Genomic DNA, 61,279 nt, shown 5'->3' on the forward strand with positions numbered 1-61,279 from the left:
GATTGATTGAGGAAAACTTACAAAGAGCACAATGTGGCCATATAAAGCCCACAATAGTTGGTTTTATACAATGCGGTTACAATTTTAGAATTCAGATAACAAATAACTTCCTAATGGTGGTTACAAAAAGTTGTGTTACTCAAAATGTTAAAAATCCCTAAATTAGCGGCGACAAAATATAACTACTCAGCAGTTACGGCTTCGTGTTGATTGCTCACTATTGATGACTTTGTCAATCAACTCTTCAATTCTTGATAAAGGTTCTCGTCGATAACTGGTGTTATCCATGACTTCCTTAGCAAGTTGTCAGTTCCTTTCAAGTTGTCAATTGTTCCGTTCATTGTGGTCCAAACTCTGCTCTTATTGACTAAGTTTGATACTTGTCGATAATAATTAAAAACTTGGTCATTTTTTGGTGTCAACAGTTCATATGCATGCATTTGAGTGACTAAATGTTAGCTTATGACATTTATCTTTATTCTTGGCACGCATGAATGTGTCATAAAGTTTATCTTAAATGAACTTTAACAATATATTTGGAAAGTGTACGTGAATACCTGTCATTTTGAGTATGTTGATCTCTTTATTAATGTAACGGAAAAGTGGTGAGGGAAATTTGACATGGCTGGTTAGTGCTCATGAGAGCTTTCATATATATATTTATAAATCTACGTTATGATACGTACTCACAAAAGATTGTTGTAATATCAATGCAGAAACTAACAGGATCATGCAATTTAAGTCAATGCGAAATCACCAGAGAAATAATCGGAAAAAAAAATAAATGACACAAAAGATTTATGTAGTTTGGCACAGGTGTCGATACCTACGTTTACGGAGAAACCGACAGCAAATAATTCATTATAATTAGAGAGTTAGAGTTAAAATCGTTTATATACTCGAGTATTTCCTACATCTAGATTACAACTAAACACAAATAAATAACTTAATTGGACGTAAAACTTACGGCACAAATCATCGAATGTTCGAGCTCAAAGCAAAAGCTTTACGTACGGAGTTCCCATCCAAGATAAGTACGTTTCTTGTATCTTTTTCCCTGAGCGGCTCTATTGCGAAGGACTTCTCTGTACGTAACCCTTGGAAACGTCCTTTGTGCGGCTTAAAAGACGTATCAAAATGAAAGCAAACCTAAGCTTTTATCTTTATTTTCTCTTGCTACTTACCTGGACGAACAAGTGGATATAAATTTGGAGAATATACTTGTGCCACTTCGTTTGATTCGCACAAAAGAAGTTCCTGCTCAGCAAATTGGAGTCCAAGATGTCACGTCTGTCAAAGCTAGATAATCCTCTCCAACAGGAAACAGTATCAAGTTCCGCCGCCCAAGAAATCCAAAGGGGCCCCACCAGATTTTGAACAAATATAGAATCCTCCGCACGGATCGAATTCCTTACACGGTTCAAGCTCGAGATATAAATTTTTATGAACTTGGTAGATTGATATGTGCTGAATAATAGTGATTCCTCCAAATGATATGAGATAATACTCGTCTTGTTGTTTTATCTCATATCGGGTCGAGCGATAAGATGATCTCTTATTTTAGGGCGAGTTTGTTTCGCGGAAAATTCATGATTTGGAAATCATTTTCCTAAAGGTGATTGCTCGTATCACTTATAAAAATGAATGAATGAAAAATATTTTCATTATTCACAATATTAGTTAGGCATAAATTGTTCGATGATAAAAATATTTTCCGTTGAATATTTTTTTAAGCAGCATAACCAATTATTTTTTGAAAAATATTTTCTAAATCTTGAGTTTTTTTACGAAACAGACGCATCTATATTTCATTTTTTTGAGGTTAGCACTCAAATAACTTTGGCAATACAAAACAGAGAAAAGAGAAACACGACCACTCCCACCATTTCCATGTCAGCCAGCACTTGGCACATCATTTAGGCTCCGTTTTTTTTTTTGGAAAAAAAAATTATTTAAAAAAAAATTTTCAAAAAATGATCGCTTGTATCACTTAGATAAATTAATATCGTTCACGAAAATTTTAAGACATATATTGCTATCAACGATGAAAATATTTTCCATCGAATAATTATTTCATACGATGTAAGCAATAATTTTTTAGAAAATATTTTCAAATCATTCATTTCCTACGAAAACAAACGAAACTCTAAATAAAATCAAGGGTTATTATCACGAAAAACTCCAAACCGGTACATCTGTGACAAATTTACCCTAAACTAATTTTTTAACCACAAAAAACCTCAAACTGATACACCCGTGACAAATTTACCCTAAATTAGTTTCCGTTATATTTTACTGTCATATTGCTTAGTTAAATGACACATGACAGTTGACGAATGTACCAGTTTGAGATTTTACCCTGCATTTGTCCCGTGTGTACTATTTTGTGATTTTTTTTGTATTAATTCAATTTAATGGATGATAAATTTGTCACAAATGTACCAATTTTAAGAGTTTTGATGGTCAAAAAATTAGTTTGGAGTAAATTTATCACAAATGTACCGGTTTAGAGTTTTTTATGGTCAAAATATTAGTTTTGGGTAAATTTATCACAGATATATCAGTTTGGAGTTTTTCTTGACATTAACCCTAGAATTAATGGACACGCATGGTGTACTTCCACGGAGACCAAGTTCCACTCTCCAAGTTTTCTAAACTCGAATCAAAGGCCTTCAAAGAGATGGTGAGTTTTCCATCGACGCATCTTACAAGTGGCTGGGCTCCACCACAGATGACGTGGTGGCGCACTGTCCTCGACGTTCACTCGGAACTGCTCGGCCATTTCAAGAAGTCCGAGTCACCTTCCACGTTCATCGGCCTGCTCTTATCCGGTTAATTTAGGACGACATTGTCAGATGTACTCTGGGACAAGAGTTAAAGGGGCTCCATCCATTATGGTCTTCCAATCAATCTCGGTAACTGATGCAATGCACATGTGAAGTCCCCAAGAATCCCAGACATTGGCCACCAGCCAGTACCATACCAGCCCCCACCCCCCCACCCATTTGCTATTGCTAGTCATTTCTTGCAATGTGCATTCGGACATAAAGTCTTTCGAAGATACTTCCAAGCAATGTTACCATCATAATTTTGTTGAAAAAATCGTGCAATTTTCAATGCACTAACTGGTTTCGTGTTGCGAGACCATCTTTTTGAAAGTTAAATAATCCTAAATCAAATGTGGTCGGTAAGTGTCATGGAATCAATCGTGAACATGATCCTTAGAATATTTAAGGAGCAATAGCAAATTTTGTTGTCCCTCAACTCAGCAAGAGCTAAAGTTTTGCATACTTTTAAAAGGGTTTGAGGTTCTCCATTTTGGATTCGTTCCCATCAACAATTTATATCCATTAAACGGATGACACGTCTCATGCGGATTTCAACGATTGATATTTGTTCTTTCTTTTTGCTATTTTCTTTCCACATTTTCTTTTTGTTTTCTTTTTCTCCCTTTCCCAAACAACCACTTGTCACTTCAAATCGCTCCTTGCGTTTGTTGCACCATCGTTGATAGTATTCCATGTCTAGCCACCAACCACCATTGCCACGTCTCTCTCTCTCTCGATCAATCGATCAATTGAAGGGAGTGGCTCTTAACCATCGGGCAGTCTTGCATTGCTAGTATAATGTTTTATTTCAATTGTCAAGTTCTTAACTTAAGTGAGAATACAAATTCATGATGCAATGAATGATGGGAGTTACTTTTAACATTCCCCTCACATGTAAGCACAGATAAAATTGCACGAAGAACGCGAATAGAGTTTGAAGAATTAGAAAAATAATTATGAACAAGAAAATTGATATTAAACGGGCCACCAAGAAATGGAGCTTGGCTATGTCACATGCAAAAAATTAACCTTAATGAATATTTTGTCATTATGGTGAGTATCTATATGAAAGGATTTGAGATCATTTCGTATTTGCCAAATTATTTACCGTGTCATTTCTTGAAGTGATACAATTTTATAAAAATAAATTGGTTTATTAAAAATATTATGCCCAGTCATATTATTGGCAAAGTAAATTGACTTGTCGAAAGAGAAAAGGGCCCTTCTTTTACTTTGTGACAGCTATCTTTTCTTTTTCTTCCTTTTTCTTTTGGATTAATATCACGAAAAACCCTAAATTGGTACATTTGTGACACATTTACCCCAAACTATTTTTTTGACCATAAAAAATCCCAAACTGGTACACCTATGACAATTTTACTCTGAACTATTTTTTTGACCATAAAAAACCCCAAACTGGTACACCTGTGACAATTTTACCCTGAACTTACCACAAAAAATCCTAAACTGGTACATATGTGACAATTTTACCATGAATTAAAATTTCAATATTATTATTTTTTATTTTTTTCGAATTTTTATTTATTTTTTTCCTTTTATTTTTTTTTCTTCATCTTTAACCTCTGGCCGGTCGCCGGTCCGGCGAGGGCCGCCCTCGCCGGCGTCGGGCGAGGGCCTCCTCGCCGGATCCGGCGAGGGATTCCTCGCTCGCGCCGAGCGAGGGCGGCGAGGGCCGCCCTCGCCCAGACGGCGAGGATTCCTCGCTACGTCGGCGAGTGGCCGCCCGCGCTCTGGGCGAGGGGCCGTCTCTCAGTGATCCGGCGAGGCCGACCTCGCCGGTATCGGGCGAGGCTTCCTCGCCGCGCTCGGCGAGGCCGACCTCGCCAGATCGGGCGAGGCTTCCCTCGCCCGCGTCGGGCGAGGGCCGCCCCGCCGGCATCGGGCGAGGCTCGTCCTTGCCCGCCCGGGGCAAGGGCGAGGGCGATCCTCGCCGCGCCGGGCGAGGCTCGCCTCGCCGACGTCGGCAAGGGCTATCCTCGCCCACCTAGGCGAGGGCGACCCTCGCTCGACGCAGCGAGGGCGGCCTCGTCTCGACGCAGCTAGGTTGCCCTCGCGCAGATCCGGCGAGGGCAACCCTTGCCTGGGTCGGGCTAGGGCAGCCCTCGCCGGCGTCGGGCGAGGACCGCCCTCGCCGGCATCGAGCGAGGACAGCCCTCATCCAACACCGGCGAGGGCCGCCCTCGCTAGATCCGGCGAGGGTCGCCCTTGCCGAGTCGAGCGAGGGCGGCCCTTGCCAGCAGCTGCCGAGGGCGGCCCTCGCCGGCTTCCACCTCTGGCCGGTCGCCGGACTGGCGATCGGCCAGAGGTTGAAATTTAAGAAAAAGAAAAGAAAAGAAAAAAATAAAAAATTCAAAAAATTTTAAAATAATATTAAAAATTAGTTCGGGGTAAAATTGTCACATGTGTACCAGTTTGGGGTTTTTTGTGGTATGGTCGGGGTAAAATTGTCATAGGTACCATTTGGAGTTTTTTATGGTCAAAAAAATAGTTTGGGGTAAATGTGTCACAAGTGTACCAGTTTAGGATTGTTCGTAGTATTAACCCTTTTCTTTTTATTTAAGTGACTTCTATCTTTTATTTTGAACGATGAATGTAGAAAATGTGGGAGGAAAATCAAGGTTTTGATTATTTGGGAAATGAAATAAGATGGAGGGTGCTTTTATTTTCTTTTTCTTTGTTTGGGTCAAGAAGGGAGTTGGAAAGTGAGATAAAACTCTCTTGTGCTTACATCTTCCTGCAAATTTGTGGGTTATACAGAGAGAAATCAATGTGTTTATATGGCTCTCGTGGTATCCCTCTTAACATTTATGATGCGTTTGTTTCGCGAAAAATGAATTATTTAAAAAATATTTTTTTTAAAATGATCATTTGTATACTTTACAAAAATGGATAGAAAAAAAAATTATTGTTCACAAAAATATTTAGACATAAAATGCTACAGTAATGAAAATGATTTTCATGGGCTAATTATTTCAAACGATATAAACAATTATTATAAAGAAGATGTATTTCAAATCATTCATTTTCTGTTAAACAAACGAAGTCTTAATGAAAGTTCATATTATAAGGCCCTATTTGTTTCACAGAAAAGAAATGATCTGAAAAAAAATTTCGTAAAAATGGTTACTTGTATTATTTACAGAAATGAATGGACAAAAAATATTTCATTATCCATAAAGATGTTTAGAGATAAATTGTTATAGATAATGAAAATATTTTTCATTTACTAATTATTTCAAGCGATCATTTTTAAGAAAATATTTTCTAAATTTTTTATTTTTCGCAAAATAAATGGAGCGCCAATTACTTATAAAAAAAAACATAGAATTTTACAGCTTTATCTCATCTCTTATGCCTCATCCAAAGCCTAAAGCCTACAAGCATCTTCTGCTTTTATTTTTCACTTTTCCTTCTTTTGACAATGAAATCACGATTCTTTTACTTTGGGCACTTTGTCAACTTTTCCCGCGGAAAGGCTTCTTCTTCTTTTTTAACCTTTTGTGTCACTGACGATATCCTCCCTTTTTTATTATTTTGACTTGAACACATATTTTCAAGTTAAGACGGCTCATGTGCTAAACAAGTAAATAATACGAGAAATTTCAAAAAGTACATATAAGAACGGTGGTTTCTATAATCTCATTGTCATACGCAAGTTGTTTTCAATTTTCTCAATCTTTTTCAATTTTTTTTTTATTAATTTCTATATATAATAGGGTTGGTTGGGGCTGGTCGGCAAGCCGGTCCAAGAAAAGGGGTTGCTAGCCCAAGCCCACAGATTTTACGCCTTAGGTCAATGAGCCTAGGCGACCCCAACTAGCTGGCCACGTAAAGTTTGAATGTGTTTAGGATGCGTATGGTAATATTTTTGTTCATTGAACAATTTCTTTTTAGAAATAGGGTTAATACCACGAAAAATCCTAAACTGGTACACATGTGATAATTTTACCTCGAACTATTTTTTTTACTACAAAAAACCCTAAACTAGTACACCTGTGATAATTTTATCCCGAACTATTTTTTAACCATAAAAAACCCCACACTGGTACACCTATGACAATTTTACCCATAACTAATTTTTTGACCACCAAAAACCCAAAACTGGTACACTTGTGACAAATTTACCCTCCACTAGTTTCCATTAAATTTTACTATTAAATTGCTAAGTTTGATGACATGTGGTAGTTGACGGGTGTACTAGTTTGGGGTTTTACCCCTCTGTTTGTCACAAGTTTATCAATTGGTGATTTTTCGTGATGTTAATCCAATTTAGCGGATACTAACGGAGAGTAAATTTGTCGTAAATGTACCAGTTTTGGGTTTCTAGTGGTCAAAAATTAGTTCAGGGTAAAATTGTCATAAGTGTATCAGTGTGGAGTTTTTGGTGGTCAAAAAAATAATTCATGATAAATTTATCACAAAGTGTACCAGTTTTGGATTTTTGGTGATCAAAAAATTAGTTTGAGGTAAAATTGTCACAGGTGTATCGGTTTGGGGTTCGTGGTATTAACCCTTAGAAATAATTTATTTTATTTTTATTCCTTGGACGAGAATTTGAGCAGAAGATCGCGTTTGATAACTGCACAAAATTTCTATTCTCGAAATAGAAAAAAAAACAGAAAAACATTTGGTACGACCCTAAAAAATTTTTGTGACGTGGAATTTTTTTTAGTTTTTTTAATAATTTTTGAAGATTTTTCTAATTTTTTTGAATTTTTTTCTTTTTTTCCTCCCTTCTTCTTCCTCCTCTAGCCGGTCACCGGGCCTTGGCGCCAAGGCCCGGTGACCGGCTAGAGGAGGAAGAAGAAGGGAGGAAAAAAAGAAAATCACTTGCTTCAGAAATTGTTTCCGAAAACAAAAAAGTAGATTTTTTTTGCTTCTTTATTCTATTCCAAATCTATTCCCTAGTCACTTTTCGATTTCGGGGAATAGAAAAATTAATTAACGTACACAAACAGATTTCTATTCTTTTTCTGTTCCGGAAAAAAAAATAAAGAAATAAAAACGTTACCAAACACGCCCTTAGTAACTCATCATATAAAAAAGAATAATGTATAAGAGGAAGGAAGTTTTTTGCTGTGGTTGTTAACTTCTACTATTAGAAAAGTGAATTCAAAACACTGGCGCTTGTAATAACGTTAGAAGTAACAAACGCTAGTAACGAAACTTACATGAAAATTGTTTACGCGCTAGGAATTCTTTTAATATTGGATAATCTTGAAGTTGAAGGCAGGTAGATATCGCTCAAATCACGATTGGCCGGAGAATTACATCAATCATCATGATCTTGGTTGGCCACTACTTAGAACAAGGACATGTTATCTCATAACAATCACTTTTTTGTCACAGATTTAGACTCATTTGATGCGATCGGGTAATGATCCCTTCTACTGTGAAAATCACTCTCTTTCGTCGTGATCTCTCTTTTTTAAACTAGTCTTCCTCCTTTTGGTGTAAAGGGGAGGAAAATTTAGTCTTCATTCACATCCTTCGACTTTATAAAGTGTGGCTCAACATTGAAATGGATCCACATCAGTAAAAAATTAGAACAAAATTCTGATGTTTTTTTTTTTTTCTAGATTTGTGGATTTTTCTTTCATTTGGGCGACGAAGTCCTTTACTTGGGCTTGTTGTGGTCATAATAAACGAGATTGTCGGCCTAAAATCAGAGCATTTTGCAACTCTTTTTACCAATTAAGACCGACCCAACTTGTATGGGCTTCTCCTTGTGCTGCTTCTGGATCCCAAAAGTCCAGTCCTGCTCCTTCTTCCGCAACTCTTTTTATCAAAAATGGATCTTCCAGTACGTGACCCTGAGTTGTCGGCCCAGTACATGCCACGTGATGTGCTTAGCTCTTGTTGCGTGCATGAGTGATCTGTTCCCGGTCCGGGTCGGTCCCGCCCCAGAACCAGGGACTAGACTGGAGGTCCCTGGCCATCCGGTTCAGTCTAGTCCCCGGGCGATCCAATGGAACCAGTCAAAATGATCCTTGTCCGATATTGTCATAATAATGAACTTGATTCAAATAGAAGTTGAGTAGTAAATATGAAAATTTGCCCAACGTTGAATGACCAGTCATATGATGGTGGTGTGCATATGTGTTTTGCGAAAGTTGCTTCTCTCTCTCTACCTTCTTCTACTGTTTCCATCTCCACCCAAACAGGGACTTCAAAATCTAAAAAGCTTACTAAAGTTTTCTTATCCTACGCACCTTCCCAATTTCAAAGTGGAATTTCCTATGAATCTGATATTTTGGAGGCGTGGCCGCGTGAGCATCGTGGCTCGTGGGGCGAAAGGGAAAGACGAAAGGCGTGCCACGTGCGAGATTTTAGATTTAGGTTTACATTAAAAAAAATAACAATCGGTCTGATTTGGTTAATTGGAGGTAGGTTTCCACTTTTAGGAAAGAGAATGCAACTAAGAATCGGTCCGATTTGTCCGGTCCCGGTCGGTCCGTCTTGCTCACCCCTAGTTCCGTGCTTAATTTGTCCTCACGGATGTTACAAATTCGAGCCATATTGTGATCAATAATCGATTGACGAGTTTGTGTTGGAAATATGGGATAAATTGATGGGTGAATGAATGAGAAATTGATGCTCAAAGAACACCCTTGAGTTGGAAGTGGGAAGTGGAAAACACTATTCCCACATCGGAAATGAAAGAAGGCTATGGAGTGCTTTATATACGCTACACTTATTTGAAGTGGTAATTATCATAGCACAAACTCTCTCGCTCAGTAGCAAGCAGCGCAGGGGTGCAAATCGACGCCCGACAAGTTGAAACTTGGGCGCGAGCGCACATCCCGCGTACACGATTGCAGGACCGAAAAGTGGGCCTCGCGACTTCGTTATTCGTATTGATCTTATAACATTGTTTGTAATATTTATGCTAATGCCGATTTGAATTTTGTAACAGTTTGTACTCTCGAACATTGCTATCTTGATCACTTTTCACCTTTCCGTTTCTTCTTCAAAAGCAGACTAAGGATAACCTCATGATCATACAAGTGTTATCTGCAGAGATGACAGTCCCTGATGCATGTGTACTCCTACATGGTGGCTATCTATTAATGAAGAAATTATCGGTATATATAGGTTGTGTGCGCTTTAAATTGCATGATGGTTTTATTTTTAGCAACTAACAAATCGTTATTAGCGTTATGGACATGAGATTTTTAGAAAGTTTTACATGCCGAACGTATCAAAAAATAAATCCTATATTGACATGACACGAGGTTTACACACCTATGTGTCATTTGTACCTGAGCACATCTTCATCATACTCCTTTTGCGATAACAGACACCGCCATCTTTACTATTTATATCTACCTACTCTCCAAACTTACAAGAAAGGGATACGTTTTAGGCCTTTTGAAGGTGGTGTGTTTGACTCTATAAGTGAGCTTCCCTGCCATATCTCTTTTGTCAATAAGAAGGGCACATGGGTCATGTCGTGTCTTCATATATCTTCTTGCTGCTCTCTTTCCTTCTTTGTAAGGCATGGCCACAAGCATTTGCTTCCCCAGGATATGCTCGGTCTATATCCATTGTCCTATGATGATCCTCTAGGAGATTTCGCAATTGCATTGTATGCGCCTTATGCATGTTTTATTTCTACTTCTCCGAAGCTGGGTGTGCAACTTTCAAGCATCTCAGTAATTTCGATCCCCATCTAGGAAATTGCAGATCTAGCTTGGGGCGCATGGCCATCTTTGGTCCATGCTGTCATAGCTTGCTTGAAGAAAGATCACACTCGCGAGAAATTTCTAGCACAAACTGATGATCGTTCTGTACTTTTGGCGCTTTCTTATTTTTGTTCGATTTGCAATGTAAAACGAGAAAGATTTATTGGGTCGTGGACTCCTGTCACATTTGTAGATTTCTCTCGCGTTGCAAATCAACTAGCTAGAATACAGTACTCCAGTAATAACTTAGGGTGGTCCATGAACATAGTGGGTGTTATTTGGACCCTATCTTCCCACCCAACCCTAAAGCACCTTTGGAAGGATCGTCCAGCAAACGATATCTCGGTGATTAAGCAAACGAACCTTTCTTACAACTACCCATCTCTGATTTCTGAAAGATGCCCATAAGAGGAAATTGCCCATGTGTAGGTTTAAGCTGCTATATATGGTGCATTAACCAAAATTTAACGCAGTAATGGCCTCTTCTTGACAATTATGAACGTAATAAATGTTTGTCAGGTAGCTGACGGAGTTTATGAATTACTAATATTCCGACGCAAATGGTCGAATTATTACGGGACGAAGTACGCATTGATTCGACAGCAACGCCTAAAGTGGTAATCCCAATCCCATTTTCCTTATTCTGGGATTGTCACTTGCTACCATATAGAGGTCTTTCTTTAGGCCTGTGCTTGATTTTGATGGAAATCAGTACATGATTACGTAGCTTCTAATTGGTTATGTTAATGTTTACTGGACAGTGGGATAAGGTAGAAGTTGCAGAGCATGTGAGCGTTGCACGGATCTGATGAATGCGACACGCAATTAGGCAGTGGCAGCTCATGACTCTCTTTATTTGGTTCAGAGAGGACGCAAGTTCAGCTTTTCTCAAGGCCTCGCATTAAACTCGTGGATGGTCCCTGTTCTTTTTCTGGAACCAAGAAACCAGGTCATTGACTGACTAATTCTAGATCTCAATGCGAACCAAATTAATAAAAATGAATCAGGGGTACGAGGTGCCCTGACTCATGTCGCTCATGAATGGTAAATGCACCTAAATTCCGAAAAAATTCAAGAAACTCTTGGAAAACAGAGACGATGCGTCGCATGGTACAATCCGTTGTTTTTCTTTTCATTTACTGGTACGTCGTGCGTGCGTTCTCCTAGAGATTTGCTACGTAACATGGGGTTCTAGAAATTTAATTTGCTGCTATGACAGCTAATAGATCCCAGTTTGACGCTACATTGAGGACTTGGTCCCTTGACTTGTAATGTTCTTCTGCACATCTTGTTCATCAAGAATTATTTTAAAGTATCTGAATTGTGTTTTGAATGAGCTTATATTCACCTTAATTATGAGAGAAATTGAGACAGAAAGTACCGAGGAACAAGCATCACGTGAACGATGAGCATGCCACGAATCTAGAAATACTAAATCTGTCCGAGCCCTTGGTTCCTGAATGATGCTATATTGTATCATTTGTTAGCTAAACCGCATATAGGTTGTAGTCTTATAGAAATAGTTGTAGCTGGTTTGCCACTTGTAAGTCATAGCCTATAAGCATAAGCAACCTATGTGGATGCAATGAACAAAGGACTCATAAATTTTTTCATTTTCTGGTTTCTGGGGTTCCTTTCTTGAGCTTTTGGCTGCAGAGCTGCTTGCGACTTGGGGAGACAGCTGGGTTGCCCTTCCATAATCTGATTGCTGAAGTTTCATGCCTTGTTGTGTTCCTCAAGGACAGAGAGATGGGGATGGACCCAAGATCTTTATTTTGTTGCTCCAGTGAATGACAATCATTTTCAGTAGTGCATGGCTCCTGCACTTCCCGAGTGAATGATTGATTGATTGCCATTTCTAGTTCAGAGATTGTGGGGTGCTCCGGCTCGTGCTCGGTAAACGACAAAGCCGTACCTCTGCCAAAAAGCAACCGTTCATCGCCTAACTTGCCTGAATCATTCGTCCCCAGCGAAAAATCTGTGATCCTGGCTACTTCTTTGTTGCACAATCTTGTTAATTTTTCCTTTTTTTCACATTCTGGTGTAGCGGATAGCGATTTAGCAAGACTCTCCACTCGACTGCACTTATGTTTCGGCTTAGCTGGGTTTGATCTTATGGCATTTGAGATTTAACGAGATGGGATTCGCGCATTTGGGTAGTTCTTGGGACAGTTTAATTTCTAGTATCAATGCATTAATCTTGACGGAGACAAAAGGCAAGGCAAATTTTAGACATTCTTGTTCGGGTGCATTATGTAGAGTCAACCCAAGAAGGCAAGAACAATGTGGACTGTAGTATTGATGTAGATGTGTTGTCTCTTAGGAGACTCGAGAAATTGCAAACCGTCGAGACTTCCAGACATTTCTCTTCGCTTTCGGGAAGCTGACACCAAATTAAACAATGGGTTTGCTGATCAAGATCTCAGATTCCCTCCTGATTCTCAGGTTAAAAAAGAGGTTTTGTCTCTGCTTTTTCAATGCGTTTCTCGTTTCGAAGTTTTTTGATGGAACCAAGGCAAGACGAAAGACAACGGAAGCTCTTCTCCGTCCAGAGCACACGAGAGGGGAAACATGCAAAAGCAGAATTGACAAGCTTGGTCACGGACAATACTGATGGTTACATCAAAATCACCAGCTCATCAGATAGATTAATTAAAGACATGAAAGAACCACCCCAAGTCATTTGCTAAGCTAAGGCTAGAGCCTCACGATCCTCCTCCAGTTCAACCGCAGAGCAGAAAACTGCTGCTTCTTGAACATGCAGAGAAGGAACTTTCAGGGACGCCCAACAGGTTAAAAGAAGAGACAGACCCCATTCCCCTCGAATTACTGGTACAGGACCAGACGCCGACCGCAGAGAGTGCAGAGATATTTGCGCTTGACGTGAAAGCAAACGGGCAAGAGGCAGAGTCTCCAGTGGCTCTCGACGTCGACGGCCTCCACTTTGCCTCCGCAGTGTGGGCACGATCCGGAAGCTTGCTGCCTTCCCAGTTCCTTCTCCTCTTCGTCGCATATGAACACCACGCGCATTTCTTCTTCCTCTTCTTCTTCTTCTTCTTCAAATGGGTCTGGTCTGATCCGGTCTGAGCTTTTTATATACAATGCAGAAAGGTTAGATGAAGCGAAGTTGGAAAAGCGAAGGGGTGAATTCAACAAAGGGGAACGAACGCCTTGACAAGACTCGGGCAGAGCGGCTTATATAGGGGTAGGTCGGAATTGAGATTAGAGGGTGTGAAAGCGATGGTATATTCTGCGGATCAAGTTAAGCTTTGGACGATTACGGGGAATTCTTAATTTAATGAATGAATCTTAACTTTCATTACCTCTTAACCCGGGAATTCCTTAGAATTTTTTGTGTTCGGTTAAGAGAAAATCTCACCAAATAAATGGAGTTTTTGCTTCTATGAGAACTTGCACGACTTGTCCCATTCAATAAAGCAGGCTCTACAAATGTGTTTTTTTTATGTTAATGTGTCAATACCCACATGCCTCACATTTTCAAGTCCCCTATATCTTTATCTTTTCTAATATCTTATGAAAGTTTTACGTCTCGATAATCTCGAGACTCGGACAAGGATCGAGATGAAGCCTCATCTGCTCAAGTCCAATAGCGGCTTATACAGGGGTAGGTTGGATTGGGAGATTAGAGGGGGGCGAAAGTAATAGGATATTCCACGGATCAAGCTAAGCTTTTGACGATCTTGGGGTAATTATTAATTTAATTTAAAGAATGAATCTTAACTTTCACCTTGCTTGTTTTATCAGCCTTCATTTTCCCTCGGACTAATTCACACGCCGTTGTGCCTTCGCAAAAGGGTTGGAAAATTATTAAGATGACATGACGAGTCAAATAGTAGGGGTGAGCAACTTGGACCGCCCAAACCGGGACCGGACCGGACCGGACCGGACCGACGAGTTTGGTCCGGTTCTCGGGACTATCGGTCCGGTTCCCGGTTCCTAAAAGCGGAACCGGTTTCCGGGCGGTCCGGTTCCCGGTTCCAAGGGGGAACCGGACCGGACCGGACCGACTATTTAATATATATTTTTGTTATTTTTTTCTTTAAAAAAATAATAAAATGTGAACTAAACTCTAAGTGAACTTCATTATCATAAATTCATTGATAAAAAATAGTAAAATGCGAATTAAACCCTAAGTGAACTTCATTGACATAAATTTATTGACAAAAATTAGTAAAATGTGAACTAAACCTTAAGTGTTTGACCAAAAAAAAAACCCTAAACTCTAAGTAACCGATTCCATTGGACCGGACCGGAACCGGACCGGACCGACGGTCCGGTCCGGTTCCTGGTCCTAGAACCAATCGGTCCGGTCCGTGGTTCCCAAAATTGGGAACCGGTTCTCTCGGTCCGGTTCCCGGTTCCACCTTGGAACCGGACCGGACCGGGAACCGCTCACCCCTATCAAATAGTCAAAAGTGAAGATGATTTTGGCGAATTTCCCTGGTAATTATGAATTAAATCTGGGCAAACCCCCCTCCCAAAAAAAGGACTAATTTTTGTAAATTTATTTCATAGAAGACAATGGTAATTTTTCTCCCGGAAAACGACGGTTTAAATTCGATTGGAGTATTTTCAGATGCATCGTAGCCCTTGTCTATAAGTTGGCGAACTATTATTTGCGATTCGATGGTTGGTGAAGTCGCACTCAATCGTCCTAGGAGGGAAGGACCACCATGACTGCATTAATTGAGGTATAAATGGAGAAAACATAAGTTGGATACATCGCATTTCATCCAATTCCATCAATATAGTGACTCCGCATCCTTTCTTGCACAAGCATTCAGAATTCAAAGATAAATCTCGTAACCAATACTATTATTTGCGATTCGGTGGTTGGTTAAGTAGCCCCGATTAGCAAAGGACCAGAGAACTCAAATGTCCTAGGCTGAAGGACCACCATGACTAACATTAATTGAAGTGCAAATGGAGGAGACAAACATAAGTTGGATATATCGCATTTCATGCAATTTCATTAATACCGTGAATCCGCATCCTTTCTTGCACTAGCATTCCCTACAAGTCTTTTTGAGGATCGGATACTCAAACGTTCACAGAATTCGGACATAAATCTCGTAACCAGTCTGGCCATTCGTAATCTCGTGTGAAAAAGTCCTATCACATGAGCTAGGTAGAGAGATTTTTGAGATACGGGACAGTAAAAGTAGCTATATTTTTAGAGTCGGACAGAATATGATATTCAAGAGGGAAAATGACATAAAAGGTTCATGAACTTTGACCCAATGTGCAATATGGTCCATGAATTTTTAATTTGCTCAATGCGGTCCCTGAACTTTTAGTACATGTTTTAAACTAGTCCCTAAGCTATATAAAAATGTTCAATGTGATCCTTAAACTTTTGATACGTATTCAAACTAGTCCATAGAATTTATAAAAATTGTTCGATATTGTCATTTCATTAATTTTAGTTCATGGACAATATTGAATATTTTAAAATTGTCAAAGACAGTTTAGGAACTGTTTTCAACATATATACAAAATTTAGGGATTACATTGAACATATTGGAAGTTCAGAGATCGCATTAAACATTGAACAAATTAGAAATTCAGAAATTACACAATCAAAATTAATCGGCTATTTATGTCATTATCTCCGGTCGTGGATAAAACAAATGATGAATGGGAAATGACGGTGAAACACGAGGGGGGAGGAAGTGAAATTTGGAAAGGAAACGCCAGGTCGGAAGAGAGCGGGGCAGTTATGTCTCAACCCAGCGCCCCACGGTCGAATCTGCGCTGTCACTTCTTCGTCTCCCTCATCTGTTCCCCCCAATTGTCAAATCCAGACCAGAAAAAAACTAGAAGAAAAGAAAAAGATCGTGTCGCACTAGCACTAGCAAGCACGATTAAAAGTCGATCGAGCTGACGTGGCTACACGAGGTCTAGCCCCCAATTTTTTGCTATTATTATTTTTTTTAATTCTCGAGCGCACGAATTAACTTTGGAAGTCGTTCGGATCGGGCGCACGACGGCGTCTCGGCGCGCGACACGTAAGCGCCATGACCCGCAGAAAGGCTAACGTTCGTTCGGCCCACCGAGAGCGACATTTGTTTCGTTCGGGTCTCCTTCAGCCCGTTGACGATGGGATTCCCAGCGCTGTTTGTTTGCCCGGGCGGTCCCAGATACTTCGGCGCACGCCCATGGGTTCCCCAAGGGAGAGCCTCTCTAACGTGCGCGCGGGGATGGACAGTGCGCACCCCCCCCACGTCAGCGCCTACGCAGGTAAAGGTTCCCGCGGCATTAGAAAATGGGCAGGTTAAAGAACTGACGATCAGTCGGTTGTCTTCCCCACTAGCTTCCCAGACCCCGATGTTTGAATTTCTTAATGCCACGTGTAGAATGCGTAAACTTATTTTCTCCAAGATGGAATCCAAGAGATTTGTTTCTTTCGATTTGCACCTATGTTAACATGCATAGATACAACTTGAATACCCGATTCGAAAGTGCTTACTTATTTACGAGGAAGGAACGATTTATTTCTACGCCCAATGAAAATTACCGAAAAAATCATAAATTCATTATACGAATATTAATTCGGTGCGAAACATTTTAAGTTGGTCAATTTACTTTTCAACCTTTTGATAATTTATCAATTTAGTCCTTTTGGCCGCGGATCACTAACGTCGATGCCGGCCAGCGCTGACGTGGATATCTTTATAATTTTAAAATAATTTTTTAATAAATTTGTTCTTTATTTCAATTGTGTTCGATGGGGTCGCCACCCACAATGAAAAATGAAATAGAAAATAAAATGAAAAATAAAAAATAATAAAAAATTCAATTTTTTTTTTCTAAAATTGCAAAATTATTCATGTCAGTGCCTGCCATTTTACGTGACACAGACAATATCCATGTAGGCGATTTATTGTCAAAATAGGTCGAAAGGACTAAATTGGAGAATTGTCAAAAGGTTGAGAGTTAAATTGATCAAATTAAAGCATTTAGAACTAAATTGATATTAGTAAAATATGTTTATAACTTTTTTGGTAATTTTTCAAGACCTACGGAAGAAAGAAAGTATATACCCAGAGAGAAGAGGGGGGGGGGGGGGGGGGGAAGGTGTTGCGTTTTTTCAAAGCACGAACACCTAATTTATGATATTGACAAACGATGATTGCTAATGATTACCCAAAATGCACGCATGCATGCATCCACGTGATAAACCCATGTACAAGTTTTCTCATCGACGACACAGACTTCCGCAAGCTCCGCGGTACGACCGCGAGACACCGTCATCCCTTTATTAGCCATGTTGACAAACGATGCTTTCTTGACCTGACTACCGTTTCCTAAACATGTGGTTCGGGAGTGTAACATGCAAAACATGCCGAAATTGAGGATTCTTTTTGGTTTCTTTTTTTTTTTAACGCGTTAAGGCTGACTAATGACCATCTCTTACTTTCGGTCTACCGATCTTGGCAGACGCTCGTGATGTCATGTGCTCGCTGCTCGGTAGCCCGTCAAAGCACGTCGGCTTCGTTCCTGGTTCCTGGCTAACTTCTCCTCGTTTTCTACTCGTTTTCTATTGTTAGTCAATCACACGCCCCAGTGACGATCGAAAGAGAACGTTCCATGAATATGGGAGTCGGTATGGGCCGGGCCCACGGACCAGGCCCGGCCGTGCGATCGCGCGAACCGATTTGCTAAGGCTGCTGTTGCGTGGGCCGTATCTGGGCCCGAGTGGCATGGGCCTTCCAACAAGCCCGCTAATCGATGGGCCGGGCCTCTTCGGGGGCCCAACTCCGCGTCGGTAAAATGAAGAGAATATTCCTTCTCATCGCCAAGCTGTCCAAGCTTCGTTCGGATCCTCTATGACCTCGGATCCGACTTGAATTACGAAGCGGAGCGCAATTTCGCCTTTTGCCAGGCTGCCAGCTTGTCCACCGCCTCGTCCTCCCCCACGCCCGAAGTTGCCTTTTTGTTTGCGTTCGTGTCTTCTGCGTCTCTGCTCTGGCCAATTCAATTGTCTTCGCTTCGCTTTCATCAATCTCCTCGCTCGTTTCTCGTCCTCACTCGCCGGAGTTGCCGCCCTTCGTCGTCGTTCCCGCCCCCCGCCGCCGCCGTCGTCGTCGGGCGAACGGAGACACCCCGCCTTCCAGCTTCGTCTGCTGCTGTCTTCCCTCCCCCCCGGATCACATCACATCACATCACATCACATCACGTCCCATCCGGGAGCCTTTCCGCTCTTCAATTCCCAAATCTCACTCCTCCTCGAGCTTAAAGTACGTGCGCCGCGGATCGAATTGGAGCTCGGTTAGCATGCGGAATCCGGTGACCTGATTGTCCCGAATCATGTGGCTTGCCTTCTGGAGATCGAGGAATCGACTTTCCCTTGACGAGCTCAGGTGTGCAATGCAATATGCGTGAATTTCCATCTCATACGTACGTACGTATGTGTATGTATATGTATGTATGTATGTAGATAGGTACATGTACGTATATGTTTCGTTTGTCACATGTCTTGCTTGAGCGGTTGCAAGGCTGATGTAAAATTTGCCGGTGCACGAGTTGCGTGGCCGGTATTATAGTGTAGGTAGGACCCTAAGTAAATTGCTGGCGATCGTCATTCTTTGTTGTTCCATGAGACGGTTTTCTTACTTAGCGCGTGAATGTGATGGTGGCAGCAAAGGCTGATTACTTGTCATTTCGTCCATTCTGCGGTTCTCTTATTTATATTCTTTACTTCCCGAGTTTCCAGTTCAACATGATGAACAAAATAGTAGGAAGGTAAAACCTTCTTTTGGTAGGGATGTGGACATCTTGTCATTGGTCGGGCAGGCCGCTTTTCATGAGCTTGGATGTCTCGATGACATGATACTGTAGAAAGAGTTTGCATCATGTACTTAGTCTTTCATATCTTATATAAGATACCGTAGTGGACTGTGAAGTGCTTCCGAGAGAGTCTCACGTAATGGTGATTTGATGTCTGAAAAAGTTTGTATAAATCATACCTTAATTGAAGGAGCACCAGGAGGAGCATCAGCGTCCCTAACGTACACTGATTCAACAGTAGCGTACCGGACGTCTAGGGGTCAATTTGCCGTTATAGTAACATGCTCATTATGACCACTCATTGTGTGTCAAGGGGATTTGGAGAACTAGAGGAAGAAAATCATTGTTTGCTGCTATATGGGGTTTGTTGTGACCATCCGCTAATTCCATGATAACGAGCTTGAGGTTCAGCAAGCGCAACAGCTAAGATGTTTTGATGGCTATAGATTCCGAATGAAACTTGACACAAAAGTAAGGTGCCAACATCAAAGTGCAGTATAAATCAACATTGCCATGGCGTACCTGCACAACCAGGCGCTATATCTGAACGAAAGAGAAGCCATTCTGTCATACTTTGCAAAGTCCATGTTACGCTTCTCTCAAATGGCTCTTTAGAGGACCTCGAGGCATGGTTATGTGATGCATAGAGAAAATTGCATTTGTATGTCTGGTGTGTAGATAGATTGAAGATGTTCAAGGTATACTTGAAACTTAAAATATAATTTACTGAGTTTAGATGAATTCATTCCCAAATTCTACTCAGATTGTTGAGATGCTCAAGCTCGAGATGGTAAGCCGTAGAAGTTCAAGAAGTTGTATTTTTCAAAATTTCTGACGGACAACTCTATATATGTTGTTGGTATTTGGTGGGCTTCTTTTCAAAGTCTGTTTGTGTGGAAAATAAGGTAGAAAAACAAACAGATCTTTGAATGAACGGAAATCCACAACGAGGGTAACTGGGGTAGCCATAGTCTTTTTGGACACAAACCTCAGTAGAAATAGGAACAATTAAGCTACAGGACTTTTCAGCACTAGAGGTCTTGGAGCATTAATGTGTACATACACCTAACATGTACTTCTATGAAGAGAATTGAGTTTGCATTTATCGTAGCAGTGTTGGTTCTGAAGGCCAACCTTTTCCTATCTGTTGCAGATATTTAACTGATCAACTATTTAAGATCCAAGTTGTCAACGAGGTGAACAAGGTAATGGTGATAAATTATTAATTTGACGTTGCTAAACAGTGCATTCTTCTCATGCACTTTTTACTTGTATGTGATCGTGTAGGATTTTGTCATTGAGGCCCTGCGATCAATTGCGGAATTGATAACATATGGTGATCAGCATGACTCCGCCTTTTTCGAGTGAGTCTTTGAAGGTTTAACTTTTATTATTAGAAAACTTCAAATGGGGAAATGTCAGCTGATTTTGTGCCATTCTGGTTGCTGCAGGTTTTTTATGGAGAAGCAAGTCATGGGCGAGTTTGTACGAATTTTGAAAATTAGTAGACCTGTCAGTGTTTCACTTCAGTTGCTTCAGACATTGAGTATAATGATCCAAAACCTCAAAAGTGAACATGCCATATGTAAATTTCTTTGTTGGAGCTTATTGGATATCACTTTGAAATTAAGTTTGTTCAACAAGATGTTTAAAAGTCTGTCATGGGTATGTTGCAGATTATATGTTCAGTAATGAGCATATCAACTACCTAATAACCTATTCATTCAACTTTGACAATGAGGAGCTACTATCGTACTATATATCTTTCTTAAGGTTTGTAGTCTACTTCCTTACTACTAAGGTAGTTGGTAACTTTTCTTTATGTTTCTCATCCCTTTGTAACTGTAATTTTAACTGCTATTTTCTTTTGTTCTCAATGTTGCTATATATTGTGCGGCATGTAAAGAGCAATAAGTGGGAAGCTAAATAAAAACACAATTTCTCTGCTGGTGAAGACTCAAGATGTGAGTTTGTTCTTTTCCATCTTCTATTTTCCTCATCCTGCCCGTATATACTTCATTGGTAACGATTTTTTCATTGTCTTTGTTAGTGAAGAATAGGGGCATCACTGTATTGCAATTTCCATATTTGCAATTAGGAAAATGATTTTTCATCAATTTTTCTCAAAATAACAATGTGACAATCTATTGCACCACCTCCTTTCCGTCCCCCCCCCCAAAAAAAAAAAGAAGAAAGAAAAGAAAATCGATAAAAGGAAAGAGTTTTTACATCTGATATTTGGGATCATTCCCTGATTCTGGTTCCTGCTTTCTTTCAACAGCCATTACTCCTAGCCTCTCTTCTGTTCATTTTCCGTCCCCCATTTGCATATGCTAATGTAATTAATGGTTGACCGGTTATGCTAAATTAGCTTTTCTTTTAACCTTAAACTGAAATTACAGATTCTCCATGCCAAGTCCAAGAATTTTTATTTGCTTTTTTTGCCCTCTCTTTCTCTTAAAATTTCTTTTATTCTGTGGAACATCTAGGATGACGTAGTTTCTTTCCCACTATATACTGAGGCAATACGGTTCGCCTTCCATGAAGAAAATATGGTCCGTACGGCCATACGTGCTCTTTCACTTAATGTTTACCATGGTGAGCTCCCAGTTATCTCCTTATATTCTCACTATCATGCTCCTGATGTTCCTTTCTTTGTGGTGTCAATTTGTTTAGCTCCATGTGTTTACCTTGAGATTTTTTTTTTGCCTTTAGTTGGTGATGAAACTGTGAATAGATTTGTCGCCAGCTCTCCACAGTCTAAATATTTTTCAAACTTGGTCAAATACTTCCGCAAGCAGTGCTTGGAGTTGAGTGAATTGGTTTCAGATGCTCTGAAGTAAGACTCTGGGTGCTTCACAATTCTTCTGTATATCAAGGGGAACACCCTGAAATGCTAAAACTAATTTTATGGTTATGTATGCAGAAAATCCGCGCTAGAACCATCATCTACTATTTTTGCTGCAGTAGATGAGCTTGAGGATACTCTGTACTATTTTAGTGATATCACCTCCGCTGGAATTCCTGATGTTGGGAGGTTATTGACTGACAAGTTTTTGAAGCATTTGGTGTTTCCGTTGCTCCTTCCTTCTCTGAAGACAGAACCGGCTTATGTAAATGACTTAACCTCTTGACTTCAGTGGCTTTGTTTTTTCTGCTTTCTTCTGGTCCTCATGGTTCTTGTGTCCTCATGGCTTAACTCATGTATAAAATTCTTGATCCAATACTGTTATATTCTTCTGAATTAAACTTACATTGAACTTTGGACCAAAAGTATCAAATAAATTAGACTTGGATCGCAACTGAGTCTATTGGGTCTGTTTAAATCGGCTTTATTACGTCCTTTGGCATCTGATGAATGGCCATACAAGAAAAAAAAGGAATATTGGATTTTTTATGATCATCTTATGGCCTTGAAGAAGAGTACCCATCATAAATCAAGTAATCGTTGCAAGGAATTGACATATCGCGGTGAAATGGTTTCCACTTTGCAATATTGACGTATCTTCATAACTACTGTTATAACATCTCCCGGTAGCTTCTACAAAGTTGCTCACCCAGCATGAAAGTGTCATAGCTTTAAATGAGTTTCGCCAACAGTACATTATAACGTAACTATAGCACAATACTGCTGTAGTGCAGCTACAACTATACCAAATGAACCCTTAGTGAGGAGATGATGTTTATTTATGTATTGGGTTCTGTTATCAATTTTATGAGTTGATTATATTATTTTTTCTAATTCAAGCAGTGAGGTGTTTGATTCATGATTTGCAATGTGATTAGAGAACAGCAGTGGAAAAGTTGGGTTTTTTCTTATAACATTTGTCCATTTTGATTAATTTATGTAGCATTAATCTTTTCTCTATATCTTGGTACTAAATAAGTGCAGGAAGTAAAGATTGGTTCTGTCACTTCTTTGTACTTGATTTGCTGCATCCTTCATATTGTTAAGATCAAAGATTTGGCGAATAGTATAGCTGCTGGGCTTTTTTTTCCTCCGGAGGTGTTCGTTGCAAATTCTGGGAATAAAGCCAATGGTTTCTTATCTGTTCATGAACTTACCAACGAAAGCAAACAACCAGACAGCGAAAGTCTTGGCAGTGAAAATGATCGAAAGTTGAAGGCCCATCTGGTTGACTGTTCTAGTGGTACACAAGTTCATGAAGAGGCTGCCATCAAGGCAAATGTTAGTATCGATTCCTCTGTTGCATTGAGGTAACATGACGTGTGATTGAGCTTTCCATAGATCCTTAACATGTTTAGTATTTGTTGTTTTGGATCCCCAGTTGATCTTACGGATCTTTAGGATTGCCATATGCTTTTACATCCCTTAATTTAAGATCGAGAATAGAGTCAATTTTATATCTCCTTTTTGATTCATGTTAGAGTGGATGAGATTGAAAAAAGAAATTAGAGAGAAGCTATATTCTCTTATCTCTTATTGACGATGCTTAGAATTGATAGAGGAAAATTATGTCTCTATGCTTTTGGAATGCTTTACCAGTGACATGTACTGGATTTTTTAAATTGTTGTCATCGTTATTTGTTCAAATAGTTCTTAGAAGCAGCAAATTTCGTGGCGTCTTCTCTGAAAGAGGCCTCAGATTTTGTTAATTAGGGACTAATCAAGAACTTGTGAGTTTTCTTAACTGCAAGTTGTGGGTTTGCTTTGATGGTTGATTGAGGGTCAGGAATTGCTGTTCCATGGACATTGGAAGAGTAGAAAAAAATCAAATTTGATAAATAAGTATTAGAGTGAGTTTTTGGGATTCATGTGCTGGGTTGCACCATTCTGATGACTTTCCTTCATTTGTTTTTTCTAGAGAAAGTAAGCATTCTTTTGTCCGTTTATTACCTGAGGTAGAGAGAAATCAGCTGATTAATTGCTGAGGTTTCTCTGACATGAAATATCCAACCTGGAGAGATGCAAGCTTTCTTGTACTTGTTGTCTATGACTTACTTCGAGAGCCAAGATAGAATCTTTGGATGTTTATGAAGATATGGGGGATTATGCTGAAAGTATTTTTGTGAAGTTCTTTTAATGATGCACTTTTCAATATTTCGTGGACTTGTATAAGGACGCCTCATTTAAGGATTCCTCGTTCTGGGCTTCTCTTTATTTATGTCATTGCTCCATATATCATTAATTCATTGTTATATGACCTCTAGTCAGTACTATACTCCGAGAAAAGTTATGTAACCTCTGGAAAGATGGAGCAAATCAATCATTTCAATTTCTTTGGCAATTGTTAGCTTAAGGTTATGTGGAAAGAACATGAACAACGGTTGAATATGGCAAAGATACTGTTAACTTTTGGTCTTTTGAGTCTTATGGTTTCGATTTTGTTACAAAGACCCAAGTAATGGAATAAATGTGCCACTTAGTGTTTTATCATGCCTTCATGCTTAGTGAGGTCCCTCTTAGAGTTTTGTAGTTGGTTCTATACTGTTTTATGTGAGGAAATGCTAAATTAGCAGAAGTTTGTTGCCAATATTTTCTCCATTTTTCTTTCTCTGACATTTAGAACTTTGCAGGGAGACATTACTTTTGTACATCAGAAATGGGAACAATGTTCAAGTTTTGGGTTCGTTGAGTGTGTTAGCTAAGTTGTTACAGACAAAAGGTTGTGCTGTTGGATCTTTCCAGCTTGGTTACAATTCGTTATTGGGTATATACTGCCATTTATTTTCAACTTTGCTTTTACAGAACTGGATGAGTCAATGCTGGATGCTCTTGGAATTCTTCCTCAGCGCAAAAAGCAGAAGAAACTCTTGCTAGTAAGCATTAATGATTCTGCATTGCTTTAGCACTCTGAAAATAAATTTAGCAAAGTGCCTTGCTTGTAATAGTCATCTTTTTGCTTTATCAATTACGTGGTACTTAAATGATATTAATTCCTAGAGTGTTATGCACAAAATCTGGACCTCAAAAAACTGATGTTTGAAAATTCATTCAGTGATACTTTGAAGGAGTTGGCCGTCTGATCAAGACTTGTTGATGATACATTATAAACCCATTTGCAATATCTTGAGATTTGCTAAACTTGTTGGTTGAAGAGAAGCTTTCTATTGAAGAGATTCTCAAGCTGTGACCATTTTCTGAATTTGTTTTCATGTACATCTTTGGTCAGTTTTTCTTTTCATCATCACTTTTTCCTTCAACGAGATTTTGTGCTGTTTTTAGCTCATTTGAAAAACAAATTGTTGTTTTTGTAATACTATTTTAAGTAGATGATATTGTTTAGTCTAGTCAACTAAGTTTGTTTCTCATACTCTCCCTTGTGCTTGAAGCCTGTGTTATTATTGTTCTCTTCTGTTCAATATCTTGTAGGAATCTTTGGTTGGCGAGGGTTCTGGCGAAGAGCAACTGTTTTCTTCTGGAAGCATTTCAATGAAGGATGGTTTAAGTGGTGAACTAGATGGTTATCTGCAAAGAATCAAGGTATAAATTGATGTCCCCCCTCCCTTTCTGCTTCAATTCTTGTGCCTTTTCCTTTAGCTTTTTGTGTCATTCTTTTTAGGTTTGTAAGTTTGATGTATGAGCAAGGCTCATACGCATGTTTCTGTTATACTTATTTCTTTAATCCCAGCTTGGAAGAAATTTATTTGACTAGGGTGCAGTGATGTGAGAGTATCTGCTTATGTAACCAATTTGGCATTTAGTGGGAAAAAGCTCTCAATTCTTCTTTCTGTGTCGTATGGACATTAAATACGTACCTTTACATTGTTGGAGAAAAACTTCATCTCGTCTTTTTTGTGAAGTCTAAACCTACTTCTATTGTTATCGTTTGGAGTGTAATATATAGTCTCATCTCTACTTAAATCAATTTGGGATTTGTGAATTTTAGGATTTTTTTTGTGTTTGTATCTATCATATATCCAACCTTGTTATGATGTGCCTTATCTCTATTGTAGCCCCATTCCCCAGTCCTTTGAGAAAAGACGAAGAAGCTTAATTAAATGAACTGATGTATCTAATCTCTCAAATTGGTGTTTTTAATATCAATCTTATTATGATTGGTCCGTCTTATACTTCTGGCTCATTTCATAAGGGGCAGTCCTTAGAAAATGATATTCAAGATTTGTAGCAACTATTCCCGTATCAGAATAAAATTTCCTTTTCTGAAGGTTGAGGATTTGGCTTTCCTTTGACTTCATGTCTCTCGTGTTGCTTTAATTTGTTTGGTTTTGGCGATAATCTAAGCACAATATTTTGTTCTTAGAGTTCTTTTAGGTTAGGAAGACTTCTATTCTGTAGTGGGTCATTGTTGTACTGTCGGTATTGTTCTTTGGTACCTCTCTGAATACATGACACTAATCAAAAAGCGATAACTTCCGTACACTTTTCGTTGCATTTGTCCATCTAACAGGACCAGTATTGTGTGTCAACTTCGAGAACAGAAGAGGGAGCAAACCCTAGGAGCCACAGATTTCAGGTAAGTTGGTTATTGAGCAACATATTGCTTTTAGAGGCTACTCAGAATTGTATTTTGTGATAAGTCTATGTAATCTTTTCCTGGTGATTTCCAACTCGCGCTTTGGTTAGTTTTCTGTCTTCAGATACTCATCTGGTCCTTATTTCAGTTCGGTTTAGCATGTTGGTTTTTGAGTTGAACGTAACTATTAACAACCCTATTACTTAGGAAACGATTTGTCTTTTGTGACACATATTTATTGGCTAAGATCATCTTAGAAGGTTTGGCCTTTTATTTGTGAACAGTAAGAGTGATACACTCTTTTGTCCTCAATTGTGTACGCTTCTTATGAAACTTCACGTGATGATGATTGGATGATGTGCTTGTTTTCCACACTACAATACAATTGTTTGACTATCATTTCAAAGATTTTGGAGCATTCCTTCACTTTGAAATTGACGAATCGCCTTTTGTCGGTGACCTTTCTTGAAGGTGCTTGATGCGTTGGTTACTCTTTTCTGTCGCTCAAATATACCAGGAGAGACGTTGTGGGATGGGGGCTGGCTTTTGCGTCAATTGCTTCCTCATGGCGAGGCAGAGTTAAGCAGTCATCATCTTGTATTGCTCAAAGTAAGTGTCATGTCTGCATTTAGGTGGTGATATAATTTTAAACAGTAACCTCTGAGGAGCTGCATTTAATCAGATTTGATGAACTTTTATCGTTGTTCTTGAAAACGAAGTAGTAAGTGGTGTCAAAGTGACCAAAGCAGTCTTATCCACTGGGATGCTCTATTTTGTGGAGAGAGTCTCCAAGCAAATCCCTAAAGTTTCGACGAATGCTGCTTTGGTGAATTGTGAGTTTGCTGCAGTGATAGCATGTGCGACTGTAGTGAGAATGAATAAGCAAACTGCGGTGATAATTAAATTGCAAAGCATTGGCCCCTGGGAATTGTGATATCCTTTGTGTATTTTGTTTTAACACCTGCTTTTGTTTTCCTTCTTTATTGGTTGATGCTCTGGAGGTGTATTATTTTTAGTTGCTATTTTTTCCTTCAAACCATGAATGAGAAATTTTGAAAGTTGTTATTGCTGACATGTTCAGGTTATTGTGTGTTGAAGATGAAAACAAACGAAGTTTCATGTGTCATGGAATTCTCATTTATTAGGTGTTATTTTTCTATTTTAATGACAAGCCAACAAACTTTGAGGAGTAACTTGGCAGCCTTTTTAAGCAGGAATCATACAGGAGCTGTACTCGTGCTCTTTTACAGGAGACCAGAGGATTATGGCCCGATTTGGTCCTAACAATCATTATTAATGAGTGGAAGAAGTGCAAAAGAGGTATTTGACGTAGTTTCCAAACCTTGTCTGGTCTTACATGTGGTTTGTTTATGCGTCTGAAGAATTGTATTCCATTTCTAGCAATTGAGGCTTCATCCCCCAGAAAGGAGCCCAAGAGCATACTCTTGTTACAGTGGAAGTTCCATGAAGGTAAAAGTCACTAGTTATTCTCCCAGAAGTCAAGATAATACTCACCACTATGTTTTTTTAACATCTCACTGGTGTACTCTTCACAGTGATTTATGTACCATATAACTTTTCCACTTTGCAGATGATAAGTCTTTCTCTTTCTTTTAACAGAGGTTGCTTCAAGTGAATCATCCATCCCTGCTGGTGAAAGGATGTGTGAGGTGGTAAAGGTTTGTTTCTGTCTACAGTAACGTTTGATATGTTGCTTCTTTGTTTTGTTCATTTCAGTAGTGGTTTGTGGGAAATGATCTTCTCAAGATTCCTCCTCCTCTAAACCCTTGCTTTGCAATTCACGTGGTTGCATTTGGTTTTCTGAGAGAATATCTTTATATCTTTTGCCAGCTGAGTGGTTCTCTATATACCTAATAGTTTCCGGCTTTTGTTTTAGGTGTTTGTACTACTTCATCAACTTCAGCTATTTTCCCTTGGTAAACCTTTGCCAGAGCAGCCTTCTATTAATCCACAAGGTGATCCCCCTGAAAATTCACGTGCAAAAACATCTGGACTCGATGTTTCTGTTCCAAAGCCTGGTACTGAATTAAATGTTGGTAAGTCCAACATAAGTTCAAAAGTTTACTCATTTATGGATTTATCTAGAATTTAATGTTACTGTTAAATTGAAGTTGAGTTACAACGGTAAAGAATGCATATTGTTGACAAATAGTGGACTATCCACCCGAAGACTAGTGCTAATGAGAGTTCTTTACTCTCCTCATTGTAGATTGGAAATTGGATTCTGATAGAATATGTATGTTGTTTCTAATCTTTTTTCTGGTTATTATAAACTGGTTTTGAAGAGGGTTTTTCAAAAGTTATTGTTTCCAGAAATCAGATAGATTCATGGATGGTACTTGTTTTATTTTATGTTTTGCTGAATACGAGTAGAACTTTCCTCTATGACTAATTAAATGCATTGGGTTATTCACCACTGGTACCTTAACAAACTTGAACACCGAAGGTTCTGAAAATTGGGCTCGACTAAAACGAATATGTAAAACGCCCTTTTCCTGGAGTTAATTCTAAAGGTTTGGGTCAAGTTCATGAGAAGATATAACTTTTTTTCCTTTGTCAACTTTTCAGATTTCATACAAGTCAGATTTGTGTAACTTAAGATGTTGTAGGATTATCATGTGGTTTACTTAACGTTGCTGCTTATGGTCCTCTGCAGTTGATGCTCTACCATGTAGAATTGCCTTCGAGAGGGGTAAAGAACGTCACTTTCGCTTTCTTGCTGTCTCTGCGGGAATTTCAGGATGGCTTATTCTCGCTGAAGAATTACCATTGAAGCAGAACCATGGAATTATCCGAGTCGCTGCACCTTTGGCCGGTTCAAATGTACGGAAAGCTGGTGCAATTGTGTCGTTTCTGTTTTGTCACTTATTTCGTCAAATCGATTGTGTTGTTGATCATGAGGAATCTAATCTTCTCAAAGCTGGCTTCTAAATTTTGCATAAATGTGTTTGCTTCCTTGTGTCTTCAGCCAAGAATCGATGATAAGCACCCAAAGTGGTTACACTTGCGAATCCGCCCGTCCTCAATACCTTTTTTGGATCCCACAAAAACTTCGGATGGAAAAGTGAAGTCAAAAGCTTTGGTGGATGGGAGGTGGACCCTGGCATTTAGGGATGAGGAGTCCTGCAAGACTGCTTTGTCTATGATTGTCGAAGAGACAGATCTGCAGAGTGATGAGGTAGAGAAGAGACTAAAACCTTTACTCGACCTTGAAATTGCCTTAGGTTTATCTGACATTTTTCAGCACAAGACTTCGTCTTTAACCGAAAGCTTTGCACCCAACAATTAATTTCTTGGTTTGAAGCTGAAAAAATAGTTTACATTTTGTGGGGGTGAGATTTATTAGGATTATTCACCCTTTATAGGAGCCCTGTTTGTAGATACACCAAATTGTAGATTAGCTTCCTGTGTGTCATTCTTTGTATATGAGTGTTGTGCCCGATTTTTTATTTATCGGCCTTGTCCCTTTTCTTTAGCAGCTACTATCAAGAGTATGTATATTTCACGGGTCAAAAGCTGTAAAATCATTGTACATCTCAGACAAACTCATTAGTGATTTTTGCAGAGCAATTTTTTTTTCCCAAGATCAAGAGTTCCTGTGTTCAGAACATTTTTGTCCCTGCATCTATGGTCTGTACTTCCAAAATTTGCAGTAATTTTTACGGTTCTTTCTGGATTTAAGGAACTGGATAAAGTGCTTCCATTTGTTGGAATCTTGAGAGAGATTAAGTAAAACACAATCTGAATTTTGAGAGGGTGAACAGCAGGCTGGGAGGTCATTTGCTTGAGATATATTAGACCTTTGTGCGGGTGATACTTGGGACAGTGATGGCATAGGTCGTTGTCTTCTGAGTTTTGCATTTCTGCAGTTTTCTTACATAACTGTAACTGCTACAGACAGATAGTTCAGTGAATATTCTCATTGATCATGTTTGTACTCGGCGTTTCCCTCGGAGTTCTGTCTAAGCGGGGGAACATAACTCTTCTCCTGAATCGAATAACCAAATAATGCAGGTTTAATTTTCATGTCATGCAAATGCCAGCGACACAATTGCAGGGAGAACTTGCCAGTGGAATTCGCAAAGGCCATAAAAAAGCAGAGGGAAAATGTTAATGAGTGTCCTTGGGCCCTTATCGAAACTTATTAAGGGTGCCTTTGTTTCATGGAAAACGTATCCTGGAAAATGTTTTTCGGGAAATCATTTTTCAGGAAAATGGGTTCATTTTTCGGTGTTTGGATAAAACCTAAAAAAGACTTGGAAAGTATTTTAAGTTATTTGGTGAGGAAAATCTGATGGTGAAAATTATCAAAATTTTTTGTATTTTTTAAATTATTTCAAATTATTTATTATTTTTAAATTATTTTTATTAAGAAAAGAAAATACATGAATGTATTCCTTCTTAGAAAGACAAGAAAAAGAAAAGAAAAGAAAATAAAATAAAATAAAAATTATCGACAAATTAAAGATAAGCAATTTCAGAAAATGTTTTCACCTTCTTAGATAAGAGAATTTATTTTCCTAAAATTAAAAATGATATTTATTTTGACCGGAAAGTATTTTTCGTTGATCAAATCATTTTCGGAGAACTAAACGGATGAAAGTCCAGAAAATACTTTCCGGGAAAACACTTTAACCAAAACAAACATACCCTAAATGTGCTTTGGAAATTTAAAGTTTTTCGATTTAACGTAAGTTCATTAAAGTGTACAGTTCTTCCATTTTCAAAGTGTCTAAGAAAGTGTTATTTCCATTTTTAGTTAACTCAACTAGTGCCCAAGGGGCGCTTGTTGACAAGATCCAAAAGCAAGCACCAGGAAAATGGAGGGCCTGAACTAGTGGCTAAAAGTGGGAAATGAGATTGGTTAGGGATATGTCAGCTGAAGGAAAGTGATTGAAGACATCCATGGCTCACTAAACGAAAAACATATAATAATTGTACGATTATTCTACATATATGGTCCAGCTAATGGATCATCAATCAATTTGGCGGAGGAAAGTATTATGTTAGGTATTGGATTTTAACGGGATTATGCCCGTCATTCCCCTATTATAGACAACTTTCTCAATGAACTAGGACTAGGACACTTGACAACTTTTCTAAAGCAGGGCAAGTTTGAGTATCATATCGCAAATTGGAGAGAGAGAGGGAATTATTATGTGTTCGATGATAGGAAGACAGGTCCCACATCCGCCGTTTGATGCAATGATATCTTGGTTTATTATGAAGCCTTTAGAGTCAAAGTAATGATGTAGATTCTAAAGAAGGGATTTTTGAACTAGAAAGTGTCATTGGCTCGTAGTGGAGAAGAAGATGCGTTCCTCCGTCTTTATAGAAGCCAATAGAAAAGGTTATGATGACTCCTTTCTCTGGTTTTAAATGCCTCATCATACAAGTGACCACTTGTTGCAGTCAAAACAGTGGATGAAGCGATAGACGTCGATCTTGCTCAGGATAACATTATTTATGCAAAGAAAGGGCTCTTTATAAACTTTGGTTGCTTAAGTGAATTCCACATCCTCCCGGTCCTAAGCTCCCCACTTTGTAATCTTCTATGATCTTTGCTCCACTTTATAGTTTATGATGCACATTCTTAATGCACAATCGTCGACTGTTCATCGTGTTTTTAATGTCGATTGTGGGTACGGTAATCCTCACTTACTATATTTGATTAATATATTTACAGATTCTTTTAGTGGGAGGAGGAGTATATCATGTCAAGGTTATATATTATTACGCTAGATGCGGACACACCATTTTTTTCTCGCACTAACAACAGAACTCGGAAGATGATATGCACAGGAGGGTTGAAGAAAGAGAGAGAATCCATCGCAGAAGAAGTGGAGTAGGAAGGGACGTATGTTGCTCAAGGTTAATATGCTCTCAACAGTGCGGGTTTGATTTGGTTAAAAGGGACCAAAAAGATCGCCTGACAGCCTGCTTTCAGAAGGGCATGCCAATTACGAGAAATGAAATCGACTACGGATCAATTAGTTCAAATGCAAGGCTGAAAGAGCAATTTAAGTCCGCACGTCGATCATCACCTGAAAGAGTCTTAGATGGTGTCACTTCCTACCCTCGGACGCTCAAAGCAAATCTAACCACTGTCTCTGAGATTCGGATGGATATATATGATTGTTGACTTCCTTTATTGTCCTAATGCCTGACTGCGAAACACATTTGTTGTGTACTCTACATGTTTAGTATTCTTAGCTGATTTGTGTTTCCACAGAGAGAGAGAGAGTCTACAGGGAGAAGGCTGACAAAAAATAGTGAACCAAACCAAATAAACACATCCCCTTATGAACATTAGCAAGTTACATAAACAGATTAGTCCCCATAGGAAATTTGGATTTTCTTGGGTAGGCATGTGCTCATGTACCCTTCTTCCAAGTTTCCTTCACCTTTACCCCCTAAACAGAGCCTAAAACTTATACCATCCCTCTCCTTACTTGTGACTATTTGCAAGGCTGTTTGGAAAATGTCCTTTAACCATTTCTCAAACAAACTGTTCAGAAAAAACCCCCCACCAGCTACTATCTCCTCTAAAACCCCCTCCTCTACACTAAATCTAACATTATTTCCATCCCCGTATACCCCTTCGAAAGATTTCTTTATCATGGACAAGAAAAACTCCGTCATCTCACTATCTCGAGTCAGGCTTCGGTTAAAGGTGAACCGGTTCTCAATCAATTCCAGGAAGGACTGCGGGCATTGGATATCACCTGAACTTTCACGGGTCAAGTCACTTGAATTGGGGCTCAAGTCCTCAGGTTTCCCGCCAGGTTCGTAGTCCTCGTCAGCCTTCATATTTAGATCAATGGCATTGAAGCTGGACTGCCTTGAGAGTACTTCCTCGATGTTTCCTTTCTCAAAGGAACCCAAATATGCGCTCTCGTTCCCATCTGTTCTTGGATTTTTCATCTTATCTGACAAGCCCCACTCGGATTTCCTCTTGTGATTAGAATTGGTTGTTGTTTCAATGACCTTTACAGTCATCTGAACTGCTGAATTCTGTCTGATTCGACTATCATAGCCCGTGGAGTCCCCACTAGTCAATATGAACACAACTTGACCTTGGTTTTGTTCTCCCCGGCTTGAATCTGTAAATTTTCCAGTCTCGAATCGGTCAGCGAGGTACCTAATAAATTGCTTGTCAGCCAAATCAATGTCTTCCACCAAAACCACAAGTTTGTCATCATGCTTTGAGGTCCTTGCCTCTATTTCATCTGATGAGGCCTCCTTACCACGCTTTGTTCTCATGTTCATCTGGAAAAGGAAATCAGCTGACCCAAACATCGACTCTGCAATCGAATGCGCCAACCTTCTCTTTCCGACAGTGTCATTTCCCAGAATCAGTAGCCAACTATCCTTCTTGGTGCATTTGGCATCGAACAAGGCCTCCACAATTGCAGGAATTGTTTCAGATTGCCACGGCACATTATCCTGAAGCAACCGTCGCATGTTACCTCGCAGCAACATCCTCTCAATATTCTGCTCTGCCAGTTTCCCTGGATCATCGAAAAGGGAATTGCCAAGAGTGAGGGTGATCTTCACCTCCTTTCCTTCGGTGTTCTTGAGAGGATACAAGTTTGGCTCTGGCCCACCATGCTTATTCTCAGTCCAGGCACCAGAATTGAACTCGATGGTGCAGGACTGTTGCCGTCTGAAACGGGGCACAGTATTGGAACCCTGATTGGGCTTCCATGGTGAGCTAGCAAACGAGATTGAATTTGCATCAGGGAAGATGGTGCTCTGAGTAGGCCACCAAGGGTGTGACAATGTGCTACAGTAGGCCTTTCCCATGGAACTTTGATTTCCATACAAGGTGGAAGCACCGTAGCTCCTTGTCTTGTCCCGGTGGAGTCCATGGCATACTCTGTTCCATTTTTTCCTCAGCTCAGCCAAGTCTTCCTGTAAATTACACAACTTTAGAGGTAAGTGCATTGCTAGTACAATGTACTTGATAAGAGTATGGTTTTTTGTAGATTACTATAAATGAACAATGCAAGGTATAACCTTACCAAAAAAAAAAACAATGCAAGGTATAAGAACATAACCAATTTTGTACGAATGTACCTTGCGGAGAGCATCATTGCCTTGTCCTAGGAGCCAGGACGGCAAAAGTTTCTGTTGGTTAGACTTAAATAGGTCAGCTTCTTTCTCGTAGTTGGAGGTGCACTCAGCACAACAAGTGAGGCCATCTCCTTCCTCCTTGCTCAGATGCTTTATGTCCAGCACCTGAGGTGGACTCGCCAATGGTCGTTTTGAGTCGCTGTTGCTGCAACATATGGATGTATGTACATGTTAGAAGTGTTTGCAAGAAGAAAGGGCCTCAGTAGACAACAAGAAACCAAAGAGAGAAAGACAAAAGTATCCTCTGAGTAGTGCCTCTTTATGTGTCATAAACGGACGCAACTCAGAGAAACTGACTGTTAGCAATTTTTTTACCTGTAAACGTAGCAAAGTTAACACACACACACACACACACACACACACACACAAAGGAGTTGGTTAAGTACTTAGAAAAAGCCCATTCCCAAAATTCGGAAAAAAATTCATGATCACTGTTGGAACTGGCATGGTCTAGTCAAGAAAAATTCTCATGGTCTTTTTTCCCAGATCTGTGTTATCCTTTCTCACGTTTCACTAACTTTAACTGGATTCTTTTTTATTTCATGGTCAGTAAGTACTGTCATGATTTATTTAATTATCACTTCATAAAAGCTTTTCAGTGGGAACACAAAACAAATACTAGATTTTGCTTTCATGGTTCAAGTAATAAAAGCTACAATATATATGGGTCGTTCCTAGGACTTCCTGAATCCTAGAGTAATCATCGCCCTATCTCAGAATAAGAAGAAGTTCCATGAAAACCGAAAGGCAAATTGCAGAAAGTCAAATTGGTCGCCGAAAGTCCAGACAGCTAATCTCTTTATGCTGCGGAATTTTCTTTTTCCGATCTGTAAAGAAATTTTGTCTGCGTCAAAAATTTTAGAGCTACTGAAATTTTCTTAAGTGAAGAATAATCATGTTACAAGGTAAAGTATATGCTGACAAAAGAAAAATGTAAGAAACAAAAGGGACAGTCATTCACGCCTGTCTCTCCACAAAGCATACTTTTTCTTGACAGGCGCTTCAGATCTTATTTTGATACCATTCACCCTCAGATCACTAAAATACAAACGCAACGTTCAAAAGAATGACCGGAAATGGAAGACACAATGATTAAAGCTAAATATACAATAATAAGACATGTGAACCAGCCAAAACCAAAAATAATGGGGAGAGAGAGAGAGAGAGAGAGAGAGAGAGAGAGAGAGAGAGAGAGAGAGAGGGGACCTGGATGCATGGAGGCTCAATCCGAGGCCACCAGATGGTACAGAAACAGCTTGAAGACCCCATTGAATCTCCAAAGGAGGCTGTTTCATTTGGCATTTCATGTACGTCTGAATATTTGCAGTTGCCATTAGCCAAACCTTTGTACTCGAACCCCCACAGTAATCTGATAATAACCTTCCCATCTCAGTAACAAGATGATCCACTGGGCTATATACCGCTGACACTTCACCGTTTTTTTCAACCCCACCATTTCTCGTTTCCAAGGTCCATTTCAAGTCTCCCGTATAGATTATTACACCCGCACCACTTGATCCAGATGCAACAGAACGATCATGAATCTTCCTCTTCAGTTCTGACATGTTTGACTCCACGTCCTCTCTCTTCATGTACCTCAGGGGAACGGGTGCAAATTCAAACTTTATGAAGTGGGCTGATTTTAGCTCCTCAGGAACCTCTCCTTTCTCGATTCTTGCCATCAGCTCTACAACAAGGCCATCATTCTGTGAAAAGCAGTCACCCACTATCACAACATTCCTTCTCTTATTCCTCCCCAACAGTACCTCAAGAACCAGTTTGACGTCCTCCTCCTTCACAGGATTATTAACTGGATCTGCGACGAAGCAGTTGCTCAAAACTCTCTTGTGGGGAGAGAACAGAACTGGGTTTTGCTCGGGAGAGTAGTTGAACAAGTGGGTCTGCCAGAAACTGCCACTAGGGTTTATGACCACTTCTCGCTGTTGGGCCGTGTCGGCAGGAGAAGGAGAGCAAGGGGAAGAGAAGACTCCACCGGAGGAGCCGTAACACTGGAACACAGAAGAAGCCGAAGAGTCCTCTATGTTGCTCTTCACTGCGGTGCTAGAGAAGCCAGCCTCTCTCATGACCCGACTCACACTCGGGTCATCTAGGATGGATATGACCAGCTGTTCCAACTCGACCTTGATGGTCAAGAGAGGCTGTTGCTGCTGCTGCTCAATGCAACCCCTCCTCTGGTGGGCCTGGGCTCTCTTGAGGGCGGCGATCAGGGCATTGGAGAGAGAGGCCTGTTGGCCATGGAGCATTGGGCCTGGGGTCGTGGGAAGCCTGTTGAGCGCGACATTGAAGCAAAGCTCAAGAGCTCTGCATTGGAGAGGATGATGGTGGTGAGGATGAGGATGAGAAGAAGGCGGCTGAGACTTGAGACAGGCTCTTCTCAAAAGGCTCGACCTTGAGCTCAGAAGAGTGGCAGCGACATGCAGGGGAGTGACCTGGGCATGGCCTCTCCTCCTTGCAAGGCTGAGAGAGTGCTTCAGGACTGAAGCAGCCTCTGCTGTGAGGGTCTGTTGGACCGTGTAAGCTCCTGCACGCATCACACTTGACCGAAACCCCCCCTCACCACCCCCCCCTTTTGTGACCAGCTCACTGTTTTGGGACTATTGTTGAGCTGTTTCTTCTCTGTTGAGTGGTGCGTGAAGATAACCCCAACCCCCCTTAAAAAAAATCTTTCTTAACTTCAAGTTAAGAGAGACCTAGAAAGCCGGCTTCAGGCTCTGGCTTTCTTTCTCTATTCCTTTGTTTGGCTAAGCTGAAACTGAGAGTCTTGCAAGACTCAGGAACGTTTCTCTAATGGGAATAGGTTGGTTTCTTATGACGGTCGTGGAAGAGAGAGAGAGAGAGAGAGAGAGAGAGAGAGACGATGAAGGAAGCTGAGTATGTGCTTTAGAAAAACAAGACTAGACCGAGCAGCCTTCTTTATACTTCTTCGCCATATGAGAGCTGTTTATTTACTTTATTTCTTTCCCCCCCTTGTTGCTCTCTTTTCTATTGTGTCTGATCAATATAGCTTTTCAGCCTTTTTATTTCCACTTATTTGCTTTTTCTCTCTCTCTCTCTCTCTCTCTCTCTCCGGTTTTTTAACTTGTCACAGACAGTGGTGGTAGTACCCCATCATTCTTTTGTGAAGACCAAGGCCGGTCTAATTAATATCTCACTAGAATTGTAGGTGCTTGTTTTGGTGATAATTAAGACTAAAGTCGCTTTATAATAATCATTTTGGTTTCTGGGGACTTACAAATATCATCGGATGGGGAGGAAACTTTAATGGCATGATTCACCTGTGCCTCTTAGATAATCAACTCCAAGATGATCTGGTGATGGAAAGCTGCAACAGAAGATTGTAATCTACAAGAGACTCGGTTATTTAATCTCCGTTTTCACTGCCACAGCATGCATGCAAATCTCAGTTAAAGATTTAGATAGAATTGAACGTAATATGATAATGCGATGCATGCAATTGATAATCGTTTTTTTTTTGGGGGGGGGTTTCATAGCTACGAAAATGTGGGTTACGCAGAGAAGGGGTCGCGTGTGGGGTCCGCAGTTCAAAACTCTCTGAGAGAGCTTTTGTCCTCTCTTCTTTTCTTTTCTTAATTTCCCACATCACCCTTTGAATGGACAGAGAAAGCCATCAGAAATTCGAGAAAAAGTACTAAAGGGCAAAGGTAGAAAGAGGCAAAGATTACAGGAGACCAAGCTAAAACTCCCTTCTTTTTCATTTCCTTCCTCTCGTTTGCCATTTGTCGTTTATGCGTAAATATTCACAATATTGGTTTGATCTAAAGAGAGAGAAAAAGGCTCCCTCTCTCTCTCTCTCTCTCTCTCTCTCTCGCGCCAATCCTCGTAGAGAGACAGCATTTTATTCCCCAAGTACCCAAAAAGCAACCCTCTGTCTGCTATCCTACATTGCATTATTGGCGCTCCTTCTCTCTCTCTCTCTCTGATCTGTACTATATACTAATGCCATTTTTGTCTTAAACACCTCGTCCTTTCTCTAACCACCCGCTTAAGACTCACATTACTTGCCAAATAAAGCATGCAGAACATCAGATTTTACTGTTGTAGTGGTCGAGAATTACGTTTGCGCTTTGCCAAATAAGCATCTCCACGTTTCCTATGCACGGGAGCTCTCTGCTACATGATATCATTCCCTTCCCCTAATCCTTTCGCCGCTAATTTGTGTGATGCGAGACATCCACGCTCAATAATGCATGTGGGCAACAGTAATCGTGCGATGCGTTGTGAGGATTACGGAGGAGAAAGGTTTTTGAGCAAGGACGCTTTATAGCGGGTCAAAAAGGCCATTGAGAAAATATGTCTTGTTGAGTTGGACTTTTTTTTTTAGCCGAGCTTTCTTTTTTAGCCACTGCGCGCACATCATCCTGCATGCAGTCAAAGTCGCAGAAATCGTCTGGCTCTCTATTCTCTCAAGCAAATTACAATTAGTTAAGTGCGTCAACAAAGAGAAAAGGCTGAATGATAACCTGAAGTAAAATCCCATATAATGAGTACCCTTCTCGTGATTGAAAGCATCATGCAATGATGTCGATGTTTGATTAAGAGAAAAGGCCAGAACAGTGAGTAGTGTGTGATGAGGTGGGACACGCTCATCATTCCCTCTTCATCTTTAAAGCAATGTAGCACTCCATTAGTGCCTTGTACATGTATGACAACAAGAATCCTTGTGGGGTTTCCATCGCTTGAGTTTACATAATTCTGATGCTATCGATTTTGAAAGGGGGTGCCAAATCAGTGGGGGAGAGGAAAAAAAAAGGCTTATTTTTTCAAAGGTTTAAAGTGAGGTAAGAAAGAGAAACGTTGGTTTCCTCTTCTTACAAGGAAAGTATCAGTTTTGCTTTATGGAATTAACTGAGATTCCGCAAAAATGTCTTTATGAATCGAAAGATACAATCTTTCGGAGTCCGAATGATTTGGTTTTCATTTTGCCTGACATGAATTCTACAAAGCACTAAAAGGAGAAAACACTAACTACACTGAACCTGACATCCATGCCCCACTCCCAGAAAGCTCAACCCCTAAATTTTTACATGATTTTGCCACCGATGGTTTTAAATCAGCAAAATTAAAACCTAAGCATCGCAAAAAATTTCTCTTCTGTTGACTTCACATATCATTAGTCAAATGCTGGATTTTGGGATTGGAAAAGATATGATTTTTTTTTACATCTCAATCCATATCATCATCCACACTCAGTGTATATGCTTATGATATAGATTTCACATTTGCTTTTTTTCAACTTGATGGCCAATCACATACTACTCGATATTTGCATTCCTAATATCCTTCTTTATTCTGCAATTTGAGTCTGCAAAAATGGTTCGACACAAAAAAAAGTCAACAAAAATGGAGAAAATGAAAATAACATCAATTGTTTGAGGTGTGCAAACATTGTCCTTAAGGATAATTCTGTCCATCAGAGTATGAAACTCGGTGCAATATACTCTAGCAGCTATCCTATTAGCTAGCTGTCATATATTTAAAAATCAAGTCGTTTTTATAAAATTGATGGTTGTCAAAACCCTTACAAAACAATTTATAGTCATTAAGTTGATGACCGTCAAAACTGCTATAAAATCGTCACAAAATAATGACTTTCAAATTTTCGAAACTGTTGGAATTTTCAATAGTCTCCCACTTATTTCATATTATACCGGGTTAAAATCAATTGCATGTACTGCATTGAAACTAGTGCCTTTTGGGCTATGAATCGGACCTAGAAGGAATGAAATATAATTAACATAATTATTGGTGAAGTTTGAAATTTCTATGAACTAAGAATTTCTTGGTGAATTATATTTTTACCAATCACATTACATCCCCACAATTTTTTTATTCAAAGTGGTTTTGCACTAATAGGCCATGCGCATACCTGATTTATTCATAAGTGTTCTAGAGATTTTGTCAAAAATTTCATAATAGCAGCCTCACTCCACACTTATACAGGCAATTCCATCGAATGTATACTATAATTTAATACACCACTAGATCAACAAGTGATTTGTTATTACACGTATGAACCTAATTTTGAGATCGTCAATCACATAAGTTGGGTTACCATCATTGTTGATTTTTCTCAAGTGGCTTAGCCCTCATTCCTCTCGATGTATCATTAATTAGTTTTCTTCCCAACGGTTTAGTTAGAGGATCACCAAATTTATTTTTGACTTCACATAATCAATAGATAATTTCATCTTTAAGCAGCTGCATTACCACAATACCACATCATATCTCAACAGAATGTGTCTATTTTTACCATTGAAGTTTTTATTTTTTTGTAATGTTTGTTACCACTTGGCAATCACAAGGCATGGACACACAAGGTGTCAATTTCATTCTCAAAGGAATATTTGCTAAGAAGTTTTTTAACCACTTAACCTCATTGCTAGCCAATTCTAGAGTTACAAATTCCGACTCCATGGTGGATTTAGAAATTATTGTTTGTTTGGCTGATTTTCAAGTTACAACACCTTTACCAAGGGTGAACACATAACCACCGGTAGATTTTCTTTTTTTTTGGTAACCGAGGATCCGCCACCATTCCCCGGAGACGAGCCCACACAGATAATCGGGGGGCCTATACCTCGGGGGAGACTAGCCCAGCAACCCACCGCCAGGGCCCTCCACTTAAATTACAGAACCGAGCGGGGATTCGAACCCAGAACCTCTCTGAGGGAAGGAAAGCGCCTATCAACTCGGCCATGCGTAGGTGGGTTAACCACCGGTAGAATTTGTCTCATCTAAATCTAAAATCCAGTTAGAATCATTATATCCTTCTAATATAGTGGGAAATCAACTATATAAAATGCCATAGTTAATGGTTCTTCTCAAATATATCATTTCTCTACTCAAAGGCAGTTCAATGATCACGATTGAAATTTTGTTTATATCTGCTCAGTCTACACACAACATAAGCCATATCAGGTCGAGGGTAGTTCATTAAATGCATTAGACTCCTAACAATCTGAGCATACTTAGACTGAGCCACAATATCTCCTCTATTTTTGTTAATTGGGTATTAACATCATAAGGAGTACTTACAGGTGTGGCATCAAAGTTTCCATATTTTCTAAGTAGCCTCTCCACATAATGCTCTCGGGTAAGCATTAGGTCAATATCACGTCCTATAATTTTAACACCCAGAATAACATTAGCTTCTCCCAAATCATTCATATCAAATTTAGAAGTCAAAAAGATATATTTTTTTATTCACAACATCAATGCATGTACCAAAAATAAGCATGTCATCAAACTATAAGCTAATAATAATAGATTCACTATCAACAGTTTTTGTTTACACGCATTTATCTACTCAAATAGAGGAAAATTCATAATTAACTAGAACTTGATCGAATTTCTCATGCCATTATTTTGGTGCTTGCTTTAAACCACATAAACATTTACGAGGTTTACAAACTCTCTGTTTTCTTGGCCAGGAAGAATACATTAGGTTGTACCATGTAAATTTCTTCTTCTCAATCACCATTTAGAAAAAGCTATTTTAATATCCATTTGGTAAACAAAAAAGTTTGTTAATTGAAGCTAAGGCAATTAAGACACAAATACATGAAATTCTAGTTATTGGAGTCCCATATTTATTTTTCTTTTTAGCACGAATAGTAGACATCAAACAATTCATTAGAAAGCGTACTAATAATTATGTGCCTACATTACTTATTAGCAGTTGTCCATTGTTCTAGCAGCTTATTATCAATTGGTTTGGCTTTCGTAAGCGCGAAAGCTGCTCCATGCACATTTAGGATAGAGAAAACTCTTTCTTGCCACCTTTTGAGGTTGTTGCCATAAAAAACTTCAGTCTTTGATATGTCAAGAGATGGTTTAGCAAAGGACATATGTGGTAGTGGTGGTAGCACAATTGAAGCAGTGGAGGTAAAGGCATCAACAGTGGCAGTGGCGGCAATGATGGTGGCACAATGGTGGCCGTGGCGGCAATGGCACGATGGTGGTAGTGGTGGCAGTTTCTACTTGGACATCCATAAGGATTATCCTTAAGATTTTTGGAAAATTTTGGAGAAAATCAACCGCCTGAGGCATGCAAACATTGTTTTTAAGGATAATGTCACTCCTTGGAGTATTAAAATTTGGTGTAACAGTATCTAGCGGCTGACCCCACAGGATATAATAGATTTTCCTCTTTACTCTGCATAGAATAACAGAATAGAAGGAACATGAATAACAAAATCATAAGTAAAAACCAACAAAGAAAGGAAAGAAAAGGAAGGAGAGGAGAGAATTTTCTTGTTTAGGTGTATTTTTCAATTGTGGTTGGGAGGTTCTATTTATAGGCAAATGAAAGAGAGGGTTGGTGAGAAACAAATTAAATTAGCCAGCTGTGATATTTAAAAATCAAGCCGATTTTCATCAAACCGTCACAAAACAATGGCTTTCAAACTTTCAAAACTGTTGAAATATTTAACAAAGATAAGAGTGTATGCTAGGCCTTCGATTGAGCACATCATTGGTAATGGCATGAATACTTTTCTCTGGCACGACCATTGGCATCCAGATGGGCCACTTCTTTATAAATATGGCAGGAGAGTTATTCATGATAACGGGTTATCTTGTCAAGCTAAGGTGGCTGCTGTTATTGCTAATATGGATTTGGTGTGGCCAAAAGCAAGATCTGATGTTTTGGTTCACATTCAAGCTGCTGTATGTGGCATTCTCTTTCCTGGCGATAGGGACGGTAAAGTGATTTGGAATGCTGCTCGAGATTATCTTTTCTGAGTTAATAGTGCCTGGTCTGTACTGAGGAATAAAAGACCAGGAGTGAAATCACTTGCTCTGGTTTCCTCTTAGTATACCTAAACAGTCTTTAATTTGGTGGTTGGTCATTCTTAAAAGGTTGCCTACAAAGGACAGAATGATATCGTGGCATTTTAATGTTGATCCACTCTGCTGTCTTTGTGGTGATGCAAATGAAACAAGGAACATCTACTCATGGACTGATCTTTCTCTAAAGCTATATATGGGCATCTATCCTTAGTATTTTTCCAGTGGCTTGTGGGAAGAAAATTTGGACTGGCCGTCAACTCCCTTAAAAGAAAAGTCCTTGGGTTTTATTTTGTATAAGCTAGCTTAAAATGCCTTTCATTATCATATATGAAGAGCCAGGAATCATAGGATTCATAAATCTCATGGCTGTTTGTTGCAACGCTCACAGTCTGTGAGATTACTAATACTATCAAACGTGACGTGAGATGTAGATTTTCTAAGGAAAGTAAACTAGCCGTTTGTTCCAACCCTTACAGATCTCTTTGTTTGAATGGGGGGATTCCTTGCATGTTGGTCTTGAGTCACAAAATCCAGTCTCCCATGGTGTGCGAAGGGATAGAGAGACGTGAGAGGGGTGTGAAAAGGAGAGCGTGCGACTTTATACAATAAATGTTGGCAGAGACATCATATGATATGTTTTCCTCATCTCCCCACCCTTTTTCTTTCTCATCTCACTTTTTCCCCCCTCTCTCTCTCACATAATATTATTCCCTACTTCTTTTTGCCTCGGGAAGCTCCCCAATCACTCGCACTTTGAGAGCGTGCAGGTGACGTTCCCGAAATGAGATTGCTTTTGATGTACCATGCAAAATCGCAGATAGCCTTAAAAACTTCCGATTAGATTTGCACCGCACCGCATGTGCTGTCAAGAGTATCATAGACGCGGAATATGTATACATAGACAGATGAATAAGATTGTAAGTGTTTGGTCTTTTGGCAAAAGCCCCGGAGTGAGTCTGCCATATCTTAAGGGCTTGGAGGGGAACTTCGGTCATAACCTGCAATTTTGTAGGGTTTTTTCCTCCGGCTATTAGGTTTTCATAATGCATCGCCGCAACATGGTATTAGAGCATAGATTCTCATGGTGCTGAGAGCTCTTTGTCGCACACTGCTTTTGTAAGTTATAGTGTTGGAGGACGATAACATTCTCCTTCATGTAGTTAATCTCTTTACGACCTAGTCTTGCACACATACACTGAATTGGGACCTATCATATATGAGTTTGCATCAATTAAAGTTTGACATTAGTTGAAGTCGCGGCCAATTTCATGTGTTGACGAGAAATCTCTACAAGGGCAACCGCTCTTTTTTGTCCTTGTCATCATTATCCTCTCTCAATTTATTCAAGAATATGAGAATTTGTACATGCCATTAAAAATGCATAGTGGAAAAAAGGGATGGGTGTAGGTTTATTCCCCTAGAAATCATCCCAAGTTCAAGAACTGTGTTGTAGACACATCAATGGACAGTAAAAGGGGGAGTAAAAGAAAAAGTGGGGTTGTGAGAGAAGCTTTTTTTATTGTTACTGAAATTTAAGAGACCGATTAAAGTGAAAGAAAACAGAGAAAAGAAAAGGTAATAAAAGTATGTTCTTTTCCTTTCTCACTTCACCCTTTTTTTCTTATCTCTACTGAATGCCAAAACCATGACAAATCTATCTCATCATTGCGGCCAACTCCTCTCTCTTTGTTCGCCAATCCCCATGTCCAATATCGACAATCTCTCTCTCTCTCTCTCTCTCATGTGAAAAAAGGCCAATTAACAATTAGCTAGCTAGCCCAAGCCATTAACCAATTGAGTTATTAATCACTGTGGATGTCATATAAAGACAGAGACTATCGACACTCATGGAAGTGTTTGAACAAGTTCCTTAGTGAAACAAGAAGAATTTCAAGATTTTTCTGATCCACTTCTTAAACAGTTGCTATAACCCATGGAACAAACCCATTTTGATCTGCATAATCATAGGATTGTAAAGAAGACAAATCTATGCGCCTTCACTTGCATCCAGTGACAGCAGCCCCAGGATAGGTAGAGTTAAAGAAGCATTTCAATCCCAACCACGCAGAATAAGAGCGCGTACAATTTAGGTGTTAGTTAATCCATTAGGGCCTGGAGATTTGATAACCGTTATAGAATCGGTCATATGGTCAGATAAAAGTGAATGGAAAATTATCCTCAGAGCAGTATGACATTCCAGTATTAACAAAAAGGTATCCTTAATTGAAAGTCGTCAGTAAGTTTTACGATGCAACAAATGTAACGCCAAGCACGATACTAGTAGTCTTAGACAGTCTGTTTTCCTTAAATAAGCATACGTTCCAAGGTGGTTTCGATCACTTTTTACAAAGCATTTAGGTTCTATGTCAAACAGATAAAAAGAAGAAAGGACTGGTAGCATTTAGGTTCCAGAACTTTTGGGATTGTTTCGCATAGGATATGTTTCTTGATAGGTTATCTTGTTTATCAGCTCTAGTAATCATGCTCGCACCTAACACGCCCATATAATCTAATATTTCCTACTTGATTTCTATTAAATCTTAGCTCGTAATTTTGGAGGCCTCCCAAGTTAGCTAGTTTCACGAAATGACGAGCCTGAAGAACATGAATGTTAATGGGACTCCTGTAATCAGGGGTAGACCCAAGCTAACTTTAAATTCTTGGACTTTAGGTGTGCTGCATTACGTCATGTCTCAGTATTCAAATCAAATGTATACAATCTAATAGCTTGGATTCGTTCTCTCCTATTTTTATTTTTATTTTGTTATGGTGACTGAGTATATGCTGTGAATATGTCCAGATGACGCAGTGAATAATTGATGGACAAAAGCTTAACACTGGACTGATAATTGATGGACAAAGGCTTGTCACCTTACAAACTCCAGATATAGCAGTGAATGAAGTTAGATAGATACTGCTTTTTCTATTCTTATTCTTATTCCTTCACCTAGCTAGGGTTTGCTTGCTGGCCGTGACTTTTGGTAGGGTACGTACCCTACACACTATTTAAAATAATCCGGATAAAAACAAATGAAAAATGTAGCTACTACTGGGAGACAACAAATAGCCACACATTCTATCAACAGTAACCATCAACCCCACCAAAAAGAATGCATAGGAAAAGAACAGAGAATATTACAATCTCTCTCTCTCTCTCTCTCTCTCTCTCTCTCTCTGTGCGAAACAACTGAAGGAGTGCCGGAGCAAAAATAGACAGTTCAAAAATGCTTGAGCAATATAATGCTGGGGTTGAAATAGACTTGTCACGCACACAGATAATTATGTTGTACGTACATGGTCGTAGCATTTAGCAGCAGATTTGAAAAGAAAAAACGTTCGAAAGAAGTAATAGCTAATGCATGCACCCTACACAGAGACTGCACCGCAAACACAACAGCAGCTTAGCTTGCCGGTGTTTCTGGTTGCAAAGCTTGACGTGCCCTCCATTATTGAAAAGGTCCTCACATTGTTTTTGTGCCAACAATCTCTGTATCCTTTTTCTCGTGCAATTTCGCGCTACCTCTGCGACGGCTGAGATGACTACACTTGTTTGCAGGAACCTGCGTACAGTTCATGGGTTCGTGCTACTTGTGGCCAAAAATAAGGATGATTTTGCAGTTGCAATGCAGTTAAGTTGATCTCCGCCCTTCTGTTGTGCTCGGTATTTATTTCTTATGCATAAAGAACAGACAAGTGAAGCTGTTTTAGATATAATTTCCTAAATCACTCTAGTGTGCTGTTTAATGTCAATTATTACAGAACAAATGATTGCTACATGATTGTGAAATCAAGTGAAATATGTCCTCTTTTTGTGGAGTGTTCAAATTCATGATTTAGCAATTAGCTAGAAATAGTCTCACACGAGATGTAAGATGTCAAAAGTAAAGCAATCCCCAAGCTCCCCTTATTCTTTTTGACATAAGACATTTAGCCCTGGCAGGATTCTACTGGTTTGTGCCTAAAACTCGGGGATTTTTTCCCCACACTGATGAAATTCAGTATGTATCCGTAAGTTTCTCGAAGCAGTTGGTAAAAAGAAGTGACCAATGACTTCTTTTTTTTCGGGTAATTTGTTGGTAATTTACCATCGCTTTTATGAAAATTATCAATTTTTCTAATAGTTTGCAAATTACCAAACTTTCTATTAATTTACCAATATTTATTTCGATATCTTGTTAAAGTTTTGAATTTACTATTTCTTATATGAAATCACAAAACTATCTAAATTCGAATGAACTTACCAAGTTTTGTCAAATTAAATTACTAAATAGTTCTGGGTTACCATGTCTTGTTTGAGTTACTTACCACGTTTGGTTTTTCTTTTTTAAATTTAGTACTTTTTTATTGTGCTATCAACTTACTGGTCACCAAATTTTCTCCCATTGAATTTGTATCTATTATCAAGTTACCGACTCTTATTTAAGTTACTTACCAAAGTTTATTTATTTTTTTCTTCAATTTGCCAACTTTGTTTATCATCTACAATATGTTCTTTGACTTTTCTTAACAATGTCTTAAATTTACCAATTCTTTTTTTAAAATTATCAACCTTAATTAGAGTGATTTACCAACTTTTCTTCGATCATGTTAACAACTAGTTACAAACTTTCATTTGAGTTGCCAAGTTTTCAATTATCAACTTTTCTGGTCTTTTATCAAATTTCATTTACGATTCCTAACTGCGCCTCAAATTTGTTAGCTCTTATAAAAAATTACTGACTTTAATTTCAGTCACTTATTAACTTTTGTGATAATGACACAAATAGTCCATGAACTTTGGCCCAATATGCAATGTAGTTTCTGAACTTTTAATTTGTTCAATGTAGTCCCTGAACTTTAGCCTAATGTTCAATGTGGTCCCTGGACTTTTAATTTGTTCAATGTGGTCCCTGGACTTTTGGTACATGTTCAACGTAGTCCCTGAACTATATGAAAATGTTCAATGTAGTCTGTGAACTTAAATTAATGGAAGAACTATGTTAAATATTTTCATATAGTTTAGGGACTAAATTGAAGATGTATAAAAGTTTAGGGATGACATTGAACAAATTAAAAGTTCAGTGACCACATTACACATTGGGTTAAAGTTCAGGGACCACATTCAACAAATTAAAAGTTTAGGGACTACATTGCACATTAGGCCAAAGTTCAGGGATTGTTTATGTCATTTTTCCTTAACTTTTCTCCAATTAAGTTCTTAACTAATTGTCTACCTACTCTCATTTGAGTTAGTTATCTATGTTTATTTATTTTTGTAATTTATCAAGTTTTTTTCATTGGGTTACTTAATCGGAAAAAAATTGGAAAGTCATTCGAAAAAGGTAAATAATGTCACATAATAATTGATAGATTTAAGGTGTTGATAGTAAAGGTAAATAAAAGTTGTAAAAAGAAGAGGTCTTTTTTTGAAAAAGATAAGAGAAGTTGGTAATTTAAAAAAGCCATATAAACTTAGGTAACTGACTCAAATAAGAGTTGGTAACGAAAATTAGTGAGTAATATAGTCGGAGAATAATTAGTAATCACTCAAATTGAGGTTCTTAATTTTCAAAAAAAAGCTGGTGAATTCAAAAATTTAGCAAATATAGTTTGTCAGACAATATGAAAGTTGTTTAATGAAAAAAAATCAAATAAACTTGGTAAGCAACTCATATGAAAGTTGGTAACTCAAAACTAGTCAGTAACTTAATTAGAGAAAAGTTATTGAGTCACACGAATAAAGTTTGTCAATTTCATAGGATTGTTAGTAAATATAAGGCATTGGGAAGAAACGTAAATGAAAGTAGATAAGCGAGAGAAATCTTTTTGTGACTGATAAGAGAAGTTGCAAATTTAAAAAATATATATCAAATAAACATCGGACACTAACTCAAATAAGAATTGATAATACAAAAGTCATGTATAAATTAATAAGAAAAAAGTTTGTGATCATTCTAATTAGGGCTAGTAATTTCTATAAAAAGAGTCCGTAAATTTCATAGTTTAGTTAAGGTAAATAAAGTTAGTAACTCAATTAAAGTGGATAATTTTTTTAAAAAAATTAAGTAAAATGGTAATCAGGTCAAATGAGAGTTGGTAAATCAAAATTCTTGAGTAGCTTAATAAGAGAACAAACAGTAAGTTGCACCAATAAAGATTGGTAAGTTCACATTAGAGTTGGTAAATTTAAAGTATTTTGTAAGGAAAAAGACATAAAAGTTGGTAAACATTAATAAAAGTTTATGGATTAAAAATAAACCAAATAAACATTGTTAAGTAACTCCAATTTCAACTGGTAATCCAAAAATAGTTGTCAATTTAATCAGAGAAAATCCATACAAGAATTGATATAAGAAATAAAAATTGATAAATCAGAGAAAATTCATATAGTTGTCAAGTTGTTCAAACAAAGGCTAGAAAATCCATATAAGAATTGATAAATATAAGGTGCTATTCAAAAAGAGAAATAAAAATTCATCAAAGATAAGAAAAGTTAGTAATTTGTAAATTACTATAAGAAATTGATAACTTCATAAAAGTGTTGGTAAGTTACCAACAAGAGACTGAGAAATGAGGTGGTCGGTGTTTTTGTGCCAACAATTTTTTAAAATAACTTTTTGAAAGTTCATTAGTACAAAAAAAAGATCCATTGTTTTTAACGATATATTAAAATCCTCCCTAACCTAACATAAGATGATTTGTGATTTATTGGTTAAGTTCCAAGAAAAATCTTTTTGAAGTCACTTTCTTGAAATTGTTGACAAGTTCTATAGTGCATTGCTTATAGCTTTATCCCTTCACGATCCTAAAAGTAATACAGAAAACGATGTCGTGAAACCAAAATTCGAGTCTCCCTTTGAGGATAATAGTGACAAAACCTAATGCAATGTCAATATCATCATTGGACATGAAAAATCGTAGAACTATGAGGACCATATATATATGAATTGACGGAGAAAATTGAAATTTTGGGTAGTTTCACTAGATACGAACAATAATAATTTATAGTGAAAACAATTACAGAAAATAAAGCGGATACAAAGATTTTAATTACATGCATGGTTTTGTCTGGGGTGTCTACCCTACAAACAAAGATCGATGAAGTTTTCCTCTATAAGCAGGCGAAGATCACAATTTATCGAATCACTCAAACGCTCAAATTATTGATTGTCTATATAAAATATAATAAACTTATATGTTTTTCAAATTAATGTAACTTGACATTTGGTGATTGTTTTGGTACATTGAAAATACTCTTTGCACTTAAGCAAAAGAAAAGATCAACTCTAAAAGTTGAGACTATTCAACAAAGGAAGTCAATTAAGCCACAAAAATTTCAGGTGCGGTTGCAAAGTTTTCTGCCAGTAAGAATTATAGGTCCAAAAGGAAATAAGGAAATGAACTTATTATTAATGGTGTATGCTCAAATTTAACATTGATTATATTTAAAAGTTATGTTCAAATTATAAATTAATTAACCCGGCATCCAAATGAACTCATTGCTTCTAAAAAACTAGATATATAGCAGCAAATCGATCCATCTATCTTGAGTAGTCACACAAAGACCAAATGGAATGTTTGGGAATTGAATCTCAGAAAAGTTGTCTCTCCCCTCCCTCCGCTAATTAAGCCCTGAAAAGGTATCTCTCTCTCCTCTCCCAATCCTTCTCTGCAACATTGGCATTACATTGTGAGCAAAAAAGGTGAAAGTGTCCACACCACTATTGCAGTCAAAAAGGTGTTCCCTCCCTTTTACACCATCCATGGATCTTCACATTCCCAAAAGAAAAAAATAATTTAAAAAAAACATTTCTATCATTTTCTAATCTTTTCCACTGATGATCGAATCAAGAAAAGCTTTTTCCGTATCCACCATATTCATACTTTTGATGGGAGGATTATGTTAATTCTCTCTGTCGCAACAACATTGCACTTTAAGATCAATGAGGATTCCATTTGCAGGACAAGGGAATATATTGTTCATTGATTTGAGCGTTAGTGCCCAGATTGCACCCATCTAGACATATTAATCTATAGAACAATATAGCTAGCTTGTCTAGAATGATGCTAGTATATGCGTTGGATTTTCCCCATTCTCTCCTTTTTTTTTTTATTGAGGAACAGGTATGTACAGTTTCATTGAGTTAAAAGATTCATACATTCCAGTTTGATTTATTAGCAGCATTAATGGGGGTAGAGATATTATAAATTTTGGAACAAGTCAATTTCAATGTGAAAGTTTCAACTTTTCATTGTGTTTCTCTACTTATATATAAATATACACGAGATTGTGACGGTGTCTATCTCTAAATAAAAGAAAACCTTTCGAAATTCAAACTAAACCTATCTAACAATAAATAATGGTAGAAGTATAGATATCCTATCTCATACAACCACACGATCTGATTGTGAATCTCAAACTTTACATTCTCCCTCTAAAGTTGGTACTTTGAATTTTTTCTTCATGCGCGGCTTGTATGCAATATTTTCAAAGGTCTACTTCCCACTTGCAGGCACGCAAAGCTCTTGTTGCAATCCAATTCTGTGCTTAGTACGTTCATGAAAAATTGGGTTTGCTGCAATAAGTAAAGCTGCCTGATTATCACAATACATTTATGTAGCAGGTAAACTTGTAATTTCAAATTCCTCCAATAAATAAGTTAGCCACTGGACTTCACAACATACATTTGCCATGGATCAATATTCAGCTTTTGCACAAGATCTTGAGACCGTTGGTTGTTTCTTACTTCTCCGTGAGATGATACTTACCCCCATTAATACACTATAGCTTAACACTCTTCGTGTTGCGTCCAAATGTTCCTTCATTGGATTTTCCATAAAAGTACTTGGAGTGTTTGCCCGTGCATCCTCGTTTGACAAGGGAATTGTCCCATTCACAAATCAAAGTTTAGGCTTTATCTGAAGTGCCAAAGTCATAGCTTTGTCCGCTAAATAACTCTCCTAACCAATAATGGTTAAGAGATTAAACTCATATATAATTGATCAGTTGGATGAATATCGAATGGATCATTCGTATCCACCATCTTCAGGCCATGTGAGATCTGACTTCTTGATTGATTATTTGTCGCGTTGGATGCATCGGAAGCCGGATCGAGGAAGGACAACGAATGAGTTTGTGAATAATGTGATGAAATGACCTAGTGCTCTAAGCATATAAATTTGGAACTTGTCAAATTTCAATATAAAAATCTTCAACTTCTTATTTTGTCTCTCTATCTATATGTATAAATAAACAAGAGATGTGAAAGTAATCATCTATGAACAAAAGTAAAACCTTTAAACTCCAAACGAAGGGTGCGTTTGCTTAAGGGAAAGTGTTTTTTGGGAATACGTTTTTCGGACTTTCACCCTTTTGGTTCGCCGAAAATGGTAAGTCAATTGAAAACATTTTTTGATTAAGAAAAACATTCATGTATAAAATTAGGAAAGTGAATTTCCTAATCTAAGAAGGTGAAAACACTTTACGAAATTGCTTATCTTGAATTTGTCAATGTCTTTTCTTTCTGAGGCCGGCAATTGGAAATAATTTGAAATAATTTAAAAAATACAAATTTTTTTTTATAATTTTCCTCATCAAACAAGTGAAAATACTTTCCAAATCTTTTTTAGGTTTTAGCCGAACATTAAAAAATGAACACATTTTCCTGAAAAATGACTTTTTGAAAAGTATTTTCCAGAAATGATACATTTTCTGCAAAACTAACGCACCCTACATTTATTTTTAATTGAAAGTAGAAAAATATCCTAACACATAACATCACACAGTTTATTTGTGAAGTCACCGTTTTCACTGTACATATATATGGGGGAGAGAATGTGGTAAAAAGGCCAAAAGGAGAAGAAGCCATAACGCTCTGGAATTCCGTAATTCTGAACCGAGGTCCTTTGAAGTTTGAAGAGCGCATGCCCTCTCAAGCTGACACACAAAACACAACACAACCCTCTCTCTCTCTCTCTCTCTCTCTCTCTCTCTCTTTCTCTCTCAAAGAGTATGCAGGGGCTCATCTTTTAAAGCAAAGCAACCCCATGACATGGATTCTCTTTGCCAGTGCAAAATCCATACCTCGCTTCTCTCAAGAGATAGTACTAGATTCTATTTTCACGCTTTTTACCTTTCCTCATCTTTAAAAATTTCTCAGGGCCGAGTATATTTAAATAATATATATGAGTCTGTGTCTACTGTCTGTCCATGTTTTATTCATATGAATATTCAAATTTTTGCATGGGGATTGAATAACTCATGTGGTGATTGTGAATGCCACTTTTTTTTTTTTTGTGGTGGGTTTATCGCACACCCATTATTATAAGCTTTTCAAGAGGGCCATCACTTCCCACTCTTTGCTGTCATCATTGCAGCTGAGGTGGGTGGGCATACTCTGCATTTAGCTTTTGTTTATCCTTTTTTGGAAGCGTTGAAGGAATGTCTCTTTGCTTGTGCTTGTGTCCTTCTCTCTCCCCTCTTTTTCTGTTTCTGTGCCCTTCGCTCTCTTTGGACTGTACTACCACTACTGTTGGGTGTGAAATGGAGGAATTAGCTTTCTATCCATAAATTTTTTGGGTTCTTGCTAATTAGTACCTGACATTATTGCTGTATTATCACCAGTCCATCCCAAATGATTTCAACCCCACATCATTGTTGTATTATCACAGGTCTATCCAGAAATTGTTCCACTCCGCGCTAAAAGAAAAGATCGCCAGATTTCCCTCTTTGTAATAAATCTTTCTTTGGGATATAACCAGATAGATAATAAGGAATATAATTTGGTTATAGTTTAGCCTGATTAGCACCTTTCTGCTGCGCAACTCTATGTGCTAAGCTGCTGAGGATCACGGTGGAAATGTCTTTCAAGTGCTGTCCAAGCTTTGTAGTTTTTCTTTCTCTCTCTCTTTCTAATCATTCTCTTATTTCTTTTGTGCTCATATAGCCACCACCACTTCGTGAAATAAGGCTTAGATTTATTGTTTTTAGGGTCGTGAAGTGGAAGATCCTGTAAACCCACCCATGGGTAGCTCAGTTGGTTAGGGCGTACTTGGGATTGTGTGGTTAGGCGCACTGGTCCTAGGTTCGATTCCCCAGCTGAGCACTTGTGATTTAAGTGGGGGGCCATGGCGGTGGACTGCTGTGCTAGTCTCCTCCGAAGAATGGTCGAGGTGCGCGCAAGCTGGCCCGGACACCTCGGTTACCAAAAAAAAAAAAGTGGAAGACCCTGTTTAGACTTTCTATTCTTTTCCTTATGATGTCACGACGCAGAGCTGTTTGATGTCGGCTAGAAAGAACAGAGCTTCGATGGGCCAAGCCCTATAAATCCAGAAAAAGTGAAAAACGATGGGCCAGGCAAGCATTCCTAAGAAGTAACAATAGCATCGTCATTAGATAACTTATGATAAAAATGTATAGATGGTCTGTATTTTGGATCATTTGTGAATTGATTTTCGTAGAACTTTTCTGGTAAAAATACAGTCACAGATATCGTTCCAAAGAAATGCATTCATCTGCTGATTGAACAAGCATGTCACTGCCACCCTTCGAAGGCAGGACTCTTGTCCCACATTGGAGTTCCCATCCTCTTACTGTAAATATATATAACTCAACGAGTCCGGGGAGAGATCGGTCAACACACGCTTTACATATTTTGACCCCAAGTATCCGTTAGTAGGTTAAATGGTAAAAAAAAAATCACTACAAACGGTTTAGGGATGTTGAGAAATTCGCGGGTCGCATTGCTTTGTGATTTATGTACTATTGCTCTCCCTTGGAAAACAATGTACTTTACTTCAATGGCAAATTCTCACTTTTTTCAGCTGAAGAAAATGTTTATTACAACTTACCCTGATAATTGAGAGACCCCAATTCCTCTCTTATTTTGATTTCATGAAAAATGGCCACCTGCATACCCTCATGCGTCTCTTTGGCCCAAAGACAAAAGGAAAGGGGTACAAATCATACTTCGTATATGTGAGTAAGTTAGAGGATGGAGTGGGGTTGGGCAACAAAAATTTCAGGTCAAGAGACTAGTTATGTCCTGTGCTGCCTTGTTTTCTTCCACCAAGCCCTGTAGGCAAGACATGTACACTTTTGCTCAAGCTCTCTCCACTGGTTAGCCGGGAAACAATCTTCAAAGGATGGGCTTCTGTGTTGAACACCCATTCATCCAGAGGGATCACCGAAGGAGGCGAAAACAGGAGGTACAGATACTTAAGGGTCTCTGCAAGGAAGAAGCTCTGCATCAAGTTGTCCTTAGCACCGGTATTCACCTGAGCAAATAAACACAGAAAAAGGATAAAAGTCAATTTCAACATATTCCTTTTGTTTCAGATTCGCACACGATGTAAAGAACTTATCTTGAACATGTATATTGACAAGTGAAATGCATAAGATACTTCAAGTTTCATGATCTACTTACGTCTGTCAGCCCAACATATCCGGTCTCTAGGCGACTGTTCTTCTCAAATGCTTGGAAAATATCCCAACCCCAATCTTGATACATCTTGTTCCCGGTGAAACGCCAAAGGTAAAAGAGCGATTCGACAGTTTCGGGCCTCATGAGGTTATACGGATTATCAAGACTCATGTCCTATGGAATTTCATTCTCTTCAGACAAAACACCCGAGACATAAGAACTTCATAAATGAGGTGGATCAAAGGCAATGTACCTGTCGAGGGGTAAAAATGTAGTCCTCTCCTGCCAATTTTGTCTGTGTCATCTGATAGAAATTGTAGCATGTCTTCCCAATCTGCAGTCCATGGTGGACAAAAGCTCAAATCTTAAGCACCATCATTACTTTGCTAATCTACCCCAAGTTGTTGCCACATAGAAAATGACTGTTTACAAGGTAATGGCGGTATAATATGTGGTGTATAGTTCCAGGTATGGCTAGGTAAGTCGGACGGTCAAAGAAAAGGCAGCGTAGAGTACACGCTTTTAATCAGTTGATTTCTACTAGGCTCATTATTCATCTACCCTTTGGGGTTTCAGAAGTTCAAACAAATAGCAGCCCTAGTTGAAAGCAAAGTTTCCAGAATCCAACCCCAAAATCCTACAGCATACAGGAACTTGAAGTTAGAAATATCCAGAAAAACCAAGCTACTGTGGTTTTTTCAACCCTCAAGCCTCTCTGCTTTAGTTCCCACATGGTCACACTGGAAGCCCATTTCTCAATAAATGGATCCGTATTAAATGACACTCAATTAAGCTTTTCAAATTGAGCAGTAAATTTGAAAAACCGGAAATTATTACCATGGCAGCCAGAAGCTCAAGCATCCTTCACACTTCCAAAATAAAGATTTTTATATGGACTAGGAGGAATCACTAGGACAATGGTATCGAATAATCCCATTGTTTGGCAGTGATAGCGCTGCTTTTTACCATTTCCAATTGTTGTGCGACAGCCTAGATTTTCCTTACATTTTGTTCTTTGTTTTTCATCGCCGGATAAGCAGTCACCCAAACTAGAAGAGCATAAAGTTGCCAGGCAATCTCTTCTCTTCTAGTAATGATGATGTTACTGGATTTAAGGTGTCACTCGAAAACTATCAGTACCTTTCTCAGACAGTTATAGTTTCTGCAAGTGACAGAGACAGACAATTACCTCTTCCGAAAGCAAAAGAATAGTTTTAGCCTTTTGAGGGTCAAAGCCAGAAGATCCTAGAGCCAACATCCCGGAAGCAAAGCAAGCCAACTCATTCATCTGAAGTCACAAAAATCAAACAATTAGCATGCGTGGCACAGAATACAAGAGAAAACTCAGGTGACTGGCTTCACTGACCTGATCGATCAGCGTATTTCCATTCTTCTCACATATGTATGCATAAGCAGAAGGGGTTGATTCCCTGACCAAGCTTTGCAAGCCACTCATTGAAGTCTCCCACATCTCCCTGTCCCAGAATTGTTAGCAGGAAATATTGAGAAAACTCCTCAATAAAGGAGACCGCTCAGCATTTGACTGTGTGGTTGTGCCAGCACTTTTCAGTTTTGAGGTATGTCTATCCATATTTCAGACTGTAACGCTCTTCTAGAAAGAGTAAATTTTTCATTAGTTAATCACCTTACATATGATGATATGATTGTGCAGCTATGTGATCTTTTCTCTTGTGTGTCTATTATAAGAAATCGGTGTTGTGCGAATAGAAATTAAGGTCCCGTTTATCTAAATATAGGCCATAAGCAGCTCAACCAATGACGAGAATAAGAACTACATAATTGATAGTGTACGATGCTTTTAGAAGTTCATGCAAATGTGAGAAAATGAGAGGAAGTGTGGAGTTGAATCTTATGGTATTGCATATTGCATATGGCTGATCTTTCACTCACAATCCACAGCAATCTCTGTGTATTTAACTACCTGTAGACTTCAACAGCTTGAGTTTTATTCCCCTGTATCCACACCTTGAGTAAATACTCGTAGAAGCTGCAAAGCACATACACCCTTAAGTAAAATGTTTTGAGCAGAGATATAACTGAAGAATATTCATACAAATGAAACGAGGAATCATAGGCAGTCATAGGCTTCAACTTCTAAGGATATTGTGTAAGCCAATTGGCAGCTACTATGGAAATGACTACCAGGACAGCGTTTCCAACATGAGAGAAGTATTAAATCTTTCCAAGCGAGTGAAGAATAAGATTTTCCTAATCAATATCTGTTGGAGAGATCACCTTTCTCAGTAATGACGCTCTTCGACTCATGGCACATGGTGAATCCATGAGGATGACTTGAGCTTTTACAAGTTAAATGTTCTGTTCTGACATCACATTTCACAGAAAACATCTCGGACACGCATTGCATGAACATCCAGTCCACACAAATTGAAAAAGTAATGTGATGCAATGCAAATTTACAGCAACATATTCACAAATTCAACGAGTCCGTCTGTCATTTAAGTACACTGGTAGATGGGTTTGATTGATTTTATGCACAATGACTATAAAGCAGCAGTCTAGCTCATTCAATTTGAATTTCTGCCTCTAATATTTAATTTGCAACTAATAGACTGATGGTATCTGCCATTCTAGTTCGTACAGGCTACTGTTTCGACCAATAGACTTCAAGTAAGCACTGACGTGTATGATCTTACTCTTTTTCCTTCAATCTGCATGTAAATATTAAAACCTCACCAAGCCTGTCTAATACCTGTCACCCTCGGCACCAAATGTGATGATCGATGGGGATGGCATCCCAGTCTGAGGATTAATGTAAATGGGAAGCAAGCCATCGGCAGGAAAATTTTTATGAAGTACTTCAATGACCTTCTCCACCTGGAAAATGGATAAGGAACACCTAAACAACCGCGAAAAGAGTGCACTTGCATCATATGTTCGAGATCTTCTACTTTTTGCAGTAAATAAATAGCTCCAAGATAGTGCAAGGGGGTGGCCAGTCTTTTGACGCCACCATATCTAGACAAGAATAAAGTGCACTCAAGGTAGCTATAAACTGATTGCTGACTGCAATTTCAATTGACACAAGGTTGACAGAACTAAAACCTTCTCCTGGTACTTGGGGTCATTTGTCCTTTGAGATAGAGCGATAAACTCAAGCTGCGTTGTCCCCACTTCAGCCAATATACTGTTTCCCTAGAGATGCAAAGACTAAATCATGTCATTGCCTTTTATAGGACAATACAAAAGCGAAGGTTTATGCAACGGATACATGGCAAAAAAAACATATGGCAGGCATAGGCAGATGTCCTACTGGGGCTAAAATATTGTATCTTTAAAAACTCAGCTGTGAAGTATCACTACACACTATTTGTCGCATCTCATAGTTAGTCGTATTTCAAACTTGATGCAAATGGTGAATGATCACATAAAGGCCTGGCATCTAGGCGCTTGATCAAGCAGTACATATAGAATCAGTTTTCTCAGCCTTATTTTATTAGATCAAGCTGGGTCTGCGAAATGTGAATGTAATCACATTGAAACCTTAGTCCTTTGGTATCAACATCATGGGATAATCAAGTCATAGTTGGCATCCTGCTTCTCATTCAATCAATCTCATGGCTTAATCATCTTCCAGACTTGCAATTCCTCTCCCACTCCATACCAGGAAATCAGAAATCGTGGCCATTAACCTTTCAGATCATACACCAGAGAATGTTCACGAAATATAACGACGTTCTCTTGGATCAGCGCGCACAAGAGAGAGAGAGAGAGAGAGAGAGAGAGAGAGAGAGAGAGAGAGAGAGAGAGAGAGAGAGAGAGAGAGAGAGAGAGAGAGATGAAGTTCAAGGGTAAAGCATGATTCACGAGAAGCGGAGGAAAGGTTGGGAATTACATTGGCCGAAGGATAATTATGAGCATCTCCAGTAGCCAAGTTGATGCTGTTATAGTTGATTCCAGAAGGTGTATTCCATGCAGGCAACAACCTATCTGCTATATCTGTAGCCTTCTCCAGGAAAACTTTGTCCCCAGAAAGATCATATGCACTCAGAAGTCCACCTACCATCCTGCATCAGCACAAGCAAATTTACCCAAAAGACAACAACAAATGAATGCGCGCCATTGGTTTCATGTGAGGGCTAGGGCTCTCCTCCAATTGCATCGATTCCGTTGATGAATGCAGAGAGAGAGAGAGAGAGAGAGAGAGAGAGAGAGAGAGAGAGGACTTCTTATCTACCTTATGGTTGTCTCAAAGACGCTGGCATTATAATTTATGTTGAAGTTCACGGAGGTAGCCACCCAACTGCAACGTACACCATCAAGTTTCATTAACAGCTAACAATGCCGAATGAACACAAAATCGAATAAAAAGAGCATCTCATGGAGCAAACGACAAAGCATCTTCTCCATTTTCTGCTCTCTTCTCTAGTGCTATCTACTGTTGTAGGTACATTTCTTTTAAGTGAGTGATGGAAGTCTCGGCAGCATTTCTCCACTTAGTGGAATAGGGCTTAGCTTCTTCTAGTTGTTGCTGTAGGGATTTCGGTGTTTGTTGTATACAAATCAAAGAAAAGTGACAGATCAAACCGATAACACTTCAAAAAATTGCCAAATCACATTGAACCAACTTAGAAAAGACACCAATGCCACATGCTGGCTCTATTATATTTGACTCTGTCTATCCGATTCTCTGCTGCTGGCACTTCATCAATATAAACATCTTACATGCAGTGATATATGCTTCATTGGTTCTTAAAACTTTTTTGACCATTCAATTATTTGTAGTCTAGGAAAAGAGAAGGATGACACTTACTCTCTGGCTCTCTGGAACTGCTCATCAAGTCCCATGATGAACAAGGTGTCAAGAGCATCCACGATGGTCACTCCTAATCCACCAAAGCTGTTGACCCCATTCATCGTCTGGGGCTGTCAATGCAACAACACACGATGGCAAACTTCAATCTTTGAGCCAATGTTAAGCTAGACTTAAACAGCCATTTAAAGACATCATCCTCATCCACCAGACCTGAAGCTGATCGAATCCCCAGGCGTACTTCTCATAAGACGTCCACGCATGAAGCATGGCATCTTTCACCTTCTCTCTCCTTACACTAATCACCGGATCA

The 61,279-nt window shown here is 38.8% G+C and overlaps 4 protein-coding genes across 4 annotated transcripts in view; 1 reads left to right on the forward strand and 3 right to left on the reverse strand.

Moving 5' to 3' along the window:
* Positions 1 to 13,151: 13,151 nt before the first annotated feature.
* On the reverse strand, positions 13,152 to 13,716 carry LOC115677414 (uncharacterized). Its single transcript, XM_030600580.2, has one exon. The coding sequence runs from the start codon at positions 13,562 to 13,564 to the stop codon at positions 13,361 to 13,363; it is 204 nt and encodes a 67-aa protein (XP_030456440.1). The 5' UTR covers positions 13,565 to 13,716; the 3' UTR covers positions 13,152 to 13,360.
* Positions 13,717 to 18,380: 4,664 nt separating this feature from the next.
* On the forward strand, positions 18,381 to 30,389 carry LOC115677304 (protein TRANSPARENT TESTA 9). The gene is made up of 21 exons (XM_030600437.2): positions 18,381 to 18,918; positions 20,499 to 20,550; positions 20,633 to 20,709; positions 20,797 to 20,930; positions 21,022 to 21,118; positions 21,252 to 21,309; positions 21,835 to 21,943; positions 22,061 to 22,184; positions 22,272 to 22,458; positions 23,238 to 23,563; positions 24,884 to 24,972; positions 25,056 to 25,126; positions 25,680 to 25,790; positions 26,719 to 26,784; positions 27,256 to 27,393; positions 27,999 to 28,104; positions 28,186 to 28,254; positions 28,405 to 28,463; positions 28,682 to 28,841; positions 29,462 to 29,628; positions 29,774 to 30,389. The coding sequence occupies exons 1-21, from the start codon at positions 18,866 to 18,868 to the stop codon at positions 30,092 to 30,094; spliced, it is 2,574 nt and encodes an 857-aa protein (XP_030456297.1). The 5' UTR covers positions 18,381 to 18,865; the 3' UTR covers positions 30,095 to 30,389.
* Positions 30,390 to 33,078: 2,689 nt separating this feature from the next.
* Positions 33,079 to 37,859, reverse strand: LOC115677303 (protein SMAX1-LIKE 4). The gene is made up of 3 exons (XM_030600433.2): positions 36,148 to 37,859; positions 34,885 to 35,086; positions 33,079 to 34,719 (listed from the first exon to the last, which is right to left on the reverse strand). Exons 1-3 carry the CDS (start codon positions 37,491 to 37,493, stop codon positions 33,136 to 33,138), a joined length of 3,132 nt encoding a protein of 1,043 aa, XP_030456293.1. The 5' UTR covers positions 37,494 to 37,859; the 3' UTR covers positions 33,079 to 33,135.
* Positions 37,860 to 55,526: 17,667 nt separating this feature from the next.
* LOC115677450 (mannosyl-oligosaccharide 1,2-alpha-mannosidase MNS1-like) overlaps positions 55,527 to 61,279 on the reverse strand; it is a 6,029-nt gene continuing 276 nt past the window's right edge. The window contains exons 1-12 of the mRNA XM_030600618.2: positions 61,180 to 61,279; positions 60,967 to 61,079; positions 60,391 to 60,456; positions 60,049 to 60,220; positions 59,259 to 59,348; positions 58,906 to 59,030; positions 58,117 to 58,182; positions 57,541 to 57,649; positions 57,364 to 57,462; positions 56,428 to 56,508; positions 56,178 to 56,348; positions 55,527 to 56,028 (exon numbers count right to left, since the gene is read on the reverse strand). The exon at positions 61,180 to 61,279 is cut by the window's right edge and continues 276 nt beyond it. Coding sequence (XP_030456478.2) covers positions 55,786 to 56,028; positions 56,178 to 56,348; positions 56,428 to 56,508; positions 57,364 to 57,462; positions 57,541 to 57,649; positions 58,117 to 58,182; positions 58,906 to 59,030; positions 59,259 to 59,348; positions 60,049 to 60,220; positions 60,391 to 60,456; positions 60,967 to 61,079; positions 61,180 to 61,279 — 1,435 coding nt within the window. The 3' untranslated portion in view covers positions 55,527 to 55,785. The remainder of the gene's footprint in view (positions 56,029 to 56,177; positions 56,349 to 56,427; positions 56,509 to 57,363; positions 57,463 to 57,540; positions 57,650 to 58,116; positions 58,183 to 58,905; positions 59,031 to 59,258; positions 59,349 to 60,048; positions 60,221 to 60,390; positions 60,457 to 60,966; positions 61,080 to 61,179) is intronic.

This window comes from Syzygium oleosum, unplaced genomic scaffold (assembly GCF_021117445.2).
Source record: "Syzygium oleosum isolate NSW1041296 unplaced genomic scaffold, Sole_v2.1 Sole_v2.21, whole genome shotgun sequence".
Classification (NCBI taxonomy): Eukaryota; Viridiplantae; Streptophyta; class Magnoliopsida; order Myrtales; family Myrtaceae; genus Syzygium; species Syzygium oleosum.

Excerpts from the sequence above, each read along its gene's own strand:
- LOC115677303 (XM_030600433.2), bottom strand. The coding sequence starts at position 37,493 with ATGCGTGCAGGAGCTTACACGGTCCAACAGACCCTCACAGCAGAGGCT. Across the intron at positions 35,087-36,147 it reads TTGAGCCTCCATGCATCCAG|CAACAGCGACTCAAAACGAC; the intron begins GTCCCCTCTCTC and ends CATATGTTGCAG. Across the intron at positions 34,720-34,884 it reads GCAATGATGCTCTCCGCAAG|GAAGACTTGGCTGAGCTGAG; the intron begins GTACATTCGTAC and ends TGTAATTTACAG.
- LOC115677414 (XM_030600580.2), bottom strand. The coding sequence starts at position 13,564 with ATGCGCGTGGTGTTCATATGCGACGAAGAGGAGAAGGAACTGGGAAGG.
- LOC115677304 (XM_030600437.2), top strand. The coding sequence starts at position 18,866 with ATGTGGCTTGCCTTCTGGAGATCGAGGAATCGACTTTCCCTTGACGAG. Across the intron at positions 21,310-21,834 it reads TGCTGGTGAAGACTCAAGAT|GATGACGTAGTTTCTTTCCC; the intron begins GTGAGTTTGTTC and ends TGGAACATCTAG. Across the intron at positions 22,459-23,237 it reads TGAAGACAGAACCGGCTTAT|GAAGTAAAGATTGGTTCTGT; the intron begins GTAAATGACTTA and ends AAATAAGTGCAG.